Genomic DNA, 60,948 nt, shown 5'->3' on the forward strand with positions numbered 1-60,948 from the left:
ATGCTCCATCACCCACCATATCCCATCCCTTTTCCTGTGTACCTCCATCTTTCATGTCCCACCCCTCCTTCGACTGCTCCTCTGTTGTCCACCCATCCCATCCTTCCTTCCTGTGCTCCTGTCACCCACTGTGTCCCATCTCTCCCTGCCATCCTCCTGCATCACCCACCAGGTCCTATCCTTCCTTTCTGTGCTCCTCCACTGGCCACCATGTCCTGTCCCTCCTTCCTGTGCTCCTGCATCCTCCATCATGTCCTATTCCTTCTTGTGCTCCACCGTCACGCACCACCTCCCATACCTCCCTGTTCTCCACCCCCTTCACATCCCACCCCTCCTTCCACATTCCTTCCAGAGTGTGCTGTCATCCACTGCCATGCCATGCTCCTCCATCACCCACCATGGCCCCTACCACCCTCTTATGCTCCTGTAACCTACATTACGTCCTATCCCTCCTTATTGTTCTCCTCCATCACCCACCAGACCCCATCCCTTCTTCCTGTGTTCTTCCATCACCCACCACCTCCCATCCCTCCTTCCTGTGCTCCTCCATTGCCCTTCATATCCCACCTTCCTGTCTTCCTGTCACACTTGCATCCCATCCCTCTCACCTGCTCTTCCTTCATCCACCACATCCCAATCCTTGTTATCCTCATCCACTTCCCATCATCTCCTCATGTTTTCTATTCCTTCTTCATCTCCACCCCGTCCTACCCATTCTCATCCTGCTTTGCCTCTGGTTTCTCTTTTCCTTTCATACTCCTCCTTATGTCAACACCTTATCATCCCTTCTCATCTGCCATCAGCTCCAAAAATCACTGTCCTCTACATCTTACCATCTTCTTATCCCTGCTCATCCTCCATTAGCTCCCACCATTACCCCACCCCATTTCAATATCCTCCACTTCTCATCTTCTCCCCATCTTTCTTCATCCTCTTCTATGTCCTATCTCCTTCATCTTCCTCCACTTCCCCCATCCCAAAATCCACCCTCCCCTCCCACCATTGCCCCATCCTTCCAGCTGCCAACATCACCCAATCCCACCTCCTCCTCCTCCACCCCCACATTTCCAATCCCCGCTTGTGCTCCATTTCCCATCATCTCATCCATCCTCCTCCATTGCCCTCCAGTCTTTGTCTTTCTCTATCCCCTAAATGTCTCTCCATCCCTCCTGTCATCCTTGTCCATCTCCCACTGTCTCCTCATCTCTCCTTTTCTTCCCTCATCTCCATTTCCCCCTCCCTCCTTGTCCTCCACCTGCCATCTAGTCTCTCCTTGTTTTCATCTTTCATTTTGCCCACCTTCTTCATCCTCCTCCACTTCCTACTGTCCCCCATCCTTCCCCATGCCCTAACACTGCCCACTATTTGCCTGTTCCTCCTCATCCTCCACTTCCTACCACCTGCCCAGCCCTCCTCATCCTCCTCCAACCTCTCTTTTCCTCTTCATTGCCCTCCACTTTCCACCATCTCCCATACCTTCTCCCTCATCCTCCATCTCATACCTCTTCTTCCTCCACCTCAGTCTCTAGCTTTCCTGTGAACCTCCACCTCCCATTGTTCCCCATCCTTTTTCATGTTCTTTCACCTCTTGCCCTGTCCCTCCTCATACTCAGCCTCTGGCTATCTCACCATCCCTTGTCATTTGCCTCCCACAGTCTCCCTGTTTCTCCTCAAACTCCTCCACCTCTCCCCATCTCTCCTTATCCTCCAAGTGTCCCACCTACCTCACAGATTTTCCCTCCACCCCTTTCTGACCTCCAACCATCCTCTCTTACCTCCAACCATCCTTCCTTACCTCATACCTCCCTCTCCCACTGTCCTTTCATTCTCCTTCACCTCCTAACTCCGTCCTGACCTCCCATCTTCTCCCAACCTGACCTCTCCCATTCATCCTCTCCTCCAATCTCCCTGTACTCTCTCACTCCCAGCACATCTGACGCCTGCTGTTATTTTCTTTTTCCCTTCCTCCTTCCCCTGCCTTGTATCCCATCCCTTACCAACCCAGGAAAGTTACCACCAGCACAGCCATCCCTGATGCAAGCAGGAAGGGCCCTTACTGTTGGGGATGGGATATGGGGCTAGGTTAGAAGGAGAACCAGCCTCCCACTCCATCCCCACTACTCAAGGCACTTTCATAGTAGAGGTAATGGCCACAGCTTGCAAGGCAGGAAGATTCATGCTGGACATCAGGAAACACTTTTCCCTAGGGCTGGTGCAGCTGGAACTGGTCACTGGGGAAGTGGGAGGATCTCTGCCCTTGGAAGGTTTCACAACTCAGCTAGATAAAGTCACCAATATCCTGTTTTAGCACTAGCAATAACTATTTTGGAACACAGAGCTCGCCCAGAGCCCTCTGGGATCCCCTCAAGTACACGCATCTTTGGGAGACTTCTCCAAGCAGTGGAGGATTTCCAAGAGGGCAAAAAAGGCCAGACATGGCTTTGAATGCAGTGCTTGGGATGCTGCAGGACATGAGGAACTATCCCTGCCACTTGCAGCTGCTCCATGGTGCTCAAGCAAGACCACCCCACGCTACTCAAGCAGAACCATCCCATGCTGCCTGAGCAGGACCACCCCATGCTGCTCAAGCAGGACCATCCCATGCTGCCTGAGCAGGACCAGCCCACACTGCTCAAGCAGGTCACCCTATGCGTCTTGAGCAGGATCACATCAACCTGCTTGAAGCAGGACCACCCCTCACTGCTTGAGCAGGACCATTCCATGCTGCTCCAGCAGAACCACTCCAGGTTGCTTGAGCAGGACCACCCTAGTGCTGCTCCAGCAGAACCATCCCATGCTGCTTGAGCAGCAACACCCCATGCTGCTTGAGCAGGACCTCTCCAGGCTGCTTGAACAGGATTATCCAATGTCGTTTGAACAGAACATTCCCATTTTGCTCAAGCAGGACCACCCCATGTAGCTTGAGCAGGACCACTCCAGGCTGTTCAAGCAGGACTGTCTCAAGCTGCTTGAGTACCATGGGCCAGGCCAAAGTGGCTTCCTGAAAGACTGCCAGATCCCAGCTCAGTGAGCTACCCCTGAGATGACCCCTCAGACCCTAGAGCCAGGGACCCTTGCATCATCTTTATTTTCCTTCCCTCGGGCTGGGCCATGCAGGGACATGGCCATCCCCTTCCAATGACCTTATGGCTGCACTAGGGCACAAGGCTGCTGGCACTGCTGCCAAGGGGACAACAGGTCTTCTCTCCATCCCGAGGGAGCCCCATACCCTGAGGGACCTGCCTGCAGGGCCTGTTCAGAGCATCCCGCATCACTCACGCACAAGGGCCAGCCAGCCTTGCTTGACTGCAGATTTTGCCTTGCAATGTTGGAGGCTCCCAGCCGTCCCATGGAAAGGACCCTGCCCTTTCCAAGGTGATGTGTCTGAGGGACCGTCCCAATGAAATACAGGAAGGGACAGGGCAGCCAGTGTCTTGACGGGGTGGGGGTGACACTTGTAAAGCATTCCTGTTCACATGCCTTCCTGGCTGGTAAATCTGGGGGAGGGTGGAGGGAATTTGCTACCCGTGTTAGAAACTAGCTGAACTTATGTGTCTCCCCAAGCTGGATTTCTTATTCCAAATGTTCAAACTGTTGTATATTGTACTGGGATTTTTACATTGAATTATTGTAGAAAACAAAAATTTAAACCAAGTCTGTTAAAAAATAAACATTAAAAATCTCTATGAAAAAAATAAATAAAAGTTGTCTCCAAGTCCTCTTCTTACAAATGGGTCAGAGAAGTGATGTGTCTCCTTTCCTGTTCCCAGCCCTGCCTACCCCCTGCCACAGCCCCAGGGGGCACCAACTATGGTGAAGATGCAGCTCCTGTGGTTTTGTAACGTCCCAGGCAATGAAGGAAACAGCCCCCATCTCGCAGCATCTGCCTGGCTGCGGAGAGCCTCAGCCCCCGGTGCGAGGCAGCATGGGGTGTTTGTCAGTGGCCCCCTTGGGTCCCCAAAAGTTATGTCCCCCGCCACAGTTGAGGCCAAGGATGAGCAATGCCTGGAGCCCAGTTTTGGGGTCCTGGATACTGCAGACGTGGCTGGGGTGGGACAAGCTGCTGCCTGTCCCTACTGAATGTGGAGGCAGCTCTCAGACGTGTCACCCACTGCCTTTCACCCTGCCTCGTAGTGCTGCAAGGTCCAACAGATTTTCGCAGCAAATGGCCAGTCCCTGGGCCAAATCGCAGCCCTGAGGCCTCAGCAGCTCTGAGGGTTTGGTGCTGGGGATGCATGAGACCACACCACCCTCTGGCGTCAGCACCGACCTCAGCTCCATGCCAGCCCTGTCCCTTTGCTCCCAGGTCTGCCTGGCTACCAGTGCATCCTTGCACCACCCCAAATCCTGCTCACTCAAAGCAGGCCCCATCCTGCTCCCGGACATCCCCAGCATATGGACATCCCCACATGGTGTGGGGCAGGACATGGCCAAGCCAGAAGGACTCAAAGCAAGAGCAAAGCAGACCCGCTTTGTTGGGTGTTGTCATCAGCCTTCACAGTCCCACCAAGCACTGGTGCAGTCCTGCTACCCCCCAAGCTGCCTGAGTGTGGGACATGCTCCTGTGCCCACGTACAAGCCCTCGCCCTTGCCTGGGCTGCACGCCTGAGCGAGGTAGTGGGGTACGGGGCTGGGCAACAGCTTCAGGCCCCCCTGTGCCGGTAGGTAATGGCTTTCTTACTCTTGGGTACCGGAGAAGCATCCCGGTGCAGCTCAGCTCCTGGCTGCTCCAGGCTCTGAGCAGGGCAGAATCAGATGGTGCCAGGGGACAGTGTGGGGACACGCATGCCCAGACCCCATGGCTGGGATGAGACCCAGCAAGGCCAGCCCATGTGCTGCACCATGAGACCTGGCTTCAGCGAATTCATGCCTGGATCCTGCATCACTAATTCATGCCTGGATCTTGCATCACTGGCACTTTGCAGCTTGCATTGCTGGCACCTCAGACACTGAACCACTGCCACCACAGACCCTGCAGTGCTGCCACCTCAGACCCTACTTCACTGGCACTGTGTGCCCTGTGCTGCTGGCACTGGGAGCCCTGCATTGCCAGCATTGCAGACCCCACATCAGTGCCACTGCAGACCCTGCACCACTGGCACTGAGAACTCCGCATTGCTGGAGCTGGGGACCCTGCACGGCTGGCACTGCGGGCCTTGGCACAGCAGACCTGCATGGCTGGCAGCTCATCAGCAGAGGGCACGCCGCTGCCGCCTGCCCGCCCAGGCTGCGTGGGCCTGTGCTGCCCAAGGTGCAGGCAGGAGCCTGTGGGACACGGCTGCTCCACGGGCCACAGTCACCGAGTGCCCCAGAGCTCCAGCTATCACTTAGTGCTCCATAAAACAGGGACAAAAGAAGGCGGCTGCATTTATGGATGTGCAAGGACACTCTCTGAAGCCTGGGGATAGCTATGAAGCCACATGGGGAAGCCAGTTATTAAACCCCAACCTCCTCTAATGTGCCGCTGATGAAGGCACCATCTCTCCTGAGCCTGGTTTCCTTTCCTCTGCAGCATGGGCCTCCGACAAATCTCTTACCAACCTGGCCCCCTCTTCCAGAATGAAAATAGCAGCAGCTGGCAGAGCCCAAGTAAACAAATGAGCCGCTGTGAGAGGAGAGTGCATCTTTATAAGGTTAATTGGCCCCATCTAGGAGACAGACAGACATTTTCTTGTGGCTAGATCGCTCAAAAAGCTCAGGCAAACAGCACTAACATGTCTCCTGGGTTTGATTTATAACCCTGATTGCATTACTAGCTCATCTACATGTAAAATGATTATGAATATATTGTCTGTACTCTGCAGAGGGCTAAATTACCAGGCTCTGATATTCATCAGCTACTCTTGGAAGCTTTAAAACAGCCTGAAATTCAGAGGTCTCTCTCACAGTGACAGCAGAGGTAGGAATGAAACAGTTTGGGCTTGATCCTTGTGTTCAGCACAGCCTGGTCTATTTTAACACCCTGATACCCTGATAACTGGGAGCAGGCGGCTGGAGGGGAGGGAGGCTGCTTGAGCCAAAGGGCTGTGGAGCCGGTATGTGCTGGAACTCAGAGCCGTATTGGTATCGAGCAGTTACATTTACAAACAAAGGAGCTGATAACTCCCAGCAGGACTGAAAGGCTGTTATCATGGTGCTGATTAAAATTTCCTCTGCAGCCGAGGCAGGGGAGGAGTGTCATCAGTGGGGAGACGTGTCTGATCCGGTGTTTAACCCTGTTGCGGCTATGTGCTGATTCATTCAGCACAAGTGAAGGGCTGCCCAGCCTGGCCATGTGCTGAAAATTAGCATAGAAAACCCCAGCAGGAAGATCCACAGCCCGGTCACATCGTCCCACCCCCTCTCCTCTGGCTTACTATGGCCTCCCTGTTCCCAGGATGCTGCTCTGGAGATCCACACTGTTTGAGTCCACAAACTACCATCACGCGTGGGAGAAGGGGGATGCCAGCAGCGTAGCCCAAGAGTGGTCATGGTGCTGCACAGTGCCTTCCCTTCTGCCCCTGCAAGGCACGTTTGAGCCTGCAGCACCAGCCGTGCCAGCCTCGAGCTCTCTGCTAGCAGTCCCGCTGCTCGCTTGTCATGTCATCTGCTGTGCAAGGACCAGCACAGGTACCTGCCAGGGGCATGAGCACCACAGGTCCATTTTAATGTAGCTAACCTTGAGCACATCCCTTTGCCAGCACTGGCTGGGCCATAAGCTGCCCTTGCTGTCAGATATCCACCCTGCTCCTTCTCTCACGCCTGCCCAGGAGTATTTGCTGGTGTTACTTGGGATTCCTTCCAGATCCTTTGCTCTTTTATTCTGCCCCTTGATTCCCTGCCCCTGCAGTCACTTATAGTTCAAGAAAACTTTCCCTTCCCACTGCAGGTTATTCTGACAAAGCCTCCCACTGCTTCTGGCGTACTCGTGAAAGGTCTAAGCTTGTTTGTGCTGTGACATGTTCACCGGGGGTTGGGTCCATACTAAAAAGGTGTCTTCTCTGATTACCATCACTGACAGCCGTATCACCAAGCTGCTGAACCTGCCTGGCCAGACCTGTTACAGCCTCGTCAGGCCCAGGTCCAGGCTGCCCTGTCCAGGAGATGCTCTGGGATGAGTGGACGGGCAGTGGGAGAGGAGGTGCCTTGCTGTCCTCCTCCATGCAAGCACATGGGCCTCAGCCATCACGCTGACCTCGGTGTGGCTCAGACACTTCTGTGCCTTCCTGGGTTGCTTCCTCCACTGCTGTGGATTGCAATCTTCCTGCTGCATCCTGCACACCCAAATTTTGGTGAAGAAGAAAAGCCATTCAGCTGCAGAAAAGCCCCTTCCACAGGTTTCTCTCAGAGCTGATGCCAGAAGCAGCTGACCCTGAGAGCACCAAAAGCTGACCCAAATCAACCTCTACATAAAGCTCCCTCTCAGCAGAGCCTCATCCCAGGCAAAATGGGTACCCTCTCCCCATGCACAGCCTGGTGACCCAGACGTGTGCTCCCGTGGGAGGGCTGTGCCACAGCACGCCTGAGATGTGTCTCAGCAAGGTGCCTGTGGTGGCAGAGATGGTAAGGAGCGTGGGGAGACCCTTCGAGGTGCATTGGCAGCATGCTCTCGGCGGGGCATGGGGGTTTTAACCACTCCTAACTCACATCATAGATTTATCAGCAAGCAGATTTTAGAGTGGAAGGGAGTCTGGATCAAGTAAGCAGGGTGAGGGGAGGGCAGCTGGAGGGAGGAGAGGTCTGCTTTTTTCAAATTACCACATATTTAGTATGCTCAGTTATTTGCATGAACAGAGATGTGATTCCCACCCATTTTTTGGCAATAAGGCCAGTCAGAAGGGAATGCCCTGCGACCCCGTTTGGAGCCCTCCGGGTGAGCAAGTTGGCTGTTCTACTGGAGCACTGCTTTGTCCAAATTAACACAGGTTTTACATGCAAGGCTGCCTCCTGCTCAGCTTGTCGTGCAGAAGGCCTGAGACACATGAACCATTTCTGATTTTCCAGTTTCTTTCCCCTACCCTCAGCATCTCTAGGACTGAGGTCTTGCATGTCAGGGAAGGTGCGGTGAAGAGTCCCACCACAACTGCTGAGCTGTGGGTGCTGCCCTAGAAAGGCTGTTTCCGGAGTACCCCAAGCAGACAGTGTGAGCTTGGGGTACTCTAGAAACTCCCACCAGATAACCTGGCCAGTATCTTTTTTTTTTTCCTCTCTCATTCTACAAGGGACCTTAATATACATCAATGTGTCCCCTTTACGTGCTTTTATACCTTTACAGAAAGAGGAAATGAAGGGCCCAAAGTGCAGCTGATTTTCCAGGGCTGCCTGGTGAGTCAGGAGGAGAGCTGGCAGCTGAACCCGGAGCAGACTCTGCAGCATCCAGCCCCACCATGCACCAGCTCCCAGATCCATCCAGCCCAGCTGGATGCAAGCTGCCCTGAGGTGGAGGGAACTGGGCTAGCAAAGCACGGTCACACAGCAGGAGCCCTTTTCGTAGAGCCTATAAAATCACTGAAGGGAGGCCTGGACATGTCCATATTTCAGCTGTAGACCACTGTAATGAAAGTTTGAGAAGGGCTGTGTTTGTGCCATTGTGGGGGGGGGGGGTCTGACTGATGGTACCGTGTGGTTTGCAGCCCTGTACACGGGCACTTTGAGGGTTCCCAGAGTCCTGCAATGGGAGAAAGCATGGGAAAATGCATCTGGGAGGCTATTCTGAGTTTTCCTCTTTGCAGGTGTGTTGTCAGAGATGATGCGATTGCTCCCCGTCAGTCAGGCAGTTTCCTGGGCCACAGCTGCAGACAGCTGAAGCACAACAACAAAATCCCCCACCCCTGGCAGCCTATACTGGGCTATGCTGGACAGAGGATAGCTGGCAGGCTGCTGGGACATGGTGCTGCCCCAGCCTTGCTGCTCGGTATGTCCTGCCCACAGGAGGCAACAGTTGCTGGAGAGAAATCATGCTGTCACTGAGCCTGGTGGAGAATTTCAGCTGGACAAATCACTGAAAGCAAAAGGGCAATGAGAAGGAAACCAAAGGGTGCCTCCCAGATCTGCAAACCACGTCTTTGTTGGCAATGAGACACTCGTCCTGTGACAGGGAGCGCAATGAAGCACTTTCCCAGCAGTGGGGTGAACTACAGGCCCCTGCCTATCATGGGGGGGAACAGAAGGTTTGCTAGCGAGCTGCTAAGCCCTGCCTGTAAATGCAAAATCCTTGAGATGGAGGCTGCTAAAACGAAGGGTTGGCAACTCGTAATAGAAAATGTTCAGTGTGAGGTGGCTTCTGAAGGACTTTAGAAGTGCTGGGTTGGTCCCCCTTTGCCGGAGAGGATCAGTGCACTTTCCAGTTGGGGTTGTTAAACAATGTGCCACGTGTACCCCAAAACTCATGGGGCTGTGCCTGGACTACGACTCCAAAGGGAGTGCTGGAGGAATGCAAATCCCATAGCTCCTGGGGAGCGTCAAAACTACCCATGCCAGAGAGCCCAGGCTGCAGGGCCAAACTGACTTTTTGTTCACAAACATCTTTTTGTAACAGGGAAATTGGAGGAGGGAAACACCTTGCAGGGTTTGGCTGTATCCATACTGCATCTGCCCATGGAGCAAGCCTGGGCTCGGAGCCTGGTGGTCCCAGGCTAAAACTCCAACAGGGAATGTGCTAAAATTGGGTATCTGGACAGATGTGGATTTGTTTTGGAGACTTTGCTTACATCCATGTGATTTACTAGTAGAGATTGAGTCCTTGCACCCTAAGATCTAACTATTCCTTCCTGTAATTTTTTGGTTAATAATGAAATGCATAATATGGGGCCACACTGCAGCTTCCCAGGACAGTGATTTCATAGCATATGGCTAAGGAAGATTTGTTACATATGCTACAGTGCGGTATGGGGGTGGCTGACCTATTTGGGGTGTAAAGCCTGCTGAGGTCATGTTGGAGAGGTGTAGAGAGCATCTTTGGAGTGATGCTGCCCGCAGAATACAGCCCATGAAGGGACATATCATCTGAACTACTCCTGGGTTTCACCTTGGAGGAAACCAGCTGTGTCCTCCCAAATGGAGTCACAGAAGAAACTTGGCCCTCAAGCAGTGTGGGCAGCCAGCAGACTAACACCAGAGCAGGGAGCTGCAGCATAGATGTGTCCTTCAAAACTAGGGAGCATCCTTAATAGAAAATACACCCCAGCACCAGCCACTTTTGATGTAGAAGAACTGTTTCTGGCCTCTTTGCTGATGGGAACATGGCATGGAGTGGCAGATGATGTTCACCAGGCCACAGGTCCGCATCTCCTGCAGCGTACAGCAAAGCAATGCTCCCAGGGAGTGCATTAAACCATGGAAAACACCAAGGATCCTGGAATAGGCTGTTCCTGCTCACTGACACTAGGCCACTGCTCCCCCGCTTGAGGAATACTGTGCCAAGTTCAAGGTTATGGACTTTTCTCTTTTGAGTGCTCCTTGGCCCCAGCCCAAACTACCACAAAAATTGCCTACGGCTCCAGAGCAAGTGGCTCCCTGGGCACAGCGGAGCTTCGTTCGAAGGGGTGATATTCCCCAGTGCAGAACAGACATTTAAGGTTTCAGCAGCCTACATAAGCAATGCCATTGGGGCAGCCCTGCTCAGCGCAAGAGATGTTAAGGATTGAGCTGAGAATGGGTCTGCTGCAGGAGGCACCAATGTAGCCAGCTCCTGCCTCTAAGACCAGAGACTCCTGGCATCACGTTGGTCCCTTGAGAGATCCCAGGACCAACCTCCTGCTCTGACAGGGCTGGTTGCTTGGGGTTTGTCCGGCTGAGTCTTGGCTATCTCCAAGGGACGAGACCCCACTGCCACTATGGGCCCTTGTTCCAGCATTTGACTGTCCTCTTGGTGAAGAAAATTGTTTAATTTCTCACTAACTACACAAGACCTGTAACATTTTTCGGGGAGGGTAAGGCGCTCGGTGAACTGACGTGGCTCACTGTACTCACCCCGCCAGTCAGTGGTGGGGAAGTGGAGTGTCTTGAACACAAAATTAAGGTTATTTTCTGCAGGGAGCCAGGCACTGAGCATGGCCATGGCCTCTGGGCCTGTTTCGGGGCTGGGGAAGGAGGATCTCATCGATAGCTCCCTGGGCTGTTCCCCTGCGCTTGGCAAAGTGGCAGGGACTCTCCCTGAGGGGACATTGCTCATTGGGGGACTCTGCTGACAAGGGAGACACGGCTGATGGGACAGCACTGTTAATGGGGGAACACTGCTGGCATGGGGGGACATGGCTGATGATGGGGGGACAGGGACTGACAAGGGGAGACCAGTGACGGAGGGGACATGGCCGATGGGGAGACACACTAATGCGGGGGACATGGCTGACAGCAGGACACCACTGACAAGGGGAGACTCCACTAATGGAGGTGGCATGGCTGACAGGAGGGGACACCAGTGACAGAGTGGACAGGGCTGACAAGCAGGTCATGGCTGACAGGGGGAGGCACCACTAATGGGCGTGACAGATGTGATACGGCTGAGGAGGAACACCACTGACATGGCTGACAGGGGGACACCACTGACAGAGGGGACACGGCTGACAGAGGGGACACGGCTGACAGGGGAACACCACTGGCGGGGTGGGCAGGACTGACAGGGGGGACATGGCGGGTGGGGAGAAACATGGCTGACAGGGGGGTCATGGCTGACAGGGGGGTCATGGCTGACAGGGCTGACAGGACGGCACCGCTGACACGCCGCCCCACAGCCGGGTGCTGGCGCGCCCCGGCCTGCCCGGGCCCGCTCCGGCCCCGGGGCTGCCTGCCGGGCTCAGCGGCCCCCGCAGCGGCGGGCGGGCCGGCTCTGGCGCTCCGGGGCGGTGCTGCCCCTCGCCGCCGTGAGGGCGGGCCGCCGCCTCCGCCGTCCCCGCCCCCGGCTCCGCGCCGCTTTGAAGCGGGCTCGGCGGTCGCCCGCCCGCCCAGAGCCGCCGGCGCCCCGCCATGGTGCAGCCTGAGGAGCAGGCCCGGCTGTACCGGCCGCGGCCCGAGCTGCTGCCCGCGGCGCACGTCCCCTCGCTGCCCCACTACGAGCGCCTCTACCAGCGCTCCGTGGAGGAGCCGCACGGTGAGCGCCGCCGGCGGGAGCCCCCTCCCTGCCCGCTCTGCCCCCCGGGAGAGGGCCGCGGCGGGGCGGGGGAGGCCGGGCGGCGGGGGAGCGGTCCCCGCAAGGCGCCGCCGGTTCCTCCGGGGGCTGCTCGCAGGCGGGGGCCGAGCGGGGCCGGGGGTGCCGGGCGGGCGGGAGGGGCGGCTGGGCTGCCGTGGCGTTGGGGCCGCTGGGCCGCGGCCACCCCCCCACGCGTGGGGTGCAGGAGTGTGGGGGCTGCCCCTCTCGTTCCTTCAAGCGTTGTCTTCCTTCTCCGTGCCTGTTTCTGGGTCATGAGCTCCGGCCGTTGTCTTTTCAGAATTTTGGGGTGACATTGCTAAGGAGTTTTACTGGAAGAGCCAGCACACGGGCCCCTTTCTCAAGTACAACTTCGATGTGACGAAGGGGAAGATCTTCATTGAGTGGATGAAAGGGGCCACCACCAACATTTGCTACAACCTCCTGGACAGAAATGTCAATGAGAAGAAACTTGGGGACAAAATTGCTTTTTACTGGTAAATTTCTGGTTTTATTATGGTATAGAGCGTGTGCAAGTATAGTGCCAAAGTGTATAAATGGTGTTGATTTCTGCTGAGGTCAATTAAAACATGGTTAAAACCTGAGAGGCTTTAATCTTTACCTAGGTACAGCAGGTGTTTGCTTTCCGTGAGTTTGCGAAGAGCTGTGCAGTGGAGCTGCTCTGCCCATCCGGGATGCGCTGAAGTGGCCCGGCGCAGTAGCGAGGAGCTTTTGACTTCCAGCTCTGCCTTTGCAGTTGTACCTGCTAAAAGCTAAGAGCAGGCAGACGGTATTGAGGCAGGTGCCACAGTTCCCTTGTGAAGTAGGTAGATGCAGGTAGAGACATGGGATGAGGAACAGCTAACATCTAAAGCTAAAAGCAAATTAACCCCAGATCTCCTGTTTTCATGTTTTGTGGGCCTGCCAAGTTTCTACTTCTGTGGCAGAAAGGTTCTTCTAAAACCTTATATATTGACTCCTTGCACTTAAATGTGGATAATGCCATAGCACTCTCAAAGGCTGGCTTCTCTATGCTACTTTTGGGCGGAAAAGTTAACTTCCAGTCCTATCTGAAGTATGTTTGTATTTTTACCAGAGTAGTTACTAGTGTTAAAAGCCACATGAAACTTGAAATTTTCATATTGATGCAAACCAGGTTTCACCAGTGATGTCCAAGATCCAAAGCTAATGCTCCCCTGCAGAACTGGCTCAGCTGGCACCACAGCTGTGACCCCGAACTGAGAACTGTGCCTTGCCCACCCGTGCTGTTTCCCTTGAAATAGCATGCGTTTATGTTGCATGGGTGTGACTCTGTGTGGCAGTACAGAAGCAAAATTAAACGTACGGCTCGTTAGAATGCACTAACTTGTTGGGTTATGGTGAGTCCCTTCAGCAGAGCAGCTGGAGAAATCTTGCTGTCATTGCAATAAAAATACCAGATAGTCTAACGATGAGCAACTGTGCTGCTCTAAGTGATTTTCTGCAGCTGAATAGTGTCCCCCTGCCATGTGTGGCTGGCATAAAGGTGATTAGGGGCTACCCTGCTACAGAAAGGAACATGTTTACACCAGTGTAGTTCTGGCTGTGACTGTAAAATTGGGCTCATGCTAGAGTTTCTATGCATACATCTACTGCTTCAGTAAAAGAATTACAGTTACCACATAGCAAATAATCATATTGATAAGACACAGGTGAAATGGTGGAAAGTATTTACTTCCCTGCTAGTTAAGTCCATTCTGTTGCTCACTTAGATGTAAAATGACTGCAGCTTCTGAATGAAAACTCCTTTGTAAACTCATTCAGGTAAAGGTGTGCCAGCAAACAAAGCCATTTGGCAGGCCAGGGCTGGCAGCTGTGCTGGGGTTTATGGAGGGAGTGGATGCATTGTTCTTCTTGCATGTAAATCTTTGGGTGACAGGCAGCAGCCTACAGCTTAAATTTGGTCTTGATGAAGATTTTTAGTTAGTTATTCCGGCAGCCTTTGGGGGGGTATTTGTGATGCTGAGCAAAACTTGCAGTGGATATTAAAATGGTGGGTGTCTGTCAGTCATGGTGTTCACAGTGCTGAAAAATAACATGTTTCTTCCTCCTTAGCAGACAGTTTTCCCTGACTATTTTGGGAAAAACTCTCCTAGTGTGGCTCTGTCACAGGTGACCTGGCACTGAGGTGTCTGGAGCTGTCAGCTGGGAATGTTGGTGGGAGGGATGGAAGAGGCATGCTGAACATGACGTGTGCGGTACTGACCTGCGAGCTTGTGGCACTGAGGTCTTGGGGAAGCAGAGCTAAGGGTTGCAGCTTGAAAAATTACTCTTCTAGAAGCGTGCACATGCCTCTCGGGGCACATGCTTTTCTTCAATAACAAAGTGTTAATTGCTGTCTTGTCCTTTCACATTTTGTGTTTTAACACTATTGAACAAGCCTGCTTTCCTAGAACACTTGAGACTTGTCACACTGTGTGAAAAGTCAAAAAAGAAATGAGAACCTCTGAAAGCCAAAGAGGATTCCTAGGAAAAACTTGGATATTTTAAATACCTTGGCCAGTTGGTTGCCTCTGAGAACGGCTGCAGTTTGCTAGATGGCAAAAGGTGCTGAGATCATGCCAAGGTGTCAGTGACTGTGTGGCTCTGAGAGCTTTGAAAAGATACAAGATCATGGTCTTTGCTTTCAGAGAGAAGAAATTAGGGAAGAAGTGAATAATATTTCCAGGCATTACTGAGTGTCTCTGAGACGAGATGGGTCCTGACAAAACTCAGAGCTGCTGTGTACTTCTGGCTGTGGCTGTCTCGAGTTTTGCATGGACTGGGAGGAACTGAGGCGGTTCATCCGGATCTATTATGGCCAACCTGCTCTGAAGGTTCCTGTATCACTGGTGGTCCAGGACTGCCCAAATCTGCTCCGCTCAGAGTGTCGAATCCCAAGCCACGTGGGACCACTATTTCAGCACAAAGGGCAGTACATGGGATTGCTTCATGCTGCAGAACTTGTACATAGGTGATGTTTACTGTTGCATTATCATCCTCTTGGTGCTGTTAGGACTATGTAGTTCAAAGTGACCATCCTGAGTTGGTAGGAAACACATGTGTTTTCCCTGTTGCCTGTTTCACTATGATATCCCTTGCTGTCTGTGAACATGACAAGTATTTCTGTGCCTGCTGCTTTTGATTCCTCTTTCTCTGTTTGGCATTGCTGATGTGGCCTAAAAAGGAACAGAAGCTCCAGGAAATGTTTCTGATATAGTGCTGCTCTCAGAAGTGAAATCTCTTTCATAATTCTGTGGAAAGGCTGAAGTCAACGCTGTGGTTACTGTACAGGTAGATACCTACACTGGTTTTCGTGGCAAAATGCACTGGACAAACTAGCTGGGACACTGAGGGTGCTTGCAGGGGACTTGAAGCAGTGCTGAGGGCTTCATCTGTGGTGGGTAGCATTAATTGGAACAGGAGTACGGTATGCCTTGACTGTGCTGTAGGCATACCTGTGTCACATGGACAAACCCGTAGTTCTGTGCTGAAGTGCCTGGTAATAATCTCATATAAACATCAGCCTGGGCAGCTTTTGGAGGTAAAAGTATAACCAGGTAGGAATTCAAAAAGCAAAACACTTATTACAAAACTCTTTCTAATTAGACCGTGGGATGTGAAGGTACTTGGATGAAGCCTCTTCTCTATGTAACCTGTGCATAGCTGGAGCACTGAGTTCTTGCCTTTGTTTCTCAAACCAGTACAGTGCAGCTGCAGTACTGGTGGTGCCTAATGGGGACCAGGGGGCAGGAGGTAGAGCTCAGCACACTGTCTTTAGCCTCCCTGTAGCCTAGGTGTGTGGGCTTAGCAGGGTGCTGCTGGCTTCTGCCAGCTTTGGAAGAGCGTATCAGTTTTCTACTTTTGTATGCTTGCATATGAAATAACACGTCTAGAAAGGAGAAACAAAGAGCAAAGGCGGCCAGAGCTTACTGGAGCTTTGTTTAAACAAAAGAATAACTGCCTATCGTTCCCACTCTGGGCCTAGAACAAACATGACATGCAACAAGAAAATGGAGAAGGTGGTGGTTTTGTGTTTTGTTGTGTTTGTTTTTTTAAATGTAATAAAGGATGTAGGGGCTTGTAGCTGTGAGATTTCTTCCAATAAATCTTTCTGTAAGGAAAAAACCAACAACTATAGAGCATGCTAAAAAAAAAAAAGTCCAGATCACTTCTGGAGGTTTTTATTAAGAAACTGGAAATAGTTTCTGGACAGCAGCCTTCCAGAGAGGATACAGATTGTCAAACACTGGTTTGGTCTGAATGTGCTGCTGGTGCCAAATAAGACAAGACCACACCGTGCGGGTTCCTGGGGCCCCTGCAGGCTGCTGGTGTGCCTCGATCTGGGGGCTGTCCCTCGCCATGGAGTGCTTTGTTCTGGGATGGCACATCTGAGAGTCGAGAATGAAGCCAGGTGAAACTGTGTTGCAGTTGTATTTCTGCTGTAAAGGTCTGGACCTCTTCTGTTTGCAGAAATAATCTGGCCTTAAACTGCTGAGAACAAAGTGCTTGGTCTCCATAATGCAGATCAGCACTGTGTTTTGTTTTTCTCTTTAGATACCTTTGCTGGTATCAGTCTTCCATTACTGTCATACGCACAGATGCTGTGACTGAGGACGCTGGCTGTTAACATCAAGACTTTCAGAAGTGCTTAATTGTAGCCAGCTTCTACATGATGCACTCAGCTCTGCTACTCCCACTGGCTTCAGGACTTTGGAGTGTCCTGTGCCAAACTGACTCCAAACCAAAGAAACTGATTTCTTTGGTAACTGCCTGGATGACTTGTCACGCTTCCAGTGATGCAGCCTCTTTCAACACTGTTCTGGTAGTGAAAGCACATCCCTAAATAACACAGTTTGTTTAAAGAACAGAAATTCACCACTGGGAAGGTTGCATTTACTGGCACACATTTGCAGGCAGATGCCTGCAGCCTGCTGAGAGCAGTCAAAGCTATGTTGCACGTGCTACCAAACAGCCATACCCAATGCTGCTGTCCCCCTGTTACTACTGTGGAGGGATTACTTCCATAGGGGAATCCGAGTAAGCTCTACAGCAGTGAGAAGCATTATGGAAAAGTTACCATGTGTTTGGTTTATGCTCACAGCACTACCAGGCTCAGCACAGCTCCTTTCCCTGATGGGGATTCTCATTGGGAAAGGGGGTGGCCCCACTCAGCCCTGAAAATAAGAGAGGCTTTCTGGGGTGCATCCTCAGCAATCCATATCATCTCCCCATTGCGTGTGCTGAGATTGGAGTGATAGATTGGTTGTCTTGGCAGATACTAATTATTCTGGAAGCATTGCTGGATGGTACAATGCTCTGCTTCTGGAAATCAGGCAGATTAGGTGCACCTAAAGTAGGTAATAAAATACATTGAATGTACTTGCATTTTATTAAGCTGTAGATCTTGTACCCTCCTTCAAGGGCAATGACAGCCATAGCTTTCCATCACAGAAAGTGTAGCTGTCTTCTGGTGGGTTTTGTGAAACTTTCCAGCCTGGGAGGGGGTTAACAAAACTGGCTGCATCTGTCCGAGTGCTTTATAACAGTGTTTCTCATACCTCCAAATGAATGTCTCTGCTTTGTGGGGCCCTCTCTGACTCTGAGCTGCCTGGGTAGTGCAAGAGTGGGAATGGTGGGAGCATCGATAGAAACCTGGTGTTAAAACAAGGAGTAAAGGAAGTAGCTGTTTTATCTCAGACACATCCAGGTCATGTGCTTTCCTGATTTCTGTGGTGGAATTCTTCCTCTCCCAGTTCTGGGAGAGTCACCACTGAGTATGGTTGGTGCTGTGGCAGTAGTGCAAACAGCCACTGCATCTGGATGCTCATACATAAGTGTAGACTGGGACAGGAGGGACTCAGCTTGTCCTCAAGTGTAGCTCCCTGGCTTTTCTCCATCGGTGGATGGATTCTCCATCTTCAGCTGTGGGCTGTTTAGAGCAAGGCCACACTGGACTCAAAATTAACTGATTTCATGTAATCACTCTGATTGTCCTACTGTGAGTTTGGTTGCAGATGAGATACGAAGATGGTGCTGCCCAGGGCAGCGTGGTGATGCCTGCTTAAGGGTTTGGAGATTCTTGGTTTGGCCTGAGGGGGCTGGAAAACACAGGGATCATGCTCTGAAGCTTGTCTCCAAAGGCTGTATGTGTGTGTGCTGAGACCTGGTGTCCATCAGTTTTCTCCTGTCATGTTTCGAGGTTCTTCTGTCCCAAGCGTTTTTGTTAATGGCTTGCACTTGTAAGCTGCATCCTGTGTCCTCTTTATTACTAGTGAAATCTCTGAGGTACCAGGTGAGCGGTTGTGCCAAAGGGTTGAACTAGGTATGTGGGAGCAGCAAAATACCTTCTTCAGGCAGGTACTGTCCTGTGGGTTTCCAGTGTGTGGGGTGTGCTTTCCCGGATGCTGTGAGTCGGGGTTTTGAGTGTCATGTTACTCAGACAGCTGGCAGGCACGGCATCACCTGAAATTGTTTTTCCCCTCCAAGGGCTGACTTGGAAGCAGAGCTTGACCCATCCCTGTCAGGTACACATGCTGGTTTGCAGGGAGATGCCGGGAAGGATGGTTGGTTTGATGTTTCAGAGATCTCAAGCCCTGTTCGTGCTCTGCAGAGTCTTTTCCATCATAGGATGCAGGGCAGGAGCAGGGAGCTGGCAAGTGCTCTCAGCCTCATGCTTTTCTGCTCTGCAGTGCAGCAAAGGAAGGGGACAGGTATTAAAGGTTTGTGACCACTTGATTACACATTGCCTGTGGTCTCCTGTAGTTTTGCCCATTCAGAAGCACCCCCAGACTTACGCTTCCTTGGGAGTGCATTCAGCATTATTGAAGATTTTCACTGGAAGTTTCAGCTTTTACTGAGCACAAATAACCTGTAATCCTGCTCCTGTAGGCAGAATGGGAGTTTTCTCCTCTGTTAAGTCTGCAAAGAAGGAAGGCACTTGGGAAGCACTTGAGTGGTTGCTCCGTGGCTGAGCAGTAAGGAGAGGGGTTTTGTAAGCTCTCCTGCTGGGGAACACACCGGCAGCAGCCTTGAATCAGGGGAGTGGCTTTCATTTGGGTTGTGTTGGAGCTGTTTGCTCCCAGCCTTGTGCTCTGAAACCCTTGGTAGTTGCTACTGGCAGAGATACAGCATCCGTCTCTATAAATACAAGGGAATATCCAGGAAGTATTTGACCAGATAAACAAGTTGGATGTCAATAAGTGCACAGGATTAGATGGCATGCACCCCAGAGGACTGCAGGAACTTGAATGTGAAATTGCAGAGCTGCTGGCCAGGGTATGCTGTGTGTTATTGCAAAGGACTGCTATGCCAAGGACTGGGAGGCTGCCAGCCCCATGCCGTCTAGAGAGGGCAATAAAGGGGGTCCTGGGAACCGGTAAATCCGACTTGCATCCCTAGTGGTACAGTGGAATCGGGTCACTGTGTGCATGGAGCAGTGCAGTCCTCTGGGAAGGCTGATGGAGCTGCTGTGAAGTGAAGTCCTGCTGGCAGACCTGCCGGAGTGCAAGGTGGGTGGGACTGAGCACGCGGATACGGCTGTTTCCAGACCGCCTTAGTGAGGTTTCCCACAAAAGGTTGTTCAAGAAAGCAATCTAACTGTGAATGGAGGAAAGCTCTTTCTGTGGAGCTGGTTTACCCCTACCCTTTGCTTCCTCGCTTTTAGTGGTCACTTTTCAGGACCAGCAGCAGGACCCCAAGGATCAGTGTTGAAGCTGAACTGCTGGTGGTGGCCGTGAAGAGCATCTCCTGTTGCTGCTCCTGCAGACAAACCACGGGACCCTGGTTCTGACCCAGCATGGTATTTTGTTTTAGTCTAAGAGGCTCTTGGCTGAGCTGCTGTGAACATCCCAGTGCTGAAGTGCAATACTACCATGTAAATGAGACCTGTGGTGGCTTTTATGTTTTTATTCAGTATTTTTTCCTCATGCTGCTCATTGCTCTGACAGAGGCTCTGGCTCTGTTGATTCAGCACAAGGGATTTAATAATTTTTCACAAATTGCTTTTTATACCCCTATCTTAAAATGTAGGCTTACACCCTGTCCAAAGCCGCCTTTCTGCATGGTTCTGGGTGTGTGGTTGCACAATAACTACCTGGGGGAGTAGCGAGGGGTGTGCGTGCACAGACAGGAGCTCCCGGCTTTTCTCACATCTATGAAACTCATGTCTTGTAACGCTGGCAGATACTACAGTCACCTTGACATGTTTCAGGAATAGTTTGTTACAGTTGGGAGGGGCACCACCATTATGCAATGATGGCGTATTGTGAATATTGGCAGGAGAGTTGAAATCTGGGGTGGGTAAGTGGAGTTCATGGACAGAGAAGATGGTGAACTCCTGCTTGGATTCAGGACCTGGAAGATCAGTGCCTTCAGTTTGTTCATCGGACTAGAAAACCTGATTATTTTATTTTAGCTCTGCAAATGGCTTATGGGTACTCCCCTGGCACCCTGGTGTGAATGGAGCTGAAGTGGACAAGGACTCGGGATCGATGTGGATGAAACTTGCCGTGAGTAGTGGCGTTTACAGGCGACAAAGTGATCAGGCTTTGCCAAAAGAGGTGTGAGTGGGTGCTTGTTCCAAGCATGGCATTTTTCCTGTGGGTAGTTGCATTCGTTGTGCCTGGTGGGCTTTCTGTGTTAGGCTGTAGTATTGATTGCCAGTGCTTTGACAAGACCTCTTGACCCCCACCAGTGCAGTGAGCCTGCCTTTTCCTCCTGCGTCAGAACTGTTGCGCAGGCTGGAGCCGGGTTTTAGTTCTCTGTTTGCATTTCTGCCCATCACTAGTTGTAAATGTCGAAATGTGGTGTGACACGAAATCACGAGCCCTGGCAGTTCTCTGTAAATTGAAAGCCCATCATTTTCGCAGGTGTCACCTCCCTTCTTTAGGGGAATCCCTCAAGGAAGTCGATGGCCTTCCTGGTTACTTTTTCATACCTGGGTACATGATAGTGAAGCATGTTTTGCATTCCTGTTGCCACTGACCATCTTCTAAGAGATGTTGCTTGTATAGAATGAGATGACAGTCCAGCAGGTGACATCTGCCCATCACCTGTAGAGGTTTCTGAGGCATGAAGTTGAAATGTCCACCAAAAAGCTGATTAGAAGTTTAATTTCCTGTCATGGCCTTGATGGATATTGTTTGCACCTCCATTGAAATCAGCTTGCCTGGCTTTCAGTGTTTCTAGAAGGTCCTGAAAATTTGGCAGTATGCTCCATCCAGAGATGCAGTGTTTCCCAAAATGGGGCATTTCCCAGCTGCAGGCGGCTTGTCGACTATTTTACTTATAGAAGCTTCGTCCAGGATGTGTTTCGTGGCCCGACTGCAAATTGTTTAAACAAGGAATCAGCTGTGTTGTGCTGGAAATAAGCTCTCCTCCTGTTGGACTGGTAAAAATGGTCGGTGTGCTTCTGAAGATATTATTTATGGTAAACATCTAAAATGTTTCCTCTTGCATTCTTCTACAGCGTTCTGTGGATTTGGCTCACAGGGTTAGACGTGCTGGCTGAGGTCAGCCAAACTTGGTGACCTTCTGTGGAAGTCTTGCATATGAGCTCTGCCACACTACGTAATCATTTTGTTTAAAAAAACCTTAAGTGTTTTTTTTGTTTGTTTGTTTAAAAATTTTAAACTTTCCTCTAAATAAAATAGGTTAAAAGCTATCATTTTTCTTCATTGGCTGTTCTCCCGTGTTGTACAATACTTATGAAAGTAAGAATATAGTTAGAGTTAATGCATATCCTCTTGACTTGATGGTTACTCAATATCAAGCGAGTAGGAAAAATGTGAAGCCACAGGGGAGCAGAATTCCCCTTGCTGCTGAGCAGATACCCGTCACCACAGAAGGACTGCTAACACCATCGCTGGGGTGTTTATGTGTGGTCTGTATTACTTGTAAACTGCCTTATTTTGTCCAGTGTGGCAAAATAATAGTAGATTTCCCTTGAAGAAGGGCTTGCTGACTGCTCTCGATCCTATCTTCTCTAAAACCGTTACCCTTGAGTGTTCTGGCTCTCAGGTGTTAACGCAGGCTGTACAAATCCCATCGCATTGACTTTGTTCGCTTGCTTATGTTGGCTGATGAACCAGCAGCAGTGTAAGCCAGGAGGTGTCGGTTCCTTTAGAGGTATCTGAGCATCCCACAGTCTAGAGAAAGGGGCTTGAAGTAGAGTTTAGGGTGTAGCCTGGCAGGTGAGTGGGAAAATTGGAGGGAATTCTGGAGGGTCAATAAATAAACAAGTGGGTTTTTTGGAGCAGTGTCCACCTCCAGCTGGGCTCTGTGCTGTAGGCATTGCTCAGGGTATGGTGAAGTGAACAATGGTTGGACTGCACAAGATAAATATTATTTCTTTAGATGCCTCTGGTACTTGTTCAGATTCTGAAAGGCTGCAAATAGAGTGGCTGAGAATGCATTTAATGAGAAGGAAGGACAGAAAGATTGATGCGGTTTTTCCGATGGGACACTAGCAACCATGCAGGGTGTTGGGTGTTTTCTTTGTAGGCTGCGTTTCCATATGGCTATTTTTAAAGGTGATTAGAAGACTGATTCCCTGATCATAGAGCAGATGGTGGCCCAGTGTCCCTTTAGATATATGCTTAATTTTAGCTGTTTTGTAAAATACAGGCACGGTAATGCCTGTGTTTGAGTCAATTGGGCTGGAGAAGATGGGCGTTGGGGGCTGGACACAGCGCACGGTGCTCTGCAGAGCACAGAGCTCCTGCTTTGGCACGGCACGGTGCTGTTTGCCAGCCGGGTTTGGGTTTCTTCACAGCAATAGGAACCCATTCATCCTAGGTACATGATCAGCTTTTAGTCAAGATGGTTTGGCTCAGAGATGGATTTGATAGCGGAGCTTTGTTAGGCCCTACCTAGGTGTATGGGGGGCACTGGAGGGGAAAATCGTAGCGTGGTGTTAATGCAGGTCTCGGAGTTAACTATGGTTTTAGAAGGTGATGCTGTTAAATTGATAAAATTTTTCTTTTCCCTGGGATTTCTGTTGCCAGGCTTACTCAATAGTGTTCTCTCAGTGCTGCCAAATATTTCTGAACATGCTGGGAAAACCTTTTGGCCAGCCTCTCCCAGGCTATGCTCCATCGTTACACAACTTATTTCTTGATAATTGTCATGATGCAACAGGATTCAAGCATGACTGCAGCGACCGTAGAGGCTGAGCTTTCTGGTAAACCTTTTACTCGAAAAGCCTCTCAGCCTTCCTAGAATGCCTTTGGGTATTTGCTGCCATGCATTACTGTGGTGGGAGATAGGTGATGGTAAGCCTGGGCAGAGCTGGGCAGTCTGTCCCATTATTATGAAATGTTCTCATGAAGGTTTGTTGCAAACCTGTTTCAACCCCCCAGCCCCGGCTCCCTCCTGGAGCCAGCGGTGCAGATCCTGCTGGAGACCTTTCTGCTTTGGGCAGGCTGTCTAGGAGCGTTTCCATATTGAACAATCCATGCAAATACAAGCATTTTTTTCCGATGAAACGGTGTCTTTTTCTGATTATCTTGCACAGCTGGTCTCTCCAAACTTCACATTTCAACGTAATCCGTTTTCTCAAGGGCAAATTTTAAAGGGCTCTCTCTACTTGACTGCTGTTCCTGTGTCAGATGGGATAAGCAAGGCTGGGGGTGGAGGCAGAAACGATATTTTTTCAGTTTTGGCGGCTGTTGTTCCCAAACCACCAAGCTGTCTCCAGGCAGATCCTTCTTCAGGCAGCAGGTTTCCTGGGTCTCCTGAGAACAGCCAAGGCCAAATAGCAGCAGGAGGTTTGTGAGCAGCTGATGGCCACAGTAACTGAGCACGCAGCCCGTGCGTGCTAGCACAGGCGTTGGAAGGGCCCGGGGCTCTCGTGGCCCATGCGGTGTGCATGCGAGTCCGTTCCCCAGATGGCAGGAGCTCGGCCTGGCCAAGCTCTGCCTGGCATTTCAGCTGCTCTAATTCTGGACGTGGGGCGGATCGGGAAGCCGTGAGCCCGTCTGGCCGCCCCCAGCGACCTTGCACGTGAGGAGCTGCCACTGTGCAGGAGCCTGCAGTAGAGGAAAGCTCCTTCCTTCACCTCCTACCATGCTCTGGGGACAGGCTGCTGGTGGAGCAGGAGCTGGAGAACTTGATGTCTCCATCCCATGCCTCCCATGCACCCGCTTGGTCCCATGCTTAGGAGGGATTTTGGGCTCTGAGCGTGTTTTAGTTTAGATGGCACCAGAGGTGTTTTAGGGTGGACATTCCCATAGTCCCCGTCTCTGCTCTACTGGAGGTTTTCCGTGGTTCCCCACTGTGCAAATTCTTCCCGTGACGTTGCATCATCTGGGAAAGGGTCCTTTCCCTCTTCCAACACCTTTTTCAAACTGGGAATCCGTGTTTTCTTAAGGGCGCTTTCCAGTAGCTAAAATGCAGAGCCTTTTTCCTGCATTAAGTGAAACTGCTCTGTGGGCTGCCATCGCCTCTGCCGGTTGGGGGATGAAGACTGGTGGCTTTGAGGTGGTTTGCTTTGCTCTGAAAACGTACCTGCCAGGTGCCCGCACCCCAGCTGGGCTTGGTAACTTTGGGTTAATGCTTTTATTTGAGGGTGATGTGTTCACAGGAGCTTAGAGAAGAAACTTAAATGATCTTCAGAACCCTTGGTCCTCAGTGGGAGCATCTACAGGGGTCAGATAGGTTTTGGCTTTGTACCCTAGTTTGCTTTGGTCTGTGATTTTTCTGTTTCTGACTGACTGCGGATCTGCAGATGGTCTGGCAGATCTTGAAAACTTGTAACACTTCACTTGCTTCACTTCATTTCATCATTTTCTCCTGTACACCAGCTTCTCTTAGTGGTGTTATAACCCTTGTAAACCACAACTATCATCGGCAATTACCTTGAGAACCACAATTCCCACCCATGCAACCTGTGCTTCCTGCTGCTCCATGCAAATGCTGAGGCAGTGTTGCACAGAGAAGCTGCATTCATCCGTTACTCAAACAGGTTATGCAAATAATTTTTATTTAGAAATCTGGTGAAAGAGAGAAACCAAACAGCATTGCTGACCAGCTTTGCTTGGTCCGTTTGGGTGCTCTGGGAAGTGTGCATCCCCTTGGCCACCAAGCCGTAGCAGGTTAAAGAGTTACCGCCCCTTTCTACTGCTTGTTATTCTACAGCGGAGATGGGCTCAGCTTGCTTGGATAGGCAATGTAAGGCTCGCTTGGCTACGTGATGAGTGGTTGAAGCAGACCAGTGCTTTGAAAAGTCCTGTAGTCAGCCCTGATGCTTGGCAGAGCACAGTAACTTCTTGACCTGCTTTGGTGCAAATATCCAGGAGTGCATCTGGCCACAGCTTCCCTCTCCCACTCTGCTGCCCCGCATCCCTGACTGCTCCACAGGGTCAACGCTTGAGTTAATGTGGCTCTAAAGAAATGCTTGCCTGCTCCTACAAAGCACTTTCCCTACTACACAATGTACAACACTAAATCTTTTGCTAGCCTACCTGGTCACTCTAACAGGCAAGCTTCACCTTGATTTAGCTGCATGGGCACCAGGTGAAATACGTCTGTGGCTCTGCATCTCCAAAGTCAAACTCCCAGCTGAGCAGGCAGGCAGTGTGGTTGTGCCATGGAGGGGACGAGTGTTCAGGTTTCCCACCTGAACTTCCCTCCCCTGCCCAGGGTGACTTCTCCATGTGATTGTTTCTTGCTGAGGTGCTGGTAGGGCCACCGAGAGCATGTGCCGTGGGGCTTGTGTGCATCATGGCCCCTGTTCAGAAGCAGAGAGCCCATTATTTTAACTGCTGGCAGAACGGAGCGGTATGATAAGTGCTCTGCAGAGCCTGTGCTTCCTTTAATATGCTGACAGGGATCTATTTTGTGCAGAGCTGAGCACTACCGTCCTGCACACCGCTCTGGTGATGGTCCCCGATGCCCTTGGGCTATCTGGTCCTGGCAATGAGTGGCTGCAGGCAGCTAGAACGCTATCATCTTTGCATGAAACCTGACTTTTTCAGCAAAGCACCGATTACTAGGAGAAAGCCTGCCTTGGAAGGTCCCCAGTTGTGCATCTGTGTGTTGTGTTTAAAGGACTTGCATTTACTTAGTTGATGGGTGGTTCAGCTGAGACCATATGGCAAAAAAATGCCTTTCTCCAGCTGAGCGTGCACACAACATGCAGTATGTAAAACATGGGCTTCTCAAGTGCTAAAAAACTCAGATACAGTCCTGCTGTGACCCAGATGATACTGTTAAATTTTGGATTACTAGTTGCTAAATGCAGGACTCCATTTGAGGGAGATGAGAAGAACATCGGGCTCAAACTGTGTTTTGCCATGTATTTCATGTAATGATGTATCTGGGAAGTCTGAGGAGCTGAAAATTGGGTTTTCCTTTAAGAAGAAGGCTTGCTGTTAGATCAAAGATCGCACGCTAGCAACCGCAGCAGTGCTGCTGCCAACTATTTTCATTGCCAGTTCTTAAAAAAGGCTATATTTGGGGGATGTTGGATTCTGCGGGGCTTGGGCTGCGTGCTGTAGGTATGGAGGTGAGCACTGCGGTAATGTTTTCAGAAGTGTTTATTTTTATTTCTTTTTCAATTTAATTTGGACAAGTGAGTCCATGTGAGAGGCTCAGGGCTGACAGCTCTTGCTTCTATCCGAAGGGTACCAAAAGGAAGATGCTGCTCACAGAACTTTGCTGCCAGGAATTTACAGGCTCGCTTTTGACGCACAGAGTGCTTGATAGCGTGCGAATGGGCATTCCTTTAAATGCCCTGTCTAAAATACATAATTCTCTGGGCTTTTTCGCCAGAGTAGAGGACAGAGCAATCTCTGAGTGCTGCTATAGCCTGCTGAGTGTAGCTGTGGGCACTCCAAACTATTTTCAGATGCAGGGAGACTTAAAGCAATTGCCTGCTCTTGAGAGACTGCTCGGAGGCCTTTACCGGAGATGCGGTGAAAGGAGGAGTCTTGTCCTGTAGAAATGTGGATGCGATTTGTTTGCCATTAAGCACAAGATTGCCTTAAAATCTGAAGCCTGAGGTTTCCCCCGCTGGTGCTAGTGGAGCTCTTTTGAAGTCGTGCAAATGAATGGAAAGGACTTTGAAAGCCCTCTGAAAATCCTTGCAAAAGTTTTAACTTCTCTTTGACTTTGCTCCGTGTTTCTCCCGTGGTGCCCCGTGCATGCTGACTTTGAGGACAAGCCTGGGTGCATTCCCTGGTCTGAATTTCCCTCCCGAAGCTCGGTGAGGAGGAGGACCTGGTGTATTTGAGATACGCTTCTCGTGTGCAGGGAAAGCAGGGATGTCCGAGCAGTGCCTCACACCTGAGTGGCTCAGGGCAGGTCCGTGTCCTGCACAGGTACTGTGTGTGGGAGACAGCGTAGCTCTGCCCGGAATGGGTACGCAGGGCTGCTCACCCGAGAAGCCGCAGTTCGGTGTGGCCTGGCTGCTGTCTCCCCTCGATTGCCGGGCAAGCGTAGGGATGCTCAGCGCAGCCTTTTACATAGGTTCTGTCTCCATCCCACCATCAGCCCATCTTGCGGCAGCAGTGACTGCCCCAGCCTGAAGCGCCCGCGGAGACCTGTTTGCAGAGTGGGGCACGGCCAGGCTCTGTTGCAATCTGTTGAGGAGACACGTTAGAAGTGCAGCCAGTGAAGGTTCAAGGCAGGGAGCAGAGCCTTGCGTGGGATTACAGGGCTTGTGTTGGAGGAATCCCAAGTTTTGCATGCAAAGCAGAGCCCTCCTCTCCCTTCACCGGCAGGTATTACGCCACTGAGTTGATGGCAGCGGGAACCAGCGTGCTTTCTGCTGTGTCCTTGGCTAAGTCTGCCACCAGCCAAAGCAGCGCTTCGCCTACAGCACCCAGCCGAGCCCCCAAATAGCACACACAGCTGTGGGCTGCCTGCCTGCCTACCTGCCTTACATGGGAAGCCTTCCAGATGGGACAGCCTGTGCTAGCCTCCTCCTAACATGTTTCTCTCTTAGTAAAGGTTGTAATTAGATCCTCTGCTGCAGCAGAGCCTGGGCAAAGGGATGTCCCTCCTCCCTGCCTTGTTCTGCAGGTTTATGCTGGGCTGGGGGTTGGCCTGGGTTGCGCAGGGACTGCCCGCAGGGCCCAGCAGACCCCGGCGCAGAGATCTTCAGGTGAGGCATTAGTGGGCTGGGATGCTCCAGCTTATGTTTGGAAGCATTATAATTGTCTTTAAGAGATATTTTTTGTAGCAAGGCTCATCACTGAGGGGGAGAGCTGCACGTGCAGTGGTACTGCACATCTGGACACACGCAGGTTTGCACAGTGCTAGCCTAGATGCTGCCACACCTGTGGTGTAGATGCACCAAGGAAAACCTCTGCACGGTGAGGGAAGGCATTCAGCATGCAGCCAGACACAACAGGAGCAGATGCTCTTTCTTTGAGCCAGATCAGTTCCAGCTGCTCAGTTCAGCACTGAAATCAGCTCTTGGATCTTTGACCCTCAAGTAATAAAATCCAAAGGGAAACTCTCTGATTTCCTGGTTTCTCTTCCCTAGCCAAGACCCTATCTAATGGCTTCACATGTCATTTAGCTCGAAGTGATGCTCTTGGTTGTGATGGGGAAAGGAGAGGAAGCTGCTCAGATGCTAGGACTGAGCCGCCTGCCCTGGGCACTGGTTCTCATTCCCATGCTTTTCTTTCTCTTGGCATTCGTGTTTCTCTCCTCTTTGTACTTTCAAGGGGCCAAACTTGCATAAAGAATCAAGCAGGGAATCCCCTTCCAGGAGCCACTGGTGGGAAGATACACTGCCCTGCGCACATCGGCGCAGGTATCGATGGACCTGGTGGCTGCAGAGCGCCATGGAAGCCGGGAGTAACTAGGTATCCAGAGGGATGAGTCAAGTTTGTAAGTGACAGATCCATGAGTAGCTTTTGAATGGGATGATCCGAGTGTAACCACCAGTTCTGAAACCCCTGTCCTACACGCGGCAGGAGGCGCAGAGCTGTATCAGTGGGGGTCTCCCAGCTCTTACACTGTTTCCCCCAGGACCGCATCTGCTGTCAGAGCACGTGATCACGGTTGCGCTGACACAGAATGGCACCGAATTACATGAGAAATGAGGGTGTTTATGCATTTCTGCATCACAGCAGCCCTCCTTCTGTTTGTGTTGCTGGGGGAAGGGGGAGCAGCAGTTAGTTTTAGCTAGAATTCAGTACATCTTGTTTGTGTGCTCTGGACTGTTTGACATGTTAAAGAAGTGAGGCTTCTGTTCCCGAGTCAGATGGAGCCTGGCTGCAGTCCTAAGGGAGGACATGGCATGGAGGTGCATCCTGGCTTCTCCCCAGCAACGGTATTGTTTTTCATTTGGCTGCATATACTCAAAGAGGCACTTTTCCAGGGGGACTATCAGCTCTGAGAGTGATACCCCTATTCTTTCATGGATCGCTAACGTTTTTGTGCTGGCTGCCTTGGGGAGAGACCTAGGAAAGTGTCTCCTTCCTTCCTGGGTGTGGGAGACTGCTCCACTGCCAAGTGTGAAGTCATTTCAAATTCTTTGTTAATCTCCTGATCCTTTGGGAGTGCCACCTCGTTTGCATGGCTGAAGTGTTGTGTCACATTAAAATTAGCTAGTTTTTGCTTTGGTAGCAAACCATTTCCCTGGGGATGTGACATTCCTGTTCCATCTCTGGGTGCAGCTCTTGGCTCTTCTTCCCGTCGGTGTGTCTGATGGCAAGATTCCTCTGAACTGGTACCTGGTATGCAGCAGTCCAGAGTTGGTTCATGAAGGACCACACAGAGAATAATGCAGAGCAGGCAGGGCACTGAACAAATATACACGGGTATATTTATACATGACCTTGGAAAATAAGACAGCCCTTGGCATCCCATCCCAATCCATCAGATGGTAGGTATTTAAGGGCTGGGTGTTGCTGCACGACAACGTTGGCCAATGTTTTATGCAGACGTATCTGCAGGCATAAGTGCATGTGAGCAAGGGTGCCATGCCATAAATCCTGGCTTGCTCTTGCGTGTGTGCACTCTGAGCTCTGGTTCCGCTGGACCCTTGCCTCTCTGAAAGTGCTATGTATTTCCACTGCATGCATTCAATTGCTTTTGGGTGTAGTGATCCACACAGGGATGGGGACTTTGGACTACATTTTCCTACTATCAGAGAACTTTAGTCTAGGATTGGATTTTTGGGGTTTGGTTACTCTGTGCTCAGAAGAGCAAGTGAGGACATACATGTTGTCCAGAGCAGTAAGTACCTCTGAATTTAGAGCGTCACTCTTACCTTGCAATACTTGTATAGTAACAAATACTACTTTGCTTTTCCAGGGAAGGGAACGAACCTGGGGATTCTGCGAAAATCACATACAGCGAGTTGCTGCATAAAGTCTGTCAGTTTGCCAATGTCCTCCGCAGCCAAGGTACGTGGCTGAAGCAACAGGAGCATTGGATACTGGGAAGGCATTAGACCAGAGCTTTGGAGATTGGGTTCATTTTTTGTGTGGTTGCCGGTCTGTTGAGTAATTCTGTGCAAAATGCTTCACTTTTCCCTCTGCTTCCACAGTTGTAAAGCAGGGTGGATGCAGATTTGCTCTGTGATGCCCTTTTGGAGATTCTTCTCTGGCTCTGTCTGTGAAAACTAATCAATGCTGGTCATGTCAGCTGTACAAGGAAGAAATCTGTGTTCAAAACTTCCTGCTCTGGGGTTTTCCAGCAAGCAGTGGGCACTGGTTACATTTCTGCCTCCTTCAAGGGCTGTGCCCAGTGACAACATGGAGCGTTCATGCAATCATCTTACAAGAGCCATAGGGCTTGAAAGGCAAAACCTAAGGCTGGTTCGGCTCTAATACCAGCTGAAGCTTTATTGTGTGCATATAAATGTTGATGTAAAATCATTAGTTTCTTTCTATATCCTGTTCTTTTGACATGTGACATATTCATTTTGACAAAAGCCATGTTCATTTTCCGTCCACAGGCGTGAAAAAAGGAGACCGGATTTCCATCTACATGCCAATGATCCTGGAGCTGGTTGTAGCCATGCTCGCCTGCGCCAGGATTGGAGCTCTGCACTCCATTGTGGTAGGAACAAGCCCTTTGTGTTGCTCTCGGTGCTGAGCTCTCTGGGGGGGGAGCAGCTCTTGTTTTTGGGAGAGGAGCTGGGAAGATGGGTGCTGACCATGAGATGGACGGAAACTAAATTAAGGTGCTGCTGTTTCCTATCCCTTTTCTGCATTAAGTGTGGAATGAGCTCTTGTAGCTCTCTCCATCAGTGCCTGGTGGTATCATTTACCATGGGTGAACAGCACAGCTGCTGCTGGTTTTTTTGGGTTGGGGTTTTTTTGTGTTCTTGCTGACTTGGTGTCATGATCTCTGTCAGTTTGCAGGTTTCTCGGCAGACTCTCTTTGCGAGCGAATTCTTGACTGTGGTTGTTCTCTCCTTATCACGGCAGGTAAAACACGCATCTGTGCCCCTGTGCCATTACTGTTGCCTGTCTTGAAAGGTCTTTATTTTAAAAGCCAGATGCACTTGGAAATGGAAGAGGAAGGGGCAGTGCTTCAGCTGAGCTGCCGCAAGGCGGATGCACTGCTTGTAGCTGTGCTTGTGTACTGTTTTCCACTTTGAACGTACAGTGAAGCATCTAAGCAGCCCGCCCACTTTGTCCTGTAAAGCATGATATCACCAGCTGCTAATGACAAGTTTCCAAACGTTTCTCATCCCTGTTCCCATTCAAAATCAGACAGATGTTTGCAAGATGTATCATTTATGAGGCAGTCCTAATATGACAATTCCCTTCCTTCCCAATTTCAAGGACATTTCTGCTGCAACTCTCAGCCTTGTAAAGCAAGGGATCAAGAAAGTGGTAGTGTTTGCATGTAAGCCCACTGCATTTCCCCAACTGTTTTTTGCAGTAGTGCAAAAAATAGTGTTTTTATTAGTAGGTCCATGGCATGGAAAGGACCCACTAAACTGCAATCTGTGTTCTGGCTGTGTTGGATTATTTCCCACACAATGTTCCCAAGAGGCTTGTTGGGTCAAATCGGAACCTCTCCCAGGGAAGGAATTTCACCATTTCTCTTGGCCTCTGCTTCTCTAGGCTAAAAGGGCATATTAGGAAACCTTTCCCATCAGCTGCCTGTCTGCTTTCCCTTGCTCCAGTGCATGAGTTCTGCTCTGCCCTCCTGAAACTGCTTGTTGCCTCCAGCTGCCCCGAGGCTGCCTTGGCTGTGAAGCCCCTCTAATGTTTTCCTTACCATTTTGCAGATGCCTTTTGTCGAGGGGACAAGCTGGTCAACTTGAAGCAGATTGCAGATGAAGCCCTCCAGAAGTGTAAAGACAAGTAAGTTTGGATTCCCTTGTAAGAAGGGCGTTGCTGCCGGCATCTGCTCCTGCACAGATGGAAATGGAAATTTTCATGGGTGGGCAGACTCTGCAGCAGGTCAGACACGAGCTGCACTACATTCATGAGCCTTTCAGAAGTAATACGTGCTTTGACTCCCTTGTCTTAAAAATATTTTCTCTTAACTTTCCTCTTGTCGGTTCTAACCTGAAGGCCCACATGTTGGATGGGAGGATTTGCTGGAGACACTGATCCACCATCGTTATGGCCTGGGGCAGATCTCCCAGTTCTGCCACAGCAGCTCCTGGACTGGGAGGGAATAATGCACCGCCATACCAGCTGTGAACAGTTGGACACAGCGCCATGGGGCATGTCAAGATGAGGCTTAACTCTTGCTCCAAAGCCACAAATTCAGCACTAATGAAATAAGCCGGAAACGATTCAGATTTCGGAAATGGCTGTGTCAACAGGAACAGACACTCCAGTTGACATGCACCAACAGGATCTGGGCCTGACTGTGCACAAGTATATGGTGAAGCTGCTTTACTCTTTTAAGCATCTTCACTGAGATACTGTAAACCATAAAGAGGTAGACAGATCTCTCATCAGATTTTACAGAAAGGGAAATAATCACGGTGAAATGACTTTGCCAGGCTTACAGACAGTGTCTGCGTAGCTTGTGTGAGACTGAATGTGGTCTTGTAAGTTAGCTCAAACATGAACATTTAGGGCAGATAGTCTGTGTGTTAGAAATTCAAACTCTTTAAAAGCATTTAAAACTAAAACTTATGTTTTAAAGTTTATACGTCTGTAGAATTAGCTACACGGCAGGACAGAAGTGATCCTGAAGTTGGGAATTAACTGATGGAGAACATGTGTTGGTACCCTGACAGAGTTGAAGGGTGATAAGATCGTTTTGTTTGCACGATAGGTACGCCCTGTGGCCTTCATGAAGGGACAAACCCTCATTCTTTTCCTTGTTGTATCATCTGGCTTTGGAAGCCTTTCCTCCTTCTGAGTCACACAGTCGGTCACGCATAGGGATGGAAGCAGCCACCTAACATCTCCTGGGTGCTGTGGGAGGTCTTGTTCGTGGTCACAGGCGGGCAAATTTGGGATTTGTAAGGAATCTCTTCAGCAGTGACCTGTGAGAGATGCTTGTGCAATTCCTACTTCCTCCATAGGAATCGCACCTGATAAATCCCCAGTAAGCTGTGCACAGACCTTTCCTATCTCTGTTCCTGTGGCTGGTGTCCCTTGGCAATTCATGGTGTGTTTGGAGTTTGCACAGCGGCATACGCTCTAGCTCAACAAAAGCAGCTCAGGGCCCCTGCTCTGCCTCCAGTGCTGCCTGTAAAGCCCACGGAGGACAGGCTTAGCCCCTGCCTGAACAGCCTGAGCTGACAGCTCCTGCCTTTTACAGGGGCTCCCCTTTGAAAAAGTGCATCGTGGTGAAGCACCTGGGGAGGGAAGAGATAGCAGTGGATGGGGCATGCAGCAAGTCTCCCCCCCTCAAAAGGCTGTGCCAGGATGTACAGGTATGCTCCTGGGGGGGATGAGAGGGGGGATTTTATTGCTATGGGCCTGAGCCCAGCAAACCAACCAGTGCAAAACCACTGCAGTGCTTCCCTGGATGCCCCTGTTCTCTGACTCCTGTTCCTGTTTTCTCCCCTCCTTGCTGTTGTTGCATTGCGAGTGGTCTGAAAAATGGTTCCTTTGCCTTACCAAGATCCTGTCCCTGCTGCTTCCTTTAACACCATCACTAGCAGTCAGCCCACATGACCCCTGAGAGTGTGGCGGGGTGCATCTTCCAAAGCCACTACTAGGACAGGGACAAGATGTCCGTTTTTCTCCGCCCAGTGAAGGACTTCTCCTTCCTAACCCTGTATCTATCTCCCCTTTTGCACAAAGACCAATGCTGTCCCACACTCTAGCTGTGACAGTAGAAGCATGAGAGAAAAAACAGGAGATTTGTGCTCATGGCATGGGTTCAACACAGCCCCCCAACATGACAACAATCATACGCTGAGAATAGTGCAGTCTTTGTGTAGCTGGCGTAGTAGCTGTGTCAGCTGTCGGGGCTGGGGCTTTCCCTTGCAACTGAAACCAGATGAAAGGATGTGGGCCAGAGGCATGGGGCGAGATGAGGATGGAAGGAGGAGAAGGTGCCGTGGAGCCGTGGCTGCCTGCTGAGCTCCTAAGGCTGGTGCGCAGTCCTGTTGCGCCCGGTGGCTACCTGCTGCCTTCATCCACTTAAAAGGCAGGTGGCTTTCAACTACCTAACAGCTCCGTGTCTTGCAATCGTGTCTTCTGTCCCTATATCTTTGGTGATTATTTGCATTGGGTTATCCCTAAGCTGCTGCTTGCTCAGAAATGGGTTGTATTTGGGGACCGCATTTGAACTTTGGGCTTTCAGAAGGGATGGTCTGTGCACATCCCTGGAACAAGAAGTCCAGCAGATTCTGTATCTTTAATTTTCCTTGTTCGGCTGTGTTAATTTTATTGGGGTGTTGCTTGGTGTTTGTCAGCCTGGATGTGTTACGTTGGCCTCTGCCCCTTGTCGTGCGAGGGCAGGGCAGCTGCAAAGGGGTGGGAAAACTGGAGCAGACCAACCTTCCTGCACGAGGTTTCCCCGGTCGGGCAGTTGCAGAGAAGCCTGTCACTGTTGGTTTGGTGAGGTTATTGTGTAGAATGTCCCAGGAAGAGGGAGGAGACTGGAGGGGGTCTCTTACCCTTTGGCTCTTCCACTCTACTTGTTCAGACACTTTATTAGAGATAGCTTTCCCCTGTGAGTGCATTTTTACCATGCCGTTGGCTTGTGTAACGCTATCGGACGCTCTGTGGGCTGTATGCTGGCTCTGTACTTCTGTACCCAGCTGGCCGCGTGCAGGGGGTGGCCTCTGCGACCTGCCGCAGAGGTGGCGGGTACCCAGGGAAGGTCATGGAAACAGGCAGGCCTTTGCTCAGAGGGCATCTCCTGGCCTGGCTCCAGATCCGAGCGCTCTCCAGCCTGCCAGGGTGGTTTCCCAGCATCTGGGCCTGTGGGCTTCCAGCTCCCTGCCTGCAAAGCCTGGTGTGGATCCTCTGCTTCTTGACTTTCACACCCTCTTTGTGGATTTTTAACAGGAAAAAAAGACTGAGAGCTCACAGAGACTCCATCCCAAGGTATTTACACACAGCACTGCCTTCCTTCTCATGGCACCTCCTCCCCGCTTCCCCCTCCAGCACTCCACCTTCCTAACCGCTCCAACTCTGCACGGCCACACGTGCCTTCCTAACTGGGTGACCAGCAGTTGCATGTTAGTGATAGATACCACTCACCGCTTGGCCAGAGCTCCCCACAGTTTCGGGGTGAACGCAGTGCCACCAACTTGGCTGCTGGAAACAAATCTGCATCCGTTAAAAAAAAAAAAAAACCAACCAAAAAAAAAAACCCCAAAACCCTGATTGCACGTCAGAGTGCTGACCGGGGGAAATGCAGAACCACTGGGATATGCTGTCAGTGTCCGGATGACAGTTCATCTCTCTGCCTTTTAAAAGCAGCTCTTGCAATGCACTTCCCTTTGCAGTGAGGCTGGCAGGGATCGCCCACAGCTTCCTGGCTGCAGCGGCATGCTGCAGGCAGCAAACTTGGAGCTCCAGACCCAACATGCGGACTCTGCCCGCCCCATCCAAGGAGCTGCGACCTCAGCACCTCATGAGCAGGCAGGCCTGGCCTCAGGGGCTGCGTGCAGTGCCGTGGGTCTGACCTCCTCTGTGGGGCAGTGGAAGTTGGGTGCTAAAATGGAGGCATCCTTGAAGAAGGGATGCAAGCAAGCAACTGTTGGATGGGCTGGTGTGAGCCTACCTTGGGCTTGTTTGACCTGGTGCCTTGCTGGGACCTTGCTGGTGGGACAGACTTGTGGAAACTGCTTCCCCAGGTAAAGCCAGGAGTCCTGGGGATCCATGTGCAGGAGCTGCATGCTGGGCCGTGGGGCCCTGGTGCCTCCAAATAGCCCGTGAACATCTTTAGGGCTGCAGAGAGTCACCGTGTGACCCCGGGGCTGCTCTCCGTGCACCGCAGCTGCAGGGACTCTGTGCAGGCTGTGCCTGCACAATGGGCTCTAGCTCTGCAAGGAGGAGATGTCCCCCAGCTGGGAGCTGCAAGGCTCTGGGTCAGCGTGCCTGCCCTCGCAGAGATGTGGGAAGTGGGGGTCTGTGCCGAGCCTGGGGAGGGTTGCCCACTCAGCTGCTCCCAAGCTTCTCTGAGGAAAGGCGACCAGGTCAGGTGGAGTTAGGTCTTGCACTGAACTGTGCCACCCCGGAGAGGTAGCCAGCTAGCACAGCTCTCGGGGTTACCTCTGCCCATCAGCCACAAGCGTTGGTGGCTCTGTTACAGCTCTGGCATCCTCAAGCAGCTCCTTTGGGCAGCCAGTGCTGGGTGGTTCTGCGTTGGAGCAGTCATTTCTTATCCGGGTAATTACCTTAAAATCCAGATAACAGATTTTTTTTCAGGTCTGCAGTGTGAGCCTGTGTTCCTGTTTGTTTCGGGCCATGCTGCCATAGGGGTCCCTGCAAGGTGTGTGGGGCCGGTGGGTGTGTGGCTGTGCTAAGTGAGGCTTGCTGCTTTGCTGTTCGACTGCAGCTTGGGGCAGCCCAGGAGGGCAGGAGGAGCCTGGCTGCTGTGAGAGCCCTCTCACAGCCCCCTGGCTGCTGCTGCTGAGAGGGATTTATCAGCATTACCAGTGGTTTGGACAATCTGCTTCAGGTCTTGCGGCCAGACCGCATTTAAAGGTTTTCCTCGTGGCTGTGGGCTGAGAAAAGGAGCTTCTGGAGTGGGAGCTGCAGCTCTGGTGCATGGTTTGCAGCAAACAGCTCTGGGGCAGAAGCTGTGCTGTGAACATCTGCCTCGATGGTCCGTGAGGGGGGCGAGGTTGGGGCTGCACCTCTCATCCCCTCCTTCTCTTGCTTTTGGGCAGGCCTGTTTTTAATCTTCTGCTTTTTGCAGACCCCTTGGAACCCAGCCATGGACATGTGGTGGCATGAGCTGATGAGCAGTGCCAGCACGGAGTGCAAGCCCGAGTGGTGCGACTCGGAGGACGAACTCTTCATCCTCTACACAAGTGGCTCAACTGGGAAACCCAAGGTATGCTTCCCAGCTGACTGCCCGTGGGGCCAGGCTGAACCGCAGTAACACCTCAGCTGGGGGAGCTGGTGAGGGTCATGCTGGGAGGCCCCAGTAAGAAAAGGAGCCACGGAGGTCTTGGGAAAGGGGCTGCGCTGGTTATTCCTGCTCAGCTGTTTGAGCTCAGTAGACTAGTGATGCTCAGCTTGGCCTGGGAGGGTGAGGGCCCTGGTGAGAGCTTGCCCTGACAGTTGTGTGCCTTTTCCTTGTAGGGTGTGCTGCATACGGTGGGTGGATACATGCTTTTTGCTGCCACCTCATTTAAATATGTGTTTGATTACCAACCTGAGGATGTCTACTGGTGCACAGCTGACATTGGATGGATAACGGGTCATTCCTACCTCACTTACGGACCCTTGGCAAACGGGGCAACTAGCGTGTTAGTAAGTGCTGGATGGCATCTGGATGCTTTTACTCCAAGAAAGTGGAGATCGTGGTGCTGAGCTGCATCCCTGCATGGCTCTCTGTGATGAGCGTGCTTCTCACTTGCGTGCAGTGCCCTGGGCTCTGCGAGGAAGGCTGGCAGTCCCCAAGGAGGGCATGGGTGACTGCTCGGTGGCAGAATGGGCGGGCTAGTTTGTGTGTGGCTTTTGGGTGGTTAATTTTTCAAATGCTCCCTTGTTTCTTTCCCTTAGAAGTACAAGCCTTGTGTACCGGGGAGCCAGGGCTGCTGCGGGGTAATGTGAAAGCTAGATCAGAAGCAGGGAGTGATGTTTTCACTGCTGATGCTGATTTGACAACCTACATTTAACTCCTGTGCCTGTATCTCCCTTGGCAGTGTACGGCTGTAACTTGTATACAGATCAGGGAGCCAGAGGCCTGTGCCTAAGACTCTCTGTGGAAATGCAAGGAGGAAAATCATTGTCACGTTGGGGGAATCCTTTTTGGGTTCTTGATACTTTTGGTTGCGGTTCTGTCACTGTGTTTGGACCTCTCGCCCTTTACCATGTGGGCAGGGTCATTTGGGCTGGTGGGACTGTGTCACTGTGGTAGCTACCCAAGTGCCTGTGCTGCTAGGGTGTTTTGCGGGACATCTGCTAGGACACCTGGGATGGGGTGATGCCAAATCCATCCCACAGAAGCAGTAAGAGAGGTCCCTGGACTGCTCTGGTTTCACTGTGTGGTGCCCCTAGCATTCCTATAAGGAGATGGTAGGGTCCAACTGCTGTTCCCTGTTGCTTTCAGCTCCTCCTGCTTGGGAAGGTGCTGCAGGTCAGTAGCAGTAAGGAACAGCTGTGTCACTGCCTTGTCTCCTGCTCAGTTTGAAGGTGTCCCCACCTACCCAGACGTCGGGCGAATGTGGAGCATCGTTGACAAGTACAAGGTGACCAAGTTCTACACAGCACCCACAGCCATCCGGCTGTTGATGAAGCACGGCGAGGAGCCCGTCAAAAAGTGAGTGCCAGTCCCCGGTGGCATGGGGATCCCTGGCTTTGGCACAGCCAGAGGCTGACGGTGGGTGACCAGGGGCCCCAGGTTCCTCTCTGAGCCGCAGCTTCCCCAGTGTATTTTCTGAATAGACCAGGATCTTCTGCCTTCTCCACAGCAATATGCAGACCATGTTTCTGCACTCTCAGCCACTAACTCATTATGGCACTTTGGAGCAGGTCCTCCTCTTTCTCTGTAAGCTGCAGCTAAGGTTCTCCCTGCTCCTGACCCAAAGCTCACAGAGGTGTGCTGGGCAGAGAGCCCCTCTGCGTGCTGCTCCTTGGCCCTAGGAAGGGAAGGAGCAGAGCCAAGTGTGAGCTTTGGAGTAGGAGACACCAAAATCACAGAGGTCTTCTTTCTTCCCCCATGGAAGAGGGCTGAGAAGGGTCTGAGCGATGCCTGGAAGCCCCAAGTCCACTTTGGGTAGCCCAGGGGTTCCTGCAGGCTCTGCTGTGCAGCAGGCTCACAGCTGCTGCTCTCCACGGCCTGCTCAGCCCCTGCCAGCCCCCTCCTCTCTGCAGGCACAGCAGGAAGTCTCTGAAGGTGCTGGGAAGCGTCGGCGAGCCCATCAACCCTGAAGCCTGGCTGTGGTACTACCGTGTGGTGGGAGAAGAGCAGTGTCCCATAGTGGACACATTCTGGCAGACAGAGACAGTGAGTGCTCGCCTGGGTGTCCCTGGGACCTCTCTTTCCCTTGTGCTCCCTGCAGGGTGTCTTTGCATGTTTGCTGCAGTGTTTCTTTGGCTCTATGTGGACTAGTTGTTTTGCTTGCCCAGGAGGCTCTGGTGTGGCCTGCAAATGTTGGTTCCCCTTCTCCTCTTTCTTTCCTAGACCTCAAACAGGCTCCAAGGGGAGACCTTCTTCTCTAAAAGGTCCCTGCCCAGGTCTGCCCTGGACCCTGCTCTCTTCCCCCACTTTCTCTCCCCCAGCAGCTCCAAAGCTTCATGCCCAAACACAGGCTTCCTGTCCTGTGCCATATCCTTCCCAAGGCCCCGTCGCCACAACTTCCCCGAGCAGCCTGCGTCTGACTGGGACGTGATGTGACCAGAGCCGATGCAGACAGCTGTGGGACGGGCTGGCGTGACCCAAACTCACTCATTTTTACCTTTCTTTGCAGGGTGGCCACATGCTGACACCCCTCCCTGCTGCCACCCCAATGAAGCCAGGCTCTGCTGTGAGTACTTCTCTTCCCCAGGGGCAGGGAGGGCTCCCCGGGGGCCACGGCAAGGCACTGCAGCAGCAGCTGGCACCGTCTGTACCATGGCCTGGTGGTTACCAGCCTGCCAAGGTGGTCGTGGGACAGTGGTGTACGTGGGGAGGTGGCCACCACCCAAAATCCCAGGCCTGGCCCCGTGCGGCTGCACTCACAGGCCCCGTGTGCCACAGCCCCTCCAAAACTGCCCTTGCTCTGCCTCCCGCTCCTTCTGGTTCTTGGGGTTTTAATGTGTGGGCTCACCTCTGTGTCTCCTTGCTCTCTGGTCCCCATGGCAGACGTTCCCCTTCTTCGGTGTGGTCCCTGCCATCTTGAACGAGTCCGGGGAAGAGCTGGAAGGAGAAGCAGAAGGCTACCTGGTAAAGAAGTGCTGATCTTCCCCACCCTCCCCTTGTGCATTCCCTGTGAGCTCCGGGACCTTCCTGGTAGCATACACACATCTCCCCTTACTCTGGGTCCGCACAAGGGACCCCTTTGGGTGTAGGAACTCCCTTCACTGCCATAACTCCCTGGGAGCTTTATGCTGTAAACAAACTGTTCAATTGATTGTTAAATACACTTGCACACATGGGCAGGGCAGGAGGATGGGAAGAACTTTTCAGCCAAGCTCCTTCCCCCGTGCCAAACCTGGCGAGACTTCCCCAGTAGATCAGCACGGGGCAGCAAGTGCCAGTGTCATCACTCGTGGCTGTCTCTCTAGTGTCTCTATTGCTACATGCAAAGACTGCGTGCATCTCTATCGCCGTGGTGCAAAGCCGGGGTTATTGGTTTTGCTCTCGCTGACTCATGTCTGCGTTTTTCACCATCAGGTATTTAAGCAGCCCTGGCCAGGAATAATGCGCACACTGTATGGAAACCACCAGCAATTTGAAACCACGTACTTCAAAAAGTTCCCTGGGTACTATGTGACAGGCGATGGTAAGGTTGTCCGGGGAGTGCATGGCTGCAGAGGCCTGGGGACAGCAATTTAAATTTTGCCGTGTCCTGGCCTCAGAATCCCTTATCAGTTGCTCTGAGGGCTGGCACTGCGTCCTCACACTGTCATTTCTGGCTATTTTTAGGTTGCAGGAGAGATAAAGATGGTTATTACTGGATCACAGGGCGAATTGATGACATGTTGAATGTTTCTGGTAAGAACGAGTTTTGTCTTCAGCGGGGACCAATGTGCTTTCTGACGCTAGTCAAGAGAGACACCTTGCTTTATGGGGGACACTTCTGCATCTGTTTCTGACACTAGCTAAAAAAGCCACCCTGCTTTATGGGGGATGGTTCTGCATCCGTGACTCTGCCCAGCAACCTGTCCTCAAAGTGGATCTAGCTGCTGGGTCAGTCATTTCTGAGACAGACAAGTCTGACTTGGTGACTTTCTGCATCATTTCCTCTGGAGACAATGCACTGGAGGGAAGGGATCCCTCTCTAACCTCTTAGAGGAGGTCCTTAACCAGCCAAGGTGCCTCTGTGCTTGAAGGATTTAGGGCCACAGGGAGTCACAGAGATTGGGCAGGACCACGTGGTTCCTCATCCAACCTGCTGCTCCATGCGGGGCTAACTTTGAAGCTGGATCTGGCTGCTCAGGGCTTTGTCTACAGAGGTGGAGATTCTCCCACCCTTCTTGATGGAGTCTTTTGAAATTCAGCTGCTTCTTAGCCCATCATTTTCCATATACTGCATTTAATAGCTCCCTCCCTCCTTTCCTGGAGACTGTAGCCTACAGGTACTTACTGCTGGCTGTGAGATGCTGCTGTACTTGTACCTGGATCAAACTAGATCCTTTCATCTGACCAGCAGTGCTTGATCCTCCACCAGCTGATCATTCTGGGAGTTGACCACCTTCCCGTGGTTTTCTGTGAAAGCAGTCCCAGGGTGGAATGTCAGAGCACAGGTACAGGAGCAGAGGTGTAAAGGAGTGAGTTGTGCCCCTGCTCCGAGATGTGGAGCATCCTTTCATCTCCCTGTGGCAATGAGCTGGAGTAGTGCATGGCAGGGCTGGTTCACGGGCTCTGCTGCAGATCCAGCCTTTTCCTCCTCTGCACCTTCTAGCTGACCATGTGGGCAGGTCTCCTGTTACCAAATCCAGCTCCTCCTCAGCTTGTGCTTTGTTTAATCCCATGGCTGCAAACAGTGCATGATCTGTTAAAAAAAGAAGCCTAAAGGTGGGAGGGAGAACAGCCAGAGGAGGTGGCCTCGCTCTGCGATACCTGGCAGCCTTCGGGACAGCCCAGCCCCTGCACTGCTGAAATGAGTTTCTCTCTCCAGCTGCTGTCTTTTCTCAAGCAGATGAAATCAGTGCTCTCAAACCTGTAATTTAGGGCCTTTTACACCTGCAGACGTCTTCCTCCCAGCTGCTGGGAGGCTGCTGGACCCCAGCCCTGTGGGGGTCTGTAAAGCACTGCCTCTCTGTGCTTCCAGGCCACTTGCTGAGCACCGCGGAGGTGGAATCAGCCTTGCTGGAGCACGCTGCCATCTCAGAGGCTGCGGTGGTTAGCCACCCACACCCCCTGAAAGGCGAGTGCCTCTACTGCTTCGTGACCCTGAGAGATGGCCATGACTTTACCAAGAACCTGACGGATGAGCTGAAAAAACAAGGTAGCAACAGGCAAATATTTGGGAAGTTACGTGGCGGGGAGAAGGGAGGACAGTGCTGGGCAGGTGATGGAGGGGTTAAGGGCTTGGGTGCTTGAACGAGGGTGTGTGTAGTCTGGGGAATGCAGTGTGGACAACTGCGACAAGGTGCCCCCTCTGATTAGAGAGCACGGCTGGCAAAGACTAAAATTAGTTCTCCTGGCCTTTGGCTGCTCATGTGATGCCATCTCTACCTCTTGGGAGTTGGCAACCACATGAAGGACTGGGGTACCCAGCAGGCTTTCATTCGCAGCACTGCTCTCCTGTGCGGGCACGGCTCCCACAGCTCTCCTGGCAGATTTTGACTTGCTGTGAGGATCATTTGGTTGCTTTGGGGTAGTGCTCTGGGAATTTGTGCTCTGGTCTCAAGGGAGCTCTTTTGTTGCCACAACAGACTGCAGCATTTAACACGTGAAATGGACCCATGGTATTTTCTTCTCTGTAGGAACCCAACAGCGAATCTGTCCTTGCTCTATCAAAATGGTGATAGTGATTGGTGTATAGAGGTCTCTTGAAGATGGAGAGCATGAAAAAAATGAATGCTCTTGCCTTTGGGAAGATGTGCTTATAGCCCCATTGGCATTGCAGGTCTTGCTGTCCCTTCCCATAGCCTGGAGGCTTGGGTGCAGCAGCCCTAAGCGCTGCCCTACCAGGTTCCCCAGGAGCTGGGCTCTGCATGTCTTAACTTGGTCATCCTCCCTGAAAAGGATGTGTGTGGTATCTCCTAAGTACCTACAATGAAAATTTCTTTTTTTTTTTTTTTTTTTTTTCAGTCAGGGAAAAAATTGGACCGATAGCGACGCCTGATTACATCCAGTATGCCCCTAGCCTGCCCAAAACCCGCTCAGGTAAGGGGCCCAGTGACAGTGCTGGGGGGGACTAAGTCATTCCTGCCAGTGGAAGGAAATCAGCCCTAAATTGCTTGTCTAGGGCCACTCAAATTCAGGGTGGAGCAGCCTTAGGGCAAGCGGGATGCCACAGGTCTGGGTGCTCCCCACTCCTGCTAAGGATGCTGAAGAGAGCCTGACTCCTGCTTTTTCATGGCTGTTGTTACAGGAAAGATTACCAGACGGATATTACGGAAGATCGCCAAAAATGACCAAGATCTGGGAGACATCTCCACCTTGGCAAACCCTGGCATCATAAAACATCTTTTCAACAGCAGATGTGATACTAAGCAGTAGCAGCATGACCTGTCCCTGCTGAGCAGAACTATGGCAGCAGCAGTGTCCTGAGGAGCAGGTCCCTTGAATAACCACTGTCTGCCCTGGGAAGGAAACTTTCACCTGTTGAATTGAATGTACAAACGTTACGAACAAGGGAAAGGCTGGCTCTGGAGAGGCAGCGTCTCACTAGTGTGTCCATGCCTTGGAGGAGTGTGTGCATCGTGTTCCAGATGGGTATCATACACCTGAGGTTCAGCCTTGTGCACAGAGGGCCTTGTCCTCTTCCCAGCACCTCATTCTTGATTTTTAATTATTTTTTGGGGGGGGGGGGACTGTTAATTAACTTTACGTAATTTATGTGGCACCTTGTGAATAGTGGGAAGTAACTTTGGGGGTTGGAGGGGAAGTGATGCTGGAGTTACTCAATGCCAGCAGGCAAGGGAGGTGCATCTGCCACTGCCCACAAGCCGGCTAAGCTTCCTTTTCTACTTGGAGTGCTGCAAGCTGCGGGAGAACTTAAAAACACTCTCACATCATAACTGTATAGCTGAGTTCTAGTCTTGCATTGCTGTCCAAACCTGTTGTTAGCAGAGGTCCCCTAGCCTGAAAGGGAGTGGGGCAAGGCTGAAGTTTTTTTTTTAGAGCAGTTAGGTGCCAAGATCTGCTGCTTCCTAACTGCGTGGTGCCAGCTGGTGCGCTTTTCCCAAGCCAGGGTCCTTCACTGGCCACGGACACATCAGGGAGCCACATATGGCCTAGGAGGAAAAGTCTTGGTCTGACACGCTGCACAGAGCACCACTGCCACCTGCGCAGCAGCTGAACGCTCCTTTTGTGTCCTGGGGTAGGAGCGGGTGCTGTTGATATCAAAGGATGGAGGGGAAGCAAAGCTGTGCAGCGGCACCTTTCCCACTGCGGGTGAACCAGGCCCTGGGTTATAGCGCACCATGATCCCTGCTACAGCAAAGAAACCAAGGCAGGCAGGGCTCCATTAGCCCTAGATGATGTTTTCTCATCAAGGGAAAAAATGGTGGAAGACGTTTAAAGTTGGCTTTTGCTTAAATCTGATGTGGCTTTAGGATGATGAGAGGAGAAAAATCCCTAGCCCAAGAGCCTGAACAGCACAAGGGTATTGCCAAAGCCATTCTTCAAATGAATTACATTTAACTCCAGCCCTGGGTTGAGCTGGGGGAGATACCTCCTTTGTAATGTCTGTATGAAAATTGCATGTGAACTGTTTGATTTTGCACTTAAACCAAAGGAGAAATGGGCTTTAAAACTTGCTGCAACAGCTGTGTGCCAACATACAGGTTTTACCTGCAAACTGAGCTGACTTTTGACTGGGTGGGAAGGGATGAGGCAACTGCCTCTGAGTCTGGTTGCTCAGGGTGAGTGTTGGGGGTGCTCAGATGGGCTGTTGTCCAAGTCCCAAGTCTCACTTCCTACCTGCTGCTCTCACTGGCACAGCATTTGTCTGCAATCTATAACCTCCCTGCGTGCCCCCCATGGCTCTGTATCGCCGGATCGTGCCACCTCCTTGACAAGGACTCCTACGTCATGTCCCCTCTGTTACTTTTCATTTGCTATGTAATTTTGGCTGGAAAGAGCTGGAAGTTTATGCAAAATGGAATAAAATTCAAGGAAACAAAATGGAAACAGGCTTAGAACATGTGCCTTTGAGTCTGGGGGAGAGGGGGCTGCTCAGACACTGTTGTTGGAGCAGCTGTGCCATAACCTGGGTAGGCTTTTGGGGATTGGGCGGGGGGGTAGGTTACTGCCACGGTGATGCTTTTGTATGGATTGGGATTTACAGGTTGTGAATCCAGGGCTGGAGCCTGTGCCTCAGTTTCTCCCTGGTCTCTAGCCTACATCATTCCACTAAGGCTTAGGGAAAGCACAAGACAGTGTGACACTGGTCTGTCATCACCCCCCCACCCATGCAGGACCAGTGCCAGGGGGAATCAAGCACCCACTGCGAGCAGCCAAGGAAGCTCAGGGCTGTTGATAGCTGCCTCGCCTCCCCACCAGGCCTGGTCCTCACCCAGGCACAGCAATGGATAGCAGCCTGTGGTCCCCAGTGGCACCTTTGGTTCAGGCCTCACCAGCAGCTGCCTCCAGCAGCTCAGGGGCCTGGCTCCAGTGCTCACCTCCTGCTCCTTGCAGCTGCAGCTAACCCTGTGCCCTTGCTGCTCCAGCAAACAGCACTGTCACAGCTCCAGGCTGAGAGCGTGTCCTCCTGGAGACTGTCTTACCTGGCACTGCTCGCACCAGCAGCTCTCCATCCTCTGGTTGTGGTGGGCCAGCGCTGCAGAGCCGAGTGCCAGGACACCTCATGGACACGGTGCTGTGCAGCCTTACAACCAGAGCAGGAACTGGTGGGTTGGCTTTGGCTGTCCCCGGGGTGAAGGTACATGAAAGGGCTGTCCATGGGTGTACAGCTGCCCAGAAGCCATGCCTGGCCAGGGAGGAGGCAAATGCCTCCCCTTCACATCTAGTCTCAGACAAAATTGGCACAAGAGCAGTGTTCAGATTGCATGTACATTTTAATCTCTGGCTGAGGGTAATCGACTCCCCCCCAACAAAACAACTACCCAGGAATCACAGGATCAGTCACACTTACAGAGCTGAAATCTTTCCAAGGTGACAGATTGATGATTGAAGCATGCAGCGCCGCTGCACAGGCTGCAGGTCTGTCAATCAGCACATTCATTCTTCAGAAATAGTGGCTTTACGCTGCTTCTCTCTGGTGTCACTAAAAGGGCAGAGCTGAGGCTGCCTGGGTGCTTTACCAGGGCACTGCCAGAAAGGTACATCTCTTATGTCTCCCCTTGAACTGCTCGGCTGAGGTGGGGATGGAGAGCCTGCACTCCTCTAGATGCCTCCACTGCTGCGCTGTTCCCACTGATTCATTCAGGGTTAGGTTTATGGTTGGACTTTTGCTCATCTTAAATTTCTCTTCCAACCTAAATGATTTATGATTCTATGAAACCTGGAGGGAGCCACATCTCACTCTCCGCCAGTGCCAGTCCCAGAGTGAAGCGCTTGGCAGTTGGGGCTGCACTCACTCAGCCTCTCCTGCAATTCTGTCACTTCCCTGCTGCAAAGCTCCCAGTCCCAGCAGCACCATTACCCAGGTCAGGGCTCCCTGACACCACTCTTGGGCCATATGGGCAGATGCTTGGTGCACGACATGCACCCTTGGGGATTCGGGGTTTATGGACACACTGCCTGTGACACAAGGCTCCAATCATGCTGGATCTGCCACCATCATTGAGGGATCCCTGTGGGGATCTGTTGGACATGGCTGCAAGAGACAACAGGAGCAGCTGCAGCCCTCCCCTGGGGAGGACAGGGCCTGCCAGATGCACTCTGCACTGCGGCCTGCCTTGTGTAGCACAGGGGCATTATTTGGAATGAGTACCCAGTCCAGCAAAGCAGGAGTTGGGCAAGCAAAAGCAAGCAAGAGGCCCTCGGCAAATTACATCAGGGCAGCTGTCCCTTGCCTCAGGTGCAGGGCAAAGTCGAAATCAGGGCAGCAGCAGCACCTGAAGGAGGGCTGGAGAGGCCACAGGCATGTGGAGCTGGGCTCCCCTCTTTAACCTGGAAAGCACAGAGGCACTGATGAAGGCACATCCCACAGATTAAGGCTGTTACTTACACATACACCTTTCTCCTCCCAGTCCCCAGGCTTTCGGTTTGTGTGTCTCTAACGCAGCATCAAGGAGCACAAAACTAGGACCAGCGCAAGTGCCTGTTGTGGCACATTCACCCTTCAGCTTTGCTGTATGTACCCCTGCCCGCAGGCTAGACCCGGAGGAAACACCCAGGCCAATGCCGTGCTGGGAGATCACAGCTGGGATGCGCACAGGGCCAGGCCCCCTGGGCAGACAGCGCAAGGGAGTCCCTTCTTCCTGCAGGAGGAATTGCAGAGGAGAAGCTGGGGCTGGCACACAGGGTGTTTGAGCAGTTGTGTCCACACAGTCCCTCCTCACAGTCCCCAACACGTCAGACCTTGGTAAGCGCACCCTAGGGAGAACATCGCTGCGGCAGATCAGCTCTTCGGGCAGCAGAGCGAGGTGGGCGGGATGGGGCATCGCCTCCTCACACCAAGTAAGGAGTGTCCAGCACCGCCACCCCAGCGGCTACCCCGCCGTCTGCATGCTCGATCGCCTTCGTCCGCAGGAGGTGGCCGGCAACCTCGTTCATCACCATCTCTTTGCCCTGTCTGCAAAGAAAAGGGCACCTGAGCACCTGCAGAGCAGAAAGCTTACGGCATTTCACCTTGGACAATCTGATTCACATTCCCTGCCACAGCGCAGGGCAGGTAACTGGCGTGTAAAGGCCCCAGGGCTAACGCAGAGGTCTCTGCAGACAACAGAGCTGCGCCTGTTTTGTGCCTGCCAGCGACAGTGCCCTTTCTCAGCTGGGCCATTTCAGTCCAATTGCTCCGCACTCAGGCAGTGCCAGGTTCTGAACGCTGCCAGAGTACATTTGTTTCTAAAATTGTATGAGAAGGACTTTAATTTATAAGCAATGGGAACGTTTCTACGGGCCTGTGAGGGTTTTAAACAAAAGCAGCAGCTATTTAGGGTTGAATACAACCGCATTAAGCCTTCAGATATTTCTGAGATCACCAGGGCTTCAGAAAAGCACGTGGCTGCATCCAGAACCCAAGAAGTGCTCCCAGAAATCAGGGATGAGACACACCAGTTCCACGTGGCCATTACACCAGTAACCGCCAGCACCAGCTCTGCGGTTTTTCAACAACTCGTTTGGCAGCAGGTACAGAGCAGCAGTTCAGCATCTGAACACAGTGCTCAGAGAGTGGCTGACAGGGGCAGAGACTGAACGGTCATGTCTGTCCCCTGTACCTCCACCTCCCCAGAGACATCTGCCCTGCAGCTGTGCTCAGACAGCAGAGAGGGGAGAATGCTCCCAACCCAAGTGCCGGCTGGAGCAGGTAACCACCCCGTAACGCAAACACGTTTCTCACCTGACATAGACACCAAAAATACCGAGCTCTGAGATGCACTCGGACACTTGCAGGGGACTGTGAGCCCTCAGCAAGTAATTCATTGATGGCTGTGGTTTGATCTTATCCATCAAGATGTAGGAGGTTCTCTCAGGGCTGTCTCTGATCTTCTCCAGAACCTGCCTGAGCTCTTCACCATAGAGATTGTTCCCTGACAACAAAACCAGCAAGTCAAGCACTTCCCAGCACAGCAGAAGCCATTGGCCCCAGCAGCCCCAACAGACCTGGCTTTTGCCTCCCCGTGTGCTGCCTGGGCTCCCCACACCCCAGCTCTGGGGCCTAAGGAGCTCCTCCAGAAGCAGCACTACCTTACTGCCATGACTAGTCCCCGTGGCTACAAGTAGCCACGAGCCACCCCACCCCACCTTTTATCCCTCAGCACAGGACCAGGAGCCACCACAGAGCTACTGCCTCTCCTGGCAGCACGAACCGCAATGAAAAACCACACAGACCCAGTCCATCTCATACCTCCACCTTCTCGCTGTGGCTTCAGCACAAACCGGTCGGGGTCAGCGATAGCCATAGCGGCTATCTTGTCACCCTCTTCACCCTGGCAGGAAAGGATGGCAACAGCAAAGCATCAGCGAGGAGCACAGGCTGAGCAGGATCAACAGGGTCCCCCAGGGACAAACAAAGTCCTCTCATCTTCTTAGCCAAAGAGAAGCATCACACAGGCGAAGCACACGTTTGCAGGTTCGTTCCTGCTCCAGTCCCACTCACACTCACCACATCCAGGGAATAGAGTCCAGCAAACGTTGCTCGTATTCGAGTGACAGCCTCGGCACGGCCGGGCAGTAATCTCTCCAGCATCCCTGGCTGGCTCAGCTCCTGCTGGACCTTCTTGGTGCCTGCGAGTTGGGTAGCAATGTCAGGGCACTTCACTGCCCTCGATCTCTCCAGCAACAACCGTGCCTCCCAGTTCTGAGACAGAAAGAGAGCAACCAACCCGTCAGAAAAAAAAGAAAAAAGTTCTCTCCACTCTTTTCTGTTCAGTTATTGATATACGATTTGCCTCCTCCCTCCCTGCCTGGCAGGGATGGGGGGTGGGAATAGCACTCCAGAAACAAGCAGACATGGATATGTGGATTTCCCACCACCTCTGGAAACAGCACAGCCAGGTTAGTCTACTGCCTTGCCTGCACCCCCTCCCCAGCTTGTCCAGTGCTGCCACCTACAGACAACAGCAAGATCTGGTCTGTATTATTATTACCTGCAGCCTAATAGTCCTAGTAGAGGACAGAGTGTGATCTGTAGATCAAGTCTAAACCCTTTAAGCAGGTGATAATACCTGTGTTAACCCATACTGTACAGAAGCAATTCAGCGCTGTGGTAAGATGTCACCACATGAGTGGTTATTGGATGAGAAAGCCACTCATTTTTCTTACTGCGTGTCAGGGACACCCACGTGCACTGCGGAGTCACAGCCTCCCAATGCTATTAGCCACGCTGGACGGGACTATCCCCACCCAGGACAGGGCAGATGCCCCTGGGATCACGGGGCGTTTCAAACTCGCTGGACAAGGCCACAGTGTAGGCGGCTTCTCGGAGCAGAGCGGTCAGTACTGACTCAGTACTGACCTGCTGGTCGTAGTTCTTTGGCACGTAGCCCTCTCTGTAGTACACCACTGCTACCTCCTGGCCGTCCCTGGAAGAGAAACCAGAAGCATTCATAGAACCAGGCCAGTCCCTGCCCACCCCTGCCCGAACCCCCCAGCACCAAGGGGGCTGCAACAGGGTCAGGCAACACATTAGAGCATTTGCCCCTTCTCCTTGGCCTCCCGGGCTGTTCTGCTCCTGGCTGGCTCTGCCAGAGAAAGCTGAGGACTGCAAAGCCCTGGCTCCACTCCACTGAGCCCCAGCTGGCTTGCCCTGTCCCGAGACACAGGGAGCTGACACCTGGCCTCTGCCCTGACTAACCAAATTCTCAATAATTCAGGCACCCAGCCCAGCAGGGAGGTAAGAACCTAATTTTTTAATAGCTTTTGCCACCGGGAGCCAGGCCTGGGAGATTCTTGAAGCTGGGAGGGAACAGGGTCCTTCTCCAGTGGCAATTCAAGGCAGGACATCAACTCAACAACCTGTCCAGGCACCAAAACCTCCTGCCAGGGCAGGGCCGTCAGCATACCTGTAGCACCACACACCCAAGCTTTCGCCACACAATCTGTGTGCGTGGTCAGGCAAAGCAGCACAGAAACTGCTGGCAGCCAGGCAGTGTAATTGCAAAGGCATTCATCAGTAAGAGGAGAGGATGCTCTGGAGGAAGTACAGGGGATACACTTTCCCCTTAACTGTCTGGCAATGACAAATGTATTTGTTAATTAAACACAGCAGAGGCACCAAAGGTCAAACTGTGGAAAAATTAGCCTAACTACAGAAAAAAAATTGGCATGAAACCATATCTTCCTTTAGGCTCGTACAGCTCCAAGCACACTACCCCGGAAATGGGACAAACGTCACACTTGGGACCAACTGCCAACACTTGGGAGTCTGTGACCCGCACGTCCTGGCCTCCACAGGGAGCAGGCAAGACACTGAGTGCATTCAAACCAACATATATACCATAAAGGACATGCAATGCTTCCTCCTCTAGCACTAAGAAACCAGCCCAACTCCCACTGGCAGAGCATCACGTGAACAGTAAACAGGAAATGTCTCTGTGGAAGCCTCTGAAATAGCCAGGACTTTTCATAGCAGATGTATGTGGAGGAAGTAAAGATCCCACAGAGCTCTAAAGGCTGTGGCTTGAAGGAGGGAAATTATGTTTCCAGCTGTAAGGGACTGATGATGTGTGTAAGCAAAACCCCACCACGGTGAAAACAAAATCATTTCAGCTCTAAGGGGAAGCAGCAGCAGCCTGGAGCATGGAAGAGAACTGCTTTCTCAGAAAGTCACTATTTACACTCAAAACATACCACCACCTTTGGTTGCAAATTCCCACTTACAGCCCTGTGTGCCCAACACACAGCCAGGAACGCGCACCTTGGCTCATACTCACATATACAGCCTCTTGGCATCATCCAGAGACCCCTTTTCAAACACATCTCTGAATCGCTTCCTGATGACCCGAATATTCCTGTTAAGAGAGGAGTGGGAGAGTCACCAGGCTGGGCATAGACACCTGAACTAGAAATCACAGGTAGAACTGGTGGCTCCAGCAAGGAGGATCTGTAGACTCCTTCACAAACAACCTCAGGCTTTGTACAACGGAGCCAGAGGAATCCTACCGGCCAAAACAGTCCCAGTTTTTAGCACCCGTCCTATGTTTCCAGCCCAAATACTGTAGGAAGCAGAACATGTGCCTAAACACCCCGGATTTCTCCATATTCACCTTTCACCCCCTGAAGTGTTTCTAAGAGAAGTCAATATTTTGGGTTTTTTATCCCCACGCAACAGATTCACTCACTGTTGGCTTCAAAGCCAAGAGCTACAGACAGATGAGCAATTTTCTGCATGTTTGACCCCCTCCATGCTTTATAGTCTTTCCTCCACACAGTGGCACTGTGGACTTGCTGATCTGGAGACACAGCACTATACACCTCCCACTGCTCCAGCACTGGCTCAGGGCTAGACCTTAGCAAAACACCTCCTCCTCCTGAGTCCTTCACTCACTGCCGCGTTGCTTACTTTGCCCAGATCTTTCACAATGGGTTTGAAGCTTCGTTAATTAAGCTTTTGTGAAATACCCTGTGCCCAATCCCAAGTCAGAGAGCAAGCAGGACCCTCATTTATGCCGCTCTACTCCTTACTGCCTCATCTAAGAGACTTGGCCCGCAGCAAAGCTACCGCTGGTGCAGCTCTGAGGACTACACAGGCACAAAATCAGCAAGGAATCAGCCCTAGAGACCAGAGGCTTTGATGGCTGCTGTACTTCCAGCAAAGAGCTGGTGAGAGGATTTTGGGAGGCTAGTGAGAAGACAAAGGTGGGTGCTGAGGCTAGGCAGGAGGCCACCAAAGGAATGCTGAACAGAGCTGCGTAACAGACCACAGAGGTAAGTCCAAGATAAAGGCTGCCCTGTTACATACCACGACATGCCCTCTCACAGTCCCACTAAACTCAAAGGGTGTTGATTTCATCCTTGAGTAGGTGACAGAGTAAAAAGCAAACAGATTTCGCACACCTCCATCCTTCCCTGGCCTGCTCCTACGCTCCCGCTGCCATGCTGTGCCTCCTGGAGAGCCTGGAGATGCCCCACAAGCTGCCTTGAGGGAAACACCATGATCTGGCAGCAGTTTGCTCTGCTTCCCTTTTCTAAAACGGTACCATCTTCTTCCTTTCCCGTCCCAGGAAAACTTAACCTTTACCTGTTCCAAAGCTCATTTTCCACACATCGCTGATCAAAAATGTTCCTCTGGACTTCCTCCACCAGAAACATCACCACAGCACTGGAAGAGATACCAAGGACATCCTTAAACCCAGAAACACTCCACATGCACCCAGGATCATGCAACTTTTGACCTCTGTGATTCAGGCTTCCTGCACTGCTCCTGCTCATTTTCTCCAGTGTTTCGAAGGGTCAGCACGCAAACTGATAGCAGTACTGATCCTGTGTAACTACCAAACCAGTATGGGGCATAAGCACAAGGAGGAAAAGCAAGCTCTGTGCAGGGTTGCTGAACCACACAACTTCTCCAGGGTCCCTCTGCACCGCTCTGCCTTTGTGACACAGCAGCCTTGCGTGCTAGAAGACAACCACATTGCTCTCCCCAAGGTGCCACAGGCTTTTCGAGAGCAGCTTGTCTAGCAAACAGGCACCTCTCAGAAAGCACAATTTCAAAACCAAACATGTGCATCCCCAGGGAAGACAAGATAACCCAGCCTCCAGCACCTCCTCTCTCCGTACCTTTGAGAACCGTAGAGCTCCCAGGCTTTCACAATACCCAAGGCAAGCCCTTTTGATGGGTTGTTGGGCAGCAGGCGCGATGCCTCCTTAGACTTTCCCAGCACTTTCAATACCCGCCTGTGGAACAATAAAAAGCTGTAAATGCCATGACAGCCCCCGACCGGAACTAGGGAGCAGGAGTTTGGAGAGCATGCAAACACACGGAGTGCAGCAGGCCATGCGATACAGCTTGCTGCAGCACCTGGCGGCACGGGCCAGAAATGCTCCCTTACCCGTGGACCACTGCAGTACGGGAGGTGAGGCCTCCGAAGCTGGCAGCAATGGTGTTTATTTCTATCTGCTTCAAAGCTGGAGTCCCATCCACCCCACAGTCAAACATGTAATCAGAGCGGTTTATGCCTAAAAACACAGACTGAAACAGAGGGGAGGTGAAGTTAAAGGCTGTTGCCTTTAACTGCAAATCCCTTTGATGACCTTGCTTCAAAATCCTCCTGGGGCAGATCCAGTCACCTTCATTTTGATAAAACCCTCTGCAAGATGTGCCTGTGGGTGCTTTGGCCCTTGTTCAGGGCCCACAGCCCTCCTCAGTGCTCCAGAGGAGTTAACAACACTCATGAGAGTGAAGGAGCTTCTGTAGGGACAGCCTGTCCAGTGCAGGTCCCGACACAGCACACATCCTTGCACTCTCCCGAGACTCCCAGAGGACAAAGACAAACCATATTAAATCCTCCCGGTTGAGGCCTGACTGTTTCCAGCAGCACTAATCAAAGGGCATGACTATCAAATAGGGCAAGGTCCTGAGCTCACAAGCTGTAACCCAGACATCGTAGCATAGGGAGCGACCAGCCTGACTACGGGACAGTTCAAAGCCCACAGCAGCAAGCTTGCAGACAGAGACCAGGCAATCTCACGGCAGTGCAAAGGGGCACAGCTGCTGACCACTGGGGTCTCCTGCCAAGGTACCTGAGCCAAGCCTTCCTCCAAAACTTGCATGTGGATTCTGAAGAGTTGAGCTGTGAAGTCATCTACCTTGATGGTGCTAGAGAGAAAGACAGACGAGATCAGCCCCCTTACACTGTCACAAAAGAACAAGAAAGTTAATCCCTGTCCAGAAAAAAAATTACCAGGGACATTCTCCAGCACAAATAGCAGGGCTGTGGCTAGACCAAGTCTTACAGCACTGTTAAGCGTCTCACCACGAATGCACTCTTCATCAAGGGCCACAGTGCATAACAACGCAAATCCAGTTTGCTCAGCACAGCCACTCTACAAAAAGCACCGCTGTGCAGAGGCGACTTTCATTTGCAGGGCAGAGGGACAGGACAAGCAAATGCAAAGAAATGCAGCAGAATTCTGCAGATACAGGAAAGAAATCAGAAGCTTCTCTGTGCCTGCACCCACAGCTCAGGGAAGAAGCTTCACAAGCTTCATCAAATTCCCCTTGTCCTGTTGGGCTCCAAATCACGCACACTGTGGTACCAAGTGCTTCAGTGGCCCTGCTAGAGTAGGTCTGCCTTTTCTTCAGGGTCCCAAATCCCTGAGCTAATTGTGAGCAGCACCTCCAAGGAGCTGTCCTGGGACACTGCGCAGGAGGCAGCACAGGGCAGGCGCCTGAGTGCACACAAGCCCCAGGTACTGCATTCGTTAACCACAGGTATAAACGTGCCCCCACAAGCTCTGGAACAGGCGCAAGCATTGAATCAGCTCTGAGGAGTCAGGCTTTAGCAAAACAAGAAAACAGTCTCCCCTTTGCTCTGCCCCAGTGCCAGAGAGCCAGCAGAACCTGCGCAGATAGGCAGCACAGAACGGGCAGCAGGAAGGGAAATGGGTTTTGTGGAAGCAACAGTCCTACAGATTATGGGGGCCACAGTCAGGGATGGTCATTCCAGTACAGGGCAACAGCCACAGACAAATCCAGCAGAGTTCACGAGCCAGAGCTGACCAGTCATCCAGCACCCAGAGCTTGCGGGTCACCTTCCCAGCATGGCTGGGAAAGCAGGGGACACAGGGTGACTGATCAGAGGCAGATGTGGGGGAAGGAACAAACACCTTCTCTTCATAACTGCAGGCAGGCAGCAGAACTGGTGGTTACTGGCCAGCCAGAGGCAGATGCAAAACGAGACTAAAAGAGACTACTAAATCCAGGACTCAAAGAAGACTCCAGCAATTTGAATTTAAGGCCCAGGGGCCAACAAGCTCACAAGTAAAAATTCACAAGCTTGAAACACTAGCAAAATTGAAGATCATTGCAAGGAGTGAACTCCTGGCCAGATGTCCCATCTTCTGAGGCCCAAGGAGACCTCAAAACAGAGGCTTGATGGAAATTGCTCTTAGGACAAATAATGCAGCAAAGGAGACAATTTCTGCAGAGGACAGGAATGCCCGCCTCAGCTTGAAGAACATAAACAGATGGAAGGTAGGAATGCCTGAAAGGTGATAAATGCTTTACATTTAAAATATTTCATTAAAATGCAACATGCAAGAAAGTTACCTGGCCAGAGTATGCTCCAGGAATTCTTTGTTTTGACTAATAGCATCCACCAGCAGGTTAAAATCTTGCTGAACAGCGTATGCTTGTTCAAACAGGGCACTTGGTACTGCGGATGGGAGCAGCGTTAAGGGAGCATAATTCACCACCTGCAAACAAGGATGCAGCAGCAGAGCAGTCAGGTCTACACAGTTTAAGTGGGGCTAAAGAGGTGCTTCCTCTGCTTGTCAGAAGGCTGAAGCTACACCCAGCCCTCTCCAGTGCACCCTGGACAGACATGGCCTCAACCCTGCCGACCCCTGACAATTTTGAGGGCTTTGCTTTATGAGCTGTCTGCGGGGCACTGCAGAGACAGGAGCAGCTGCTCCAGAGCTCAAGCTGGGCTGAGTGCTTCCCTCTGAAGGATGCTCTGTTTCCACCTTAACTGGAGAGCACTGTCTCCAAAACTCCTCAGTTTCAGACAAAAGGTGAATTTGCCAGTCCTGGGTTTTGGCCATCAGAGTCAGCTCCTTTGATCCCTGCTCACTGAGTCCCAGGGGTCACTCTGCACCCCTGGCTCACCCCACAGCTCAGGTACTGGGCCACTCTCAAAGCCAAAATATTACACTAGAGAGAAGTTCCCAATTCACCTTGATTTTTACATGAGACAAGGGACACTGGCAGTGTGTTTGGCCTCTCCTCCCAGGCTCCCTCTTCCTCTTACCCTTTGAGGTTCCCTCAGAGCCCTGACCTGCCCATGCGGTTGACATCAAGGAGCAGCCCCCGTGGTGGAAACCTCCCTCCTCGTACCTCTGCCAGCTCCCAGCACAGCTGCCTGTTTGCCCCCAAGCTCCTCAGGGACCCATCCCCAATGGTGTCCCACCCCTCTTGCACAGGGGTATTTCCTCCTCCAAGACCCCTCACGGCATCCCCCTCCAACAGGTCAAGCCCCCCGTCAGCGCTCCTGCCCCAGCCAGCTGCCAGATTCACCGGAGGTAATCCCACGCACCAGCCACCCCTGTCCCCATTGCCTCATCCCAGGAATGGGGCAAAGGCTGACTTGTAGTTGGGAGCACGCCAAAAACAGAGGCCCCTCCAAGAGACGCTCCCCTGGTTCAAAGGATCATATGGGTGGTGAGAGGCTAGGAGAGGGATGAACTCCCACCACCACACACATGCAGGGCTCCTTGCAATTTCCCAAACCCTTCCAGATCTATACCTCTCCTTGGAAAAAGGGAACTGTATCACAGGGCTGTCTCTCGGGGAGATGCACTCAGCAGGATGGGGTGTGAGTTATAGCCCCCAGGTTGGTCATGCTTCAGCTGGGCAGCTGGCTGCTCACTGCAAAGCAATGCCCGTTAACGAGGGCTCAGCAAACCCAGGGATGGCAGCCGGCTCCTCTCGCTTTGCTGACTCACACCCTGGCCAGGACCGAACACGTCCCGTGACTCTGCTCTGGCACTTACATCCGACGCGTTGGGCTCCCCCTCGGTCCGCATCAGGACGCCTTCCAGAAGCGCCGCGTCAACAGCCACCGACGCGGCCTCCTGGATGGCCGGCTTGTTCCGCAGGACGTCTTCCCACGGCGCAGCCATGGCCGGCGCTGAGGAGGCAGAGCAGAAGTCACCCACCTGGCCCCCACAGCCTCACCTTCTTTCCTAACAGGCAGCCCGGCCTTGCCCTCTCAGTGGGGACGGCGGCGGGCAGCCCGGGAGGGCCGGGGCAGCCCAGAGCTCAGCACCGTCCTCGCTGCCCAGCTCAGGCACCGCGGCGGCGGCTGCACACGGGCCCCGCGCCGGGTGAGGGCACCTCCACACCCCCAGCCGAGCCCGTGGCCTGTCCCGACCGGGCAGGGCCGAGCACCCGAGCCAAGCCCTGCCTCAGGAGCCGGCAGCGCGAACTGCCACAGCCCGAGGCCGCGGCTCGCCTCAGGAAGGCCCGTGCGGGACCCCTCGCGGCGCTTCAGGGCAGGGGCCTGCGCAGGGCCGGGCCGCGACACCCCTTCGCCAGCGACACCCCTTCGCCAGCGCCGCCCGGCCCGCCCTGGGGCAGCCGGGGTCCGGCCCAGCACCGGGACTGCTCGGCGGGGAGCTGGCCTGGCCTGGCCTGGCCCCCGGCCCCGCGCTAGTCCCCGGCCCCCAGCCCCTGAGGTGAGCGGCCCCGCCGCCCCCTACCTGCTCCCGGCCCCTCCGGCCCGCCGCTCCGGCACGCCCCGCCCCTCATCAGGCGATTGGACAGACCTCCTACCCTCGCCCCGCCCCGGACACGGATTGTCAGCTCGGCCGACCTATCAGCGCGGGGAGGCGACACCAGCGCGTGCCAATGCGGCTGAGCGGGAGCGAGGGGAAGGAGCTGCGGGAGGGGTTGAGAGCGCGCATGCGTGGCTGGAGCGAGGGGGGCGTGGGACCCTGGCGCAGGGGGGCGTCACGGGGAGGTGTGACGTCATGCTGTGATGTAAGGCGCGCCGGAGCAGCGCTGGCGGGGACTGGGGGCGTCCCGTGGGGTATGGGGAGGTGGGCACTGGGGGTGCTCGCCCGCAGCGGGGTGTGAAGGTAATGAAAGCCATCCTGTGCTTCCAGGGGTGGTGCTGCGCAGTGCTACCTGCGGGGAGAGCAAGTCACAGTCCCTCCATTGTCGGCCTTAACGACGTCATCCCCCGCAGGAGGGGCGCAACACCCACTGCACCGCACAGGCTCCGGGAGAGCCTTGGTGGGGGTGCCCAGGGCGCTCCCCAGGGTGGTGGGCTGCAGGACCCCTGGGAAGGACCAGCCCTGCCAGCGGAGCAGGGCTTCCCCCGCGTTGGCGTTGTGGTGCTACGTCCAATGGGGACAGAGCGCAGCACAGCTTGGGAATTGGCACCAGGTTTGACAGAATGACAGAATGACAGCATCATTTAGGTTGGAAAAGACCTGTAAGATCATCAAGTCCAACCATCAACCCAACACCACCATGCCCACTAAACCATGTCCCACAGTGCCACATCCACACGTTCCTTGAACACCTCCAGGGATGGTGACTCCACCACCTCCCTGGGCAGCCTCTTCCAATGCTTCACCGCTCTCTCCGTAAAGAAATTTTTCCTAATATCCAGCCTGAACCTCCCCTGGCGCAACTTGAGGCCGTTTCCTCTTTTCTTGTCACTCGTCACTTGGGAGAAGAGACCAACACCCACCTCACCACAACCCCCTTTCAGGGAGTTGTAGAGAGCGATGAGGTCTCCCCTCAGCCTCCTCTTCTCCAGACTGAACAACCCCAGCTCCCTCAGCCGCTCCTCATCAGACTTGTGCTCCAGACCCCTCACCAGCTCCGTCGCCCTTCTCTGGACACACTCCAGCACCTCAATGTCCTTCTTGTAGTGAGGGCCCCAAAACTGGTTGCTTCTACTGGAAAGCAAGGGCTGCGAGCCGTCCCTGCGGTCGCAAAGGTGAGGTGGGCACCAGGCTTCAACCTCACCCACGCCCGCGGCCTGAGGAACAGGCAGGGGCTTGCTAGGCACGTTCTCCAGAATGGATCCCTTACACAACTTGACAAGATTGTGTCTTGTCTGTATATCGGGGGACAATAATTTTACTGATTTATTGGGCTAGATCTTGTGCTGAATAGAAACACTCGACAGTGTGTTTCTCTGCGGAGCTCCCTGCCGCGGCGCCAGTGATCTTCCCACTGGTATGCACCCAAGGATCAGCGTCCTGGCAGCAGGAGAAAGGCCCAGGACCCAGTGACTCGACTGGTGTGGTGCTGCTCTCCGGGAAGAGCCTGACAAAGCTACAAACAGTGACGACCATCTCCTGCTGCCGATGAATGAACCACAAAATACCCAGCGGCGTCCGAAAGAGACGTCTCTGAAAGCTGTTGTGTCTCCAGGATTCAGCCAACATCTGAAGACTTTCGGTCATCAGGGGGTTGCTCGGCCAAGGTGTTCACCCCGGGAAAGGTTTTGTCCTCTGGCAGCAAAAGCCCCCAGCTCTCCAGTCTGAGAGAGTGTCCTCCATCGGTCAAACCCCACCCAGATGGAAATAGCAGTGGTCCACTGGTTTTTCTTCTGCCGCACAGCGCCAGGCTCGCTGCTCATACACGCTGCTCATACATGCAAACGGGGGACTCCAGCAAGCATATTCTCTGTGAATGCCCATGTCAAGCCGCACATTGCGGAGTCGCTCTTAAGAAAACTGAACTAGAAGAAAGCTGCTGTGTTTCATAAAACTGAAGACATTTGCAGTCACAAGACCTCAGCCGGTGCTCTAGTGGATTCGAGTTTGTGTTCTCCCTCGGTGGCAATGTGTGGCAGGGCCGGCAGAGTGCAGGCAGCGGAGCGTGGCATTTTGTGTGTCAGCTCGTTGGCACTTTCTCTTGCACTGCGTCATCCGTCATCTTCCTCTGCGTCATCTGTTGCCTTCGTGGGAGCTGAAAATGGCCCTTCAGAGGCTGTGGCGGACAAAGGAACCACAAGCCTGGCTTGGAAATTAAAGCACCCTGAACTGTACCGATATTTGAACAACTCCATCTTTCTGTAGCTCTGAATGCCGAGAGCCTGGGTGTGGCTGGGCACGCGGGGCTGCCACCATGGACCCCCCCAGAGAGCCCCAGCTTCTGGAGGGGCCACTGCAGTCGGTGACTC

General features: G+C 52.4%; 2 protein-coding genes across 3 annotated transcripts; one reads left to right on the forward strand and one right to left on the reverse strand.

Moving 5' to 3' along the window:
- Window positions 1–11,962: 11,962 nt before the first annotated feature.
- ACSS2 (acyl-CoA synthetase short chain family member 2) lies at window positions 11,963–45,650 on the forward strand. Of its 2 annotated transcripts, XM_059827024.1 has the most exons (19): window positions 11,963–12,067; window positions 12,405–12,600; window positions 30,392–30,483; window positions 31,038–31,141; window positions 31,440–31,512; window positions 32,325–32,400; window positions 33,824–33,938; window positions 35,527–35,565; window positions 37,388–37,525; window positions 37,777–37,947; window positions 38,826–38,959; window positions 39,514–39,646; window positions 40,110–40,166; window positions 40,484–40,564; window positions 41,015–41,123; window positions 41,267–41,335; window positions 42,615–42,791; window positions 43,601–43,675; window positions 43,884–45,650. In XM_059827024.1, the coding sequence occupies exons 2-19, from the start codon at window positions 12,512–12,514 to the stop codon at window positions 44,009–44,011; spliced, it is 1,860 nt and encodes a 619-aa protein (XP_059683007.1). In that variant the 5' UTR covers window positions 11,963–12,067; window positions 12,405–12,511; the 3' UTR covers window positions 44,012–45,650. The 2 variants fall into 2 exon arrangements, with proteins under 2 accessions (XP_059683007.1, XP_059683008.1); XM_059827025.1 differs by lacking the exon at window positions 35,527–35,565.
- An 864-nt stretch (window positions 45,651–46,514) lies between these two features.
- On the reverse strand, window positions 46,515–57,929 carry GSS (glutathione synthetase). Its single transcript, XM_059827151.1, has 12 exons — window positions 57,797–57,929; window positions 56,355–56,500; window positions 54,827–54,902; window positions 54,136–54,275; window positions 53,864–53,980; window positions 53,325–53,405; window positions 52,018–52,095; window positions 50,601–50,667; window positions 49,749–49,943; window positions 49,491–49,572; window positions 48,984–49,173; window positions 46,515–48,215 (listed from the first exon to the last, which is right to left on the reverse strand). Exons 1-12 carry the CDS (start codon window positions 57,923–57,925, stop codon window positions 48,092–48,094), a joined length of 1,425 nt encoding a protein of 474 aa, XP_059683134.1. The 5' UTR covers window positions 57,926–57,929; the 3' UTR covers window positions 46,515–48,091.
- Window positions 57,930–60,948: the final 3,019 nt, after the last annotated feature.

Source organism: Gavia stellata, chromosome 20 (assembly GCF_030936135.1).
Source record: "Gavia stellata isolate bGavSte3 chromosome 20, bGavSte3.hap2, whole genome shotgun sequence".
NCBI classification, from domain to species: domain Eukaryota; kingdom Metazoa; phylum Chordata; class Aves; order Gaviiformes; family Gaviidae; genus Gavia; species Gavia stellata.

Bases quoted from the DNA above. Each gene is read 5' to 3' on its own strand.
- ACSS2 (XM_059827024.1), top strand. From the start codon at position 12,512: ATGAAAGGGGCCACCACCAACATTTGCTACAACCTCCTGGACAGAAAT. The intron at 30,484-31,037 runs GTACGTGGCTGA...TTCCGTCCACAG, and splicing joins CAATGTCCTCCGCAGCCAAG to GCGTGAAAAAAGGAGACCGG. The intron at 42,792-43,600 runs GTAGCAACAGGC...TTTTTTTTTCAG, and splicing joins GGATGAGCTGAAAAAACAAG to TCAGGGAAAAAATTGGACCG.
- GSS (XM_059827151.1), bottom strand. From the start codon at position 57,925: ATGGCTGCGCCGTGGGAAGACGTCCTGCGGAACAAGCCGGCCATCCAG. The intron at 53,406-53,863 runs GTACGGAGAGAG...TATCTCTTCCAG, and splicing joins GAGCTCTACGGTTCTCAAAG to TGCTGTGGTGATGTTTCTGG. The intron at 49,944-50,600 runs GTCAGTACTGAG...TTTCTGTCTCAG, and splicing joins CAAAGAACTACGACCAGCAG to AACTGGGAGGCACGGTTGTT.